At 30.1% G+C, this 72,089-nt stretch overlaps 1 protein-coding gene, 1 long non-coding RNA gene and 1 other non-coding gene across 11 annotated transcripts; 2 read left to right on the top strand and 1 right to left on the bottom strand.

Moving 5' to 3' along the window:
• Positions 1 to 8,794: 8,794 nt before the first annotated feature.
• On the top strand, positions 8,795 to 20,553 carry LOC111297275 (sister chromatid cohesion 1 protein 4-like). 9 transcript variants are annotated; one of them, XM_022891950.2, is made up of 16 exons: positions 8,795 to 9,021; positions 9,412 to 9,520; positions 10,895 to 11,156; positions 11,296 to 11,393; positions 11,489 to 11,535; positions 13,408 to 13,454; positions 13,621 to 13,705; positions 13,833 to 14,724; positions 14,807 to 15,178; positions 15,307 to 15,445; positions 16,055 to 16,191; positions 16,848 to 17,845; positions 18,326 to 18,359; positions 19,129 to 19,237; positions 19,392 to 19,521; positions 20,186 to 20,553. In XM_022891950.2, exons 1-16 carry the CDS (start codon positions 8,860 to 8,862, stop codon positions 20,282 to 20,284), a joined length of 3,720 nt encoding a protein of 1,239 aa, XP_022747685.2. In that variant the 5' UTR covers positions 8,795 to 8,859; the 3' UTR covers positions 20,285 to 20,553. The 9 variants fall into 9 exon arrangements, with proteins under 9 accessions (XP_022747685.2, XP_022747686.2, XP_022747687.2 ...); XM_022891951.2 differs by having other exon boundaries at positions 14,822 to 15,178; XM_022891952.2 differs by having other exon boundaries at positions 8,795 to 9,520.
• Positions 20,554 to 37,768: 17,215 nt separating this feature from the next.
• On the top strand, positions 37,769 to 37,875 carry LOC149515654 (small nucleolar RNA R71). Its single transcript, XR_016326363.1, has one exon. It is a non-coding gene; the product is annotated as a small nucleolar RNA R71 (small nucleolar RNA).
• A 15,688-nt stretch (positions 37,876 to 53,563) lies between these two features.
• LOC111296869 (uncharacterized) lies at positions 53,564 to 62,906 on the bottom strand. The gene is made up of 3 exons (XR_002691012.2): positions 62,614 to 62,906; positions 53,899 to 54,001; positions 53,564 to 53,799 (listed from the first exon to the last, which is right to left on the bottom strand). It is a non-coding gene; the product is annotated as an uncharacterized LOC111296869 (long non-coding RNA).
• Between the last annotated feature and the right edge of the window lie 9,183 nt (positions 62,907 to 72,089).

Below are 72,089 nucleotides of genomic sequence, written 5' to 3' on the forward strand. Positions count from 1 at the left end.
TAGAGATTTCTAAGGATTTTTATAGAAATCTAATCCAATAGATATGATAAGGGATTTAAGATGAAAAAAATGTTGGCATCTGATGGTGGTAGACAACAATTCAGTGCTAAAATTTGTATTTTAAGAAGAATTTTTAAAAAAATGAGAAAGGTTTTAAATAGAGAATAAGAAATAAAGAAATGAAAGGAAAACATTTTTAGTGTGAAATGCCACATTTCACTGGCATCTCAACAAATATAGGACAGAAGCCAAATAATTAGTGCATCATGCTATTTAATGCACATATAAGTCATTTTCATGAAAAAGTCCTTATATGAGTTAATTTTAAAATGTTTAGTATTAAATTTAACAAAATTAAAGGTTATGTCTTAAATTAAGAATTGACTTAAACATTAAATCATAAATTAAGCATTTAGCTTTATATTTATGCACATAATTTGAGGCCAAGAGTACATAAGTTTTAAACAACAAATAGAGAGAGCACATATTGCTAATAAATTTCTAGCATGCCAAAACATTTTATTATAAAATAAAATAATATAATTCATAGGCATAAAATATAATAATTACTTAACTGAGTATAAATATTATATAAAAATATTTTATGTCATTTAAAAATTACATAAAAAAATAAATAAATGCTGCATAAAATTTGGAACTAACAAAATAAACTGCATTAAAAAAAATGTCAAATGAGTCCAAACAAGTCAATTTCTTGATTTTGACACTATTACTAACTCGGTGCTATTTTGATCCATGATATTCATTGAGTTGACATTGTTCTAACTTGTTACTATTCATCTTTTTCCTCTATTAGGGTTGACCCAACGCGAATGGGTCAAATTTAACCTTGATTTAGGTATATTTCAGTTTTTAAGTGAATTTTAATGAATTCTTTTGTAATTTTGATAAAATTGAAGTTTCTAAAACTCAATAAGCCATTATTTTAGCAAACCTATGTGAAAAAACATGACAAAAACAATAAAAACTAAGCCAATTAACCAAAAACAAATTGGATTATATAACCCATATTCTACTTAATTCAAGATTTCTTCAACTTTGATGGTTTCTTTGATTTTTATACTATTGAATCCTTTAAACTTTAATTAACACATATATTTACAGAGACTATGCTTGAAATCGCATCAAAACAACATGAATTAAACTCAATAAAATCAAAACAATTTAGGTTACATGTCATGTTTTACCCTATTAAGGCTATTATCACAATTGGTTAATTAAGATTCAAATGTCATGTAATCAAATTCATGTTTAAACTTAAACACATGGGTAACAATATTAAGAACCAATTTGGATTAAAATACATAAAATATCAAGGTTTTAATGAAATTTTAAATTTAGTCAAATCTTGAACCAAAAACTTTAAACCTTGATTTCTCACTCTACAAAATGAGTTACTAGAAATCGTTGGTATGGTTTTAACCCTTGTTTCAAGAGGAACAAAAACCCTAAGTTAATTTTTAGAAAAGATAATTGAAAATTTGGATTTCAGTGACACAAAATTTTGCCCAAAAATAATGTTTTTTATTCAAAACAAATTTGAAAATAATATTTTGTCTCCTAATCTCAATAAAAGGGTTATGATACCTCATGTAAACATAATTTTTAAATTCCATGATTCATATATGAATATTAGAACACCAATTAATCAATCTGCATATCTGTTTGGGCAACCATAAGTAATAAGTGGAAGTAAAACCATTTTTAGAGAGACTAGGTTTTGCTTTTTGGTTTTTTCTTACTAGTGGCTTTCAATGAATAGATACCACTAATTAGAAGTGAAAAGAAGTCCTTAATCATACAATTTATTAAAACCCTAAAAGCTTCCCCATTAAAGGCTTACTTGGCTAAAGCCTTATACAACTAACTAACCCACTTAAATGTGCAAAACTTACATATAAGTGATACCTACTAAATTAATTGTACTCTTATGCATGTCTCATATTAAAACTAAACTCAACTGGTTTTATTAAATTTAAATATCCATTAATAATAACTCACTTATTAAAAAATTCTAACAAATATACCATATAAACCATTGTTAATAAAATCAATTAGGATTAGAAAATGAAGATGTTTGTAGATAAATCCTATATATAATGGTGCAAATCTACACATAAGGTTACCATGTGTCAGTCATATGGCTCCTTAGTTTTTATTTTTTTATTATGGGATCCATTTTTTTAATTTTTAAAGGTGTGAAGCTCACTTTTTAAAATTTTTTTAGTGTGGGACTCACAACTTGATTTTTTTCCTTTTTGGTTTTTTATTTTAAATTTTTTAACTTGTGGGGTCCACTTGTTTTTTATTTTTAAAATTTATTTTAAAGGTGTGGGGCTTACGTTCTTTTTTTTATTATTTTTTTAGTGTAAGACCCATAACTTGAATTTTTTTCTCAATTTTTATTGTGGTCTTTATTTTTTATTTTTTAATTCGTGGGGCTTACTTGCTTTTTATTTTTTAAAAAATTTTTAAAAGTGTGGGTTTCACATTCTTATTTTTGTTAAATTTTCTATAGGTATGGGACCCATATCTTGATTTTCATTTTTTTCCTTTTCATTTTTATTTTTCTCTTTTTATTATATTCAATAATTTAGAAAAAGTAAACTTTATTTTTTTAAGATTTTTTTGTGAAACTCACTTTTATCAATTTTTTCATTTCTATTTCTTTTTTTTTTTAATTTTTAAACAAAATTAAAATCTTCTTTCATTTTAATTTTATTTTGAAACTCACTTATTATTAATAATACACCACATTTTTTTTAACATTATTGATAAATAGGTTTTAGATTTAAATTTTTTTTGTAAAACCCACTTTATATCAATGATATACAACATGTTAAACTATTTGGTTTTTTTTTTATTTTTCATTTGATCTACTAACTTTTTTTAATATTTATTAAATGTTTTTTATATTTTGGCTTTTTTAATATAGGCCATTTGATATAATTATTAAAAATCTTTTTTTAATCTTTTTATTTTTTTAAATTTGATCATTTTTAAAGAAAATTATATTAGTAGATGTGTTGGCATCACATTAGAATTTGATTTATTTTCTAACTTTTTTTATTTTATTTTTTTAATTCATAAAATAAATTTTTCAATAAAAACTCATCATTATTGATATTGTGTGGGAACTCATCTTTTTTTCTTTATTTTTTGCTTTTCATCTTTTTCCTTTTTTTAGGGTTTTCTCTTCATTTTTTCAAAATTAGATTTTTTTATTAAAAGAAAACAACAAATGTGTATGTGCGGTGCCTAATTTCGTTTTTCTTTTTGCCTTTCATCTTTGTTTTTTTTTTTGTTTTTTATTTTTTTGATTAAAAACATTTCTTAGTAAAAGAAATTGGTAAACCAATTCTTAAGAAAAATATCAATATGGGTATATATGATAAAACACCCTTATTCGATAGATGTTGGTTTGTCTTGATTCAATAAACATATTTTTTTTAAAATTAAAATTGAATCAAGTTTTTTTTCTAAAAAATTCAAGTCAAATCGGATACGAATTTAAGGTGTTTCGTCCCGTCCGGACACATATAAATATATGTTTTATTATTTCATTTTATATTTATATTTATATTTGTCTATCAATAAAATTATTATTTAATGCCCTAATATAATGAATTTATGTGTCACCCCGTTTATATTCCTTTTCTTTACTTTTTTTGTCATTTTCTTTTAAATATCTTTTTTTTAAGTTAGATTAACTTTGTAAAAAAAAGTAATAGATGTAGAGATGAAAAAATGATTCATATCATATAGATTTTTATCCAGCCTAATTCAATATAGGCTGTTTTTTAAAATTTGGGGATTAGATCAATATATTCCTTTTTTTTCAAATTCAAGTTAGATTGAATGAAGATTTGATGTCTTCTGCCATGCTTTAAGTATACATATAAAATTGTATTTTTAGTTATTGATTTCAGTTTATAGTTATATATTAGTATATTAATAAAATTATTATTTAATATATTTGTTTAATACAAATACCATATTTATGCATAATTAAAATTTAATTCATTCGTACATCCAATCATCTTATAGATAAATCGTGTATATGTATAGATATGTGTAGTGTGTCATGTGCCATTTACACTATTTTTGTTTTTTTAGGCTAACACGTGTGATCTTGTTTAATTTTTTAAAAAAGTTTTCTTTTAGAAGTGGGATTTACCTTCAAATTTTTTTCTTGGGGGCCCACCATTTTTAAAAATTTTTTTGATTTAATTTTTTTATGTAATTTATTAGAATTCTTTTTTCAATGAAACCCACTTTTTTTCTAGATTTTTTTCTTTGGTATCACAAGTAATTTTTTATTTTCATTTTTTTTAAACATGTCATAAATATTTTTTATTTCCTTTTGGAACCAACTTGATATCAAAGTTTATAATTTTTCTTTTTTTTCAAGAAGATTTGATAAATTTTTTAATATTTTCATTATCTTTTTGATATCACAGGTATATTGCATGTTCTTTTTTTAGTTTTTAACTTTTTTCTTTTTTCTATTTTTTATATATTTAATAAATAAATTTTTAGATTTAATTTTTTATAATTGACCTAATGTAAGGGTATCAAATGCGAAATTATTTGATTGTTTTTCCTTTTTTGCTTGTAATCTTTTTCTATTTACTTTTTTTCTTTATTTATTTGATAAAAAAATTGAAATATTATTTCGCCTTACCTTGACTATATGTATTAAATTATATTTCATATTATTTAATTTAATTTTGTATTTATATATATTACATTAATAAAGTTATTATTTAATATGTTAATTTAAGAAAAATACCATATTTATACATAATTAAGATGCAATCCATCTATCCATTCATTATATAAATTTTATTTATTTTTGCTTTTGTTTGATCTTTATTCAAAGTCTCAACGTATAGCCTTTTGTTTATTTTTAGTTTCTTTTCCTTTTTTCAACTTTTAAAAATATTTTATTTAGATGAGTTTTGTGAAAATAATAATGTACGTGTCTACGTGGCACCCCAATTTACATTTTTTTCCTTTTCAATTTTTTTATTTTTAATTAGATAAATTTTAAACAAAAAAATATATGGATATGAATATTAAAACAATTCATATCCAATGGGTTCCCACTCAATTGAAATGTATACATTGTACTTCAATTAACTTTCTTTTCCTTTTTCTTCGTTTTATGTTTTTCATTTATTTTTATTTTTAGTTTTTTTTATTTTTTCTTATTTATTAAAATTCTTTTATAAAAAATCCAATAAAGGTATCCACATGGCATCCATTTGTCTTTTTTTTTTTCATTTTGTTATTAATTAGATAAGTTTTGCAACGAAAGGCACCAAATGACAGAGATGTCGAAACAATTTGTATTTGATTGGTTTTGATCCATCTCGATCCGATAATGGCTATTTTTTTTTAAATCAAGGTTGAGTTAAGATATATTGAATTTTCATAAAAGAAAATTATATTGGATTAGAAGCATACTTTGCGGTGTTTTGTTTCGACTAAATTTGAGGTATATATTAATAATTTATTTAATTTTATGCATATATATACTATATTAATAAAATTACTATTAACCTTAATTTAAGAAATTAATATTTTAAGCTCTATATAGTTGTCAATGTAGCACCATCTATAAGTTTTTTTAAAATTTTTTAGTTTTTTTTATCTTTTGGCCTTTAAAATTTTTTTAATTAGATTAGTTTTATAAGCAAATGAAACCAATTAAGTTATTTACATGTAATTTCAATTTTTAAAAATTTTTTTAATTAGATAAATTCTTCAAAAAATTGATAAATACAAATGATAAAATGAAAAATTTTGACCCACAATAATGTTGGAATACATTTCTAATATGGATAAAAGTCTTAAGTTATCTTTTTATAAAGAATTTAGATTTTATTTTGGATCTTGAGAAAACTATGATTTCACCCATTGAGTTAGGACAAAAATACTAAAAAATGAGTTAGAACAAAGATACTTAAAAGATTCTTTGTTTCTTTTGTTGCAACCCAAGTTATACTTACCTTATCAATAATGTGTTTTTATTCTTTTATCCAATTTATCATGTTGAAGTTACAAGCAAAGGAAGTTGACCGCCTATTGGAATTACAAGCAAAGAAAATTGAACTCTTAAAAAAAATTAATTTATGGTTTCATCCAAATATAATTTTTTTAGTAGTTTTAATCTTTTTTTTTTAATTTTTATAAAGGCTTATGCTTAAAAAGTTGAACTCTTAAAAACACATTGATTTATGATTTCATCCAATTATAATTTTTTTAGTAGTTTTTACCTTCTTTTTTTTATTTTTATCAAGGCTTATGCTTAAAAACTTTGTTATTATTCATTCATTTGTATAAATATTGAAGATTATTAATTAATATCTATTTAGAATATTTTAAAATTTGACTATAAGTCATAATACATTTGATTTTTCTTATTGCTTTATTATGAAATGATAAAAAATAATTGAATTGTGATATTAACATTGATAAAAAACCTTATGCCATGAGATTTTTTATTAAGTTTTTTTAAGTAATAACTTGAATTAACTTTAAAATGTCGAATTATTAATTTTATTATTAGATAAATATAATTAATATAGTAAAAATATTTTCTCGTAAATATAAAAAAAATGATCTCGTAATATAATGGGTTTTATTCTATTGCGCTAAATTGTTAGTGGTGAGAAAAAAATTGAGAAAAAAATCGAAAATCGATTCGAAATTGAATTATATATTTTTATTAGTATTAATTTATATGTATATTTTAAATTTTTATAAAATAAAAATAATTATTTTGTACCTAAATTTATTTCAATCTATTAAAAATTATGTTAAAATAATTTAAAATTTTAAAATTTTAAAATTTAAAATTCAATAAACTGGACTAAGTTGATAAAATTTGGATCGAATTGGATCAATTAAAAAAATTTTAATTTAGGTTTAGATTGAATTTAAAAAATTCATATTACTATATGTTAATTGAAATAATTGAACTGAAATTGAATCAAACGAAACCATTATCACCCTTATGAATTGTTATAACCCAAAAAAGAAATATAGCTAAATTAGGGTGTCTCTAAAAAGAAGGGGACTAAATGCATTACAAAATCTTCTTTATATACTTCATAAATTTTCTTACAAAAATACTCACATAATAAAACCTTTAATAAATGATAAAAATACCCTTAATATATTATACACCCCATCCCTTCTTCTTTTTCTTTCCTATTTTCTTCATTTTTCTTTCCCTTTCATCCATCTTTCTCATACATTAAATCCTAAATCTTTAAAACTAAAACAAAAATTTTGAAACTTTGTTAAATCCTATAAATCATGTAAGAATGGATTCAAAAATGAGAAACAACAATGGATGAGAAGAGCTGAATGAGATAATGGAAACTTACCCAATCGAGTTTGAATTTTTTATGTTTTTCGAAAATTCATTTTAGATACTACAATGTAAATCTTGAAAATCCATTTTCGAGAATTATATTGTATTCTTGAAAATAAATTTTTGAAAATACAATATAATTCTTAAAAATAAATTTTTGATAATTATATTGCATTCTCGAAAATAGGTTTTTGAGAATTATATTATATTTTTGAAAATGGATTTTCAAGAATGCATTATAATTTAATTAAATTGTTTCTATAGGATGTTCGAGCTTGGTTAGTGGATAAGATACACTAATTAAATACTAATTCATAAGATTAAAGACTATTTAAGTTTAAAGTAAAAAAAACTTAGAACTGAAATTTACATAATCATTGAAGTATATCCAATTATTGCACCTAAAGTTATATAGTTCCATAAAGTTTGGTAGTAAAAGATGAGTCCATATAAACTCAACAAAGCTGGGTTTCAAATTTCAGACTAATCCCTATGCTAAATAGCTCATGACATAATAACTTGGCATAATAAAGAACATTGACTTTGACAATGTTGTTAGTAAATTTGTAAATCCAGCAATAGGAATCTTTAATCTTTAAGCTACTAGACATTGTTTGTTTAATAACTTTTATAATATTTTTGTAATTCTAACAAACATATACTTGTCTTAGAGATAAGTTTTCAAGCATATATAGGTAAAAGGGTATTCTTGGTTTTCTAGAATCTCAAGACAAGAACACCATTTTACCATATATGCTTGATAACTATTATGTCTCTTCTATTTGCACATATGATCAATCAAAATCAAGGTTTTAAGCTTTAATCTTTTCAAAAATTTATTTCTAAGAAGATTTAATGCTTTTCTAAAAAATGTTAAATTTTTTCAGATATCTATTTTTAAGAAATTTGATTTCATCTAAATTCTACACAAACATTAACGTATATTCACATGCATTTTAATCACAATTCAATCAAAATCAATTAAAAACAAAATATGAATTTTATTTTTAATTACTAAAAATTAAAAAAAATATAAGTAATTTGGGGTTAATTTGTTTGATTAACATTTTTTTTTTGCATTGAAAAGTGAAAGAATATAAATAAAAAATAAAAAATGAGGAGTAAGAATGTATTTAATAAAAATAAAAAATTTGAATTTGAATTTGAAATATATTCAAAAGTGAGTGTAATATATAGGCTGTGAAAATTTCAAAATTTAATTTGACATTGTAAGGACAGGTTGACTGATTAGAACTAAATGCTGCTTAGCCAGCCAATCACGATGTGCTTTTAAAATTCAAGCAACCTATGAAAAAGCGCCACGTTTTGTACGCACATGGACTTGAGCAGCACAGAAATTGAAAATTTTCTTCCAAAAATCAAATCTCTGACCACTTCGCTTCTCTCTTACACACAAACATCTCTCACTGTCTCTCTTTCTTCGGTTTGTCTGTATGTCCGATCCAAGTCGCTTCTATAACTCGGTCTCCTTCGAATTCGCTTTCTTCCCAACTCAATTATTGAGGTGTAGTTTTACTCTGAACGCCGTTGTTTCCTCGAAGGCTAGGGTTTACTCCTCGAAGCGCGAGTTGGGAGTTATTTATCGGATACTTAAGGTTCGATATTTGAAGTTCTCCCAAGTGGCGATTTCTGTAAATTAAGCGGAAATGGAACCCTTTTTTGAGTTACGGAGTTTTGGGAGGGTTTCAAAGGTTGTCTGGTGGAAGGGGAGTAATTAGGGTTTCGTTGTTTCTATTGATTTGTAGGGATATTTTGAACTTAATTTGTTCATTTTCATAGGCGGAAGTGGAAAATTATGGGTTCTGTAGGGCAATTTGAAATCTAGGGTTTCTCTAATGAGCTCTGTGAAATTTATAGTTGGGGTTTCTTTTTGAAGTAGAAGCAGTATTTTTAAGCTTAAATCATAGGACTTTCTTGCATTTAGAAGTGAGGAAGTTGTATGAACAAATTGGGATTATATTGAGAGAGAAATGTTTTATTCACAGTTTATATTGGCAAAGAAGGGTCCATTGGGGACTATATGGATAGCAGCACATCTGGAGAGGAAGCTTCGAAAGAATCAGGTGGCCGATACCGACATTGGTGTCTCTGTTGGTTAGTACTTTTTTATTTTCATTTTACATGTTAATTTGAAATCCAAGAGTTCAAATTTCAAATCTAGCTATCTCTTTCTACTTGTGTTAATTTATTATTTGCCTCTTAATGGAGCAATATCTAAGTCTTCTTGGGGTTAGTTTAGTCTAGATGGTTTGGGTATACTATGTCATTATTTATTTAGGTATTCTTTGGTTGTTTGTTGTGCTACTCTTTTTTCTCCACAGGAAGCAAAAAGCAGAAAGTAGGTTTGGATTCAAAAGCAAACAATATTTTTTAATTATTAAAGCTTAAAACTGTAATCTTTTGGAGAGAAAAAAAGGATGATTTTTCTTTAATATCAGATAATATTTATTTCATAATTGGTATTGCGATTTAGTTATTGGTTCATTTTTAATCAATTATGATTTTATTTATTGCCATTTTACATTTTAACAACTTTGTAGACTCAGGAAGTAAATAGCAAGAAATAATTAGTAGAGCCTTATTTATTGTCCAATTGATACGCTCTTTTCTTTTCCATGATTTGTAATTTCAACCAACCATTGGAATTAGTGTTGGTCATATGCATACATAGTTTTAAATTTGTTGAGTATTTCTAACAGCTTGATGAAATCAGAATAGTTTCAACTGTTAAACATATATTAGTAAAAGTAGTGTTTTGGAGTTGAAAATCATAAATACCGTATTATCTTGAAATTCAGCATGCTTGATGGAGTGATCATACAATTGAATCCAGCAGTCAATCTGGTAAAACATGGAGACTAGAAAATTATGGGGTAATGTGCTCATCGGAATAGTTTGCTCCTGATGTGTGTGTCTGTTGTCTACTGGTTCTCAAAAAAGAAATTTCATTCCTAAGTTCCATTTAATATTTTTGATGAGATAATTTTAAAAGTTCATAACATCCTCTTTTTCATTCTAGTGATGCATGAACTAATCCTCTTCAAGTGCTTGTATGCTTTTTACTTGTCTTGCCCCTTTTGGGCATATTTGGAGGAGCTGACAATTCTGTTGGTTGCTTTGGAAACATATGGTCATGTAGGAGTAATTTCCCTGTGTAACCTACCATTGTGTTGGTAGCACATTCTTAAAATATGTGGTTTTGCTTGGTTACTCAGTGGAAGAATTTTCCTTTGAACTTGCTCAGCTCTATTGTTGGTTTTGTTGCTCATGGCAAATCTCTGCGCTAATAGAATTTGATAAAGCTATTCAATGATGGTAATGGGGTTGTTATATTTTCATGTTACACTATTAAATTTCTTTCCTTTTAATGGACAACCATGTTACCGAGGATAGGTTGCCAAGGCTTATCTAGCCTTTTTCCTTTTTTTCTATAATTTTAATTTTTTTTGTTTATATGGCTTTGAGCAGACTCTATTCTTTTTCCTGAAGTACCAATTGCACTACGATTATCCAGTCATCTTCTTCTTGGAGTGGTGAGGATATATTCTAGAAAGGTGAATTACCTTTTTGATGATTGCAGTGAAGCCTTGCTTAAGATAAAGCAGGCATTTCGCTCCACTGCAGTTGATTTACCACCAGAAGAATCGACTGCGCCCTACCATTCAATCACTTTGCCGGAGACTTTTGATCTTGATGACTTTGACCTGCCTGATAATGAGATTTTTCAGGGGTTCGTTCCTAATATTTACCATTTAGATTGCCTTTGTTGATGTGTGTGTTACTTTGGTAATATGAGATATACATCGGATCTTTTCATAAGGTATCTAGGAAAGAATTATATGATTATTAACATATGGTTTTCTTGGCAGTAACTTTGTTGATCATCACGTTAGCTCAAGAGAGCAGATTACACTTCAAGACACCATGGATGGCATGGTTTACTCGACATCACAATTTGGATTGGATGGTTAGTACATGCTTTTAACTGTGATGATACTAGATTTAGCTACATTTGGTCAGAAAAATATTAGTAAATCTAAAATTCTGTATTGTAAATTTCAGAGCGGTTTGGTGACGGTGACACTTCTCAGATTGGTCTGCTTGATGAGGTAATCTGTCAGTGTTGCTTCCCTGGCATTTGGTGATTAATTTCGCAAGTGGTCTGTAGTCAGCAGGAGGCATTCCGATCTAGGACCTGGAAAATTAAGAAAGGATGGTTATATAGCAAGCGAGAATATCTGATTTTATGGCTTAAGCGGATGAGGAAATATGATTAGTTTTCATGTTTGATTTAGGATGGAAGGACTTAAGCTCGAAGTCTGCCAAAAAAAAAAAAAAAAGAAGACCACATTGATTTGTGTGTTTGTTTGCGTCTGTGGGTGGTACCAGTGAGTAGTAGTTTAGATTTGGGGTTGAAATCTGATGTGGAATTGCTTAGGATTTGATTGATGATTTAGGAATAAGAAGATGAGTATCTAGGTTTTACAGCTATATGTCCTACACCTAGGGTTCAGGTTGTCTTAGACCATCCAAACAGAGGTGTAATAGCTCTTAAAATCGTCATAAACTCCTCTCCATTGAATAGAAGAAGTTATATCTGTATTTATGGAGTTGATGGAATCATCTTTGATGGAGATGAGATCCAAGAAAGGAAACTATCAGAAATTGATTTAGAACAACCCCTATATTATAATAACACCTAATTAGATAACATGATCCTAAAATTAAGACCTTCAGATCCTGAATCTACAGTTTCCTGTAAAGCTGGAAATTGTTAAGCATATCTGAAAACAATCTATCTGAAGGAAATAAAAGAAAAGACTTAATAATCAGTTATACCTTATCTGAATATTTTATTTTCTGTTTTCTTAAGATATATAATTTAGTTTTTCTTTATTTATAGTTGACTTTTCTTGAATTCCTTGTCATTTAAGCCACTTTTTCTTTAGGTGAGACTCATTTTTAGTTTTTGGGTTATGGCATGAGAAATAGTTGTGCCTTATTTCCCCATTAAAATAAATTATGTGCGTTTGAACATCATGGGGGGTCTTTCCTCTTCTTTCCATAGCCAAAGAAAAAGGAGGAAATGAAAGGAAGGGAAGCAGTTGGGTCTTTCTTTGTTTCGCTTGGAAATCTTTTCCAATGCAATTCTTTTAGAATTCTTTTTATTCTTCTATAGATCTGGTCATGTTGCAATCTCTATTGGAATGAAAGGATTATGATAAAATTACATAACATTAGCTACTACTTTTAGAGTTTTGGGACGGTAGGTTAGCTAATTTACTTATGCATTAGAAGGGAGACTTTGATGGTCTTAATATTGGAAGAAAGAATGGTCTGTGTGTTTAAAGATCCCCTGCTAAGACAGGAAGATTTTCTAACTCAACAAAAATGTTGATGTCACTCATACCTACTAAAAATTGGTGAAAAATGAGACTACCGAACTAGAAAAAAGACCAAGTAAGAATAAAATGAGTGGGTTTGTTGCAAAATAATTGTGACCATGGGTTAGTGGGTTAGTGAGGGACAACATTAATATAATGCTCTAGTAAAGGAGAGTGGTAAAATAACAAAATATTTTGTTTAAACTAACCAGTTTGGGAGAGTAAATGATGCAATGATGTCATCAGAGCGTAGCATAAATGCATATCCTTTCCCTAAGTACAAGTAGAACTGCTTATGGTCTTCTAGGACTGGTATGGGCATAAAATGGGTCAATTTACTGAAAATATTTCATAGGTGGTTCGAACATTATAAAACCTGATCACTTGGTTTCTGAAGTTGAAAAATACGCCAGCAGAACTTTTAAATTGCTGCATGGATGGTTTCATTCATGGCCCTTCAAAGTTGATATCTTTTTGGTTGTGGTATTAAACTTTTCTTCTTTATGAATTCACTGGCCTTTTTACCTTTCCTTAGTGCTCTGCCCGCTTATGCTAATCATCTACTGAAAATTCTTGTCCTGAATTAACCTTGAGCAGGAGCTAGTCCTAGATAGGGTTGGAGCGCCAGCAAATGGAGTTTTGGTGTAAGCATCATATATATACCCTATTCTTTCTTTAATTCATTTTGGATAGTGTGGCTGCTTGACTCCCACCACAAATTATTAAGACATCATTAATTTCACTGGTTAATTTATGCAACCATTTTGATAATTTTGAATTTTCTGGCTTATCTTGTTTCTGTCTTTTCAGGTATGATCTTCAAGGGTCAGATGTAATACAGAAACAAGATCCAAGTAATTCTGAAGATGTGCAAATGGATTGCAGTGGGGATCAGGTTTGTTTTTATTCAATGCAGCTGAAATATCAATTTCCTTTTAATTTAATTTTGTCTTTCTTGTAGAAACAATTCATTTTCTAGCTATTATTATCTGACTTGTTTAATATGTTTTGCTTGCTGTAAGGTTGAAGGTCTAGTTGCAAATTCTGAATTTGTTGAGTACGATCAGGATCCAGGTACTCCTGGATTAGTGGAAGTGTCTGGTGTTCATGAGGCACTGGCTGGTGTTGTTCATGTGGAACCAGAACATCACAGTCTTCTAGAATTGGCCAACTCTGATTGTGTAGAAAATGCTTCTAATAAATCGATTCTTCCCCATGAGGATAACAATCCTGTGGATCAGTCTTTGCAAAATGATTTAAGTGATGATGCTATAGTTAATGTGCCTCCTGAGAGTGGCTGTCATATTGGTGACATGGAGAAAGAACAAACTAAGCCACAAGTAAATTCTTTCTGTGATGCCATGTCTGTGGAATACACTTCTGCTGTTGGGACTATCAGAGCACCTGATGGTTTGGATAGGTTGGAAGATATGCATAATGGTAGTATGCACTCAATGGATAGAACTGATGGGGAATGTGCAGAATCTCCTAGCTGCTCCAATGTCACCTTTGATTTGGAGGACCCTGTTCGAAGAACATGCTCAAGTAGCAACTGTGTGCCGACATCACATGGCTATTTGGAGAATGATCAAGCATCACATAAATTGGAATTTGGCAATGATGCTGAAACCACTGATAATTTGGAGGAGTCATGCTCACCTGCCACAGCAATAGCGTCAAATCCTTCGTGTCCGTTGGAATCACCCAGTAGACCAACAGTTATTGATGGTGAAGCTCAAGCTTGTAAGGAACCAAATGATTCTGGAAATCTTAAAAAACCTGTTATTGACGAAGAGGTCTCATCTGTTCAAGTTCTTGGAAGTGACAATTTGGCTTCTGCAGAGCAAAACTCAGTGGATTTGTCCATAAGGAAGGAAGAAGTTCATGCTTCTGGGGCTTCCATTGAGGTGCAAGGTTTGTTTTACAAGTCTTGTGCATGTAGTCTTACATAGATTGGTGATTTTTTTATCATAATGACTTCATGTTAGATTATTAGCTTCCATCTTTGCAGGTGAAGCCTGTCAAATGCAGATGTCAGAACCTGCTTTATGTGATGATCAGTGGGAAAATTCAAATAATTGTAATATGTCTTACTTGCCTGCACCTGAAAAGTTACTCTCTGCACCAGAAGGACCTCTTGATAAACCAAGTGATTTGCTGGTTGAATCTACCCCAGACAAAGAGGTCCTAGCAGGGAATGATGAAATTGATGCTGGAACCAAACTCATTTCTGGAAAAAAGCGAAGTATAACTGAAAGTACACTGACCATAGAGAGTATAAATTCAGTTGAATCATTTGGAAGGCCTCGATACCGGGGAATTGCTGAATCAGTTCCTGATGATGATGACTTGTTGTCTTCTATTTTAGGTAAGAGCACTTTTAACTCTAAATGAACTACCATCTGCCTTCTATGAATTTACTAGAATAGCATGGATTGTAAGGCTGTTTTTCATAAGAATATTTTTATGAATGAATTTAATTTGTCATTGGTTCAGTTGGAAGATCTTCGGTTTTCAAAATGAAAACAACTCCTCCTCTTGAAGTAGCATCAATGAAACGTGCACGGTCTGCTCCAAGACCTAGTGCCACCAAGAGAAAAGTGCTTATGGATGATACTATGGTCTTACACGGAGAGTATGTTATTAATATGTTTTTATTGTTCCTTACTCTGTATCTCACTTGTTGATATTCTGATGATTGTTCTCCTCAAATGTTTTTTAATTTTGAAAATCTCCACCATTATTCTTCTTGTGCAGTCAATATAGCATGTTTTGTTTTATTGAGTTCACTACTTTCTTTGATTTTATAAATTAAAATTTCTGTCTATGAAATTCATGGACTTGGGAATTTCTGTCCTTTCATGTTTACTTTTGTAACCTTTTCATCATTTAACCTGCATTGAACTCCCATCCTTCTCTGAAGCACTTTTTTGTTTTCTTCTGTTTATAAGTTCTACATGGGTTACTTTTGCTGATGTTGTTAAACTCTTGATTACCTGGTGTTTTGTCTATAAAATAACACCCTATTTGTAGTATGGCATATGTGGTTTACGTTGCAATAATTAGCTAAACATATCATAGATTTGTATTTCTTTCCAGTCAGCTTGGAACATTATGAAATATTCTTGAATGGTATTTATTCTTATTAATGAATCTTAAAAGGGTTTTTTCTTTTTTAAATTATTCAATTTATACTTTTGGCTTTAGTAGTTAAGTGCTAATTAATTTGCCTTTTTTTATCAAGTACAATACGTCAGCAGTTGGTTAATACTGAAGACATACATCGTATACGCAAGAAAGCACCTTGCACTCGCCCTGAAATTTCATTGATTCGGAGACAATTCTTGGAAGATGAAATCTTTAGCGAACCTATATTTACTGGTGAGATCAAAGTGCTAAAAATTCACTTATCTGCATGCTTTTGTTGGGTCAAAGAAAAAAAAAAAGAAAATGATGGATTTCAACTTGTCAGTTAATTATAATGGGCCCAAAAATTCAATGTTACAGTTTGGGTGTTGTAAGATACAGAGTGGTGAAGGAGGGAGAGTTATGAATTGCTGTGTGTAAACTCACCCTATACGATACTCGCCCTAGAAGAGGAAAATTTATTGATACAACTGTAAACATAACTCTCCTGAAGGTCCTGGTCAAATTTGATTTGCTCTCATTGAAAAGAGTTTATACCTTCTTCTAGATGTTTGTTTAATCTAGGGCATCCTCAGGCCTAGTGAGAAAAAGATGTCCCTACTTCTACATGTGTTTTTCCTATTAGCTTGGACACTATTTCCTCGTTTCTGTCGACTTAACAAGAATTTTTTAGATGTTGAATTCAGTTTTGTGGTATTGATGTTGTTTGTATGAATGCATACTCAAGTTCTAAAATTGTATGGACCACAAAATTTATCAGCGATTTATCCTAATGGTTGTGCATCTTTGCCTTGATTTTATTGTTGCCTGAAGTAATTCTGCCTCTGCTAAGGAGGACTTTCTAACACATTATAATTTTACAAGTTGTTTAACTGTGCTGTACCTTTCAGGTATGTCAGGTGACCTGGCATGTTTGTGCAGTGAACCATATGATATAAGCGGTATCAGAATTTATGAAAGTGATGAAAGCCATTTCTCACCTGTCTCAGTTAAGGATTCAGGGTGTTCTGTGAGGCCTAATATTGCTGAAGAAGGTGGAATTGAAGGAAGCTCTGTACCTGTGGTTCATGGAAATGATTTACAAGCAGAATCTGCTGGCACATCTTTTCAGACTGATACTCAGCAGGGTGAATACAGTGATCTGAATGCTCAGCGTGTACCTCAACTTTTGCAACATGAACCTTTAGATGGGATCACGGAAATGGAAATTGACAAAGATAACGTTGAAGTTGCTAATGCAGCAAATCAATCTGTTCTGAACGAGTTTGGGGTATCAACCCCTACTAATTCCGTTACTGGAGATACTAGTAACATGACAGCTGGGGAGATAACCAACACCATAGATGGTTACATGTTAAACAATGCTACTTGCCATCCAAATAATCAAAAGATGAGTACTCAAACTTGGGAGGATGCTTTGGAATTGGATATGAGAAATGACAAGGGAAGTAATCCTTCTAAAGTTTTAGAACATGATGTTGACAGCATTATTGCAGCTGAAACTGAATCAAAAGCAACTGATAAGTTTTTCTTGGAAGAAAGTAAAGTCAGTGCATCAGTTGAAGTCAGTATGGCTGACTGCAGTGCTCCTAGTGAAAATGGAATTAATTCTCTTGCGACTATACAGACCGGTGAGTCTCTGAATGGTGCCCAAAATGCATATGAAACTGGATATGTTAAGGTTGGTATAGTAGATGAGGCTCAAGTTGACGGTGCACCCTTGGATCATCATGACAATGACCCAATCTGTAAGGATACTGAAGAATGTAAAATGTATTCTACATATCCAGAAAAAGTTGATGTGGCTTCATTAAATGATGGACAAACTCCAAACTTTAAGGAAGTTTATGCAGTCAATGAAGTGACCCCTCTTGTGGATAATCACGCGGTAAGTTATTTACTGCCTGTTACTCCTATTGATCTCAAAATTTTTAAGTGCTTCAAGTTTTTTATAAGTGTTGGCAATTTCTTTGCTTGTATGAATTCAAATTAATGTTTTAACGTTATGCAGAAAGTCAACAATGATTAAGATAGTGCATATACAAGCATCAATATTTGGTTTTCTGATTCTTTCCGCAGTGATTCATTGAAAATATTTCCATAAACCAAAAACTTATTTTCTAAAATATATTTTAATAACTGTTGAATATTTAACTTTGATTTATAGTGCTCCATACCATATAGCATGGTGGACATTTTAAGTTTTGATAACTATTCAATTCCTTCACTTCATATTCTTGTTCAGTTGATTGCTATTTTTAGATTAATTTATTATGTTTCTATGAAAGTTGTTTTGGCGATAGCCTTTCTTATCTTATTTAAGGCATTAAGAATCCCATAAATGACTATTTGGCTTTGTGGAGTGCAGGAATTTGAGGATGTTGCAGTTGCAAATGATACAGGTTTAATCTTATTCCCTTCTGTTTTACTTTTACTTTTGAGTGTTGATAGGTATTTCTTGAAATTATATTTATTTGAATTTTTTGAAGTTAATGACTTAAGAGTTTTTGATTGAATGAATGATACTTCAGGTGTAAAATTTTCGTCTTAGTTGTGAAAGTTTTAGGCAGGTTGGACCATAGTTAGAATTAGGAGTATAATCGAGCTGAACTGAGTTGATACATTATTAGGCTCGAGCTTGATTCGACTCAAGACTTGAAGCTTGACTTGAGCTTAATAAAGTTACATTTTTCATGCTCGAGCTTGGCTTGGTAGACTTAATTAGACTTAGTAAAATTGTAAATATTGATATTAAACATTATTTTTGTCATTTACTTATATATATACATTAAATATATTAAAGAAATAAAAAGCTCTAGTAGGCTTGCAAGCCTCTTGAGTTGTGTATTAAACTACTTGAATTTGCTCAACTCGTTACTTGAGTAGCTTAATCTCAGCTCGACAATGAAAGAGTGGATTTCGAGTTTTTGTGAGTGGAGCCCAAATAGTTCACGAGTAGCTTGACTCATTTTCACCCCTAATTAGGACCACGGAGAGCTATGGCCTTCCAAAATGTTTCCCCCAAAAAGGAAAAGGTTAATATTTTATTAAAAGTCTGTGTTTTATATTCCTTCTATTTATGCCTTACCTCCTTGCCTACTCACAACTTAATCAATCTTGACTCTGCCATTGGTTTGGTAGATATTTATTTTCTTTATTTTTTCCTTGCAGAATTTCTGAATGTAGATGATGATGAGCTAGGTGAGGATGATGATGGTGGCATGCCATGTGGTGATGAAAGTCATCTTCTTGAAAATAGTGGATGGTCTTCTCGTACCAGGTGTGTAAGCTCCTCTCCTTATAGTCGATTATTTTAGCTGTTGTTTACTTTTTCCCTTTAATTTCAACATTAATTTAGTATTACTTGTAAAAATAATTTCGTTTGGAATGATGCTAGTTCACATCTTGATATTTGCTCATACCCTCTCTTTCAGGGCTGTTGCCAAGTATCTCCAGAATTTATTTGATGATGAAGCTGTACATGGACATAAGGTACTATCTATGGACAGTCTTTTGGCTCGTAAAACATGTAAAGAAGCATCCAGGATGTTTTTTGAAACACTGGTATGTTTACTAAAACTTGTCTCACAACTTTTTTAAGTTCATAACGGTATCATCTACACATCAATGAAGAATGGAATATTTGCAACTAAGAATATTTCAGCACACAAAACCCTGCATGTAAATTTGTCAAAAACTTCATTTTATCTCTCTATTATTATATGGCAAGGCATTATTCGTTTAAAAAAAAAAAAAAAAAAAAAAAACGATGAGACATGGGCTTGAAAAGAAAAACTCCTATCATTGGAAGCCCTTATTCAAGTACAAAGTACTAATATACACAAAATTGTTCTCATACAAACACAAATGCTACTTCTGGTGCCTTTTTTAACGAATACAATTGAAAGATATTTTGACATTATTGTCAAACAGGATAATCAATATTATGGATTAAATAAAATTGAATCTTGAAAAAGAATTGCAAGTAGAAGAGGTGCTCCAATGCAAATGTCGATTTGGTATTTACACACAAATTAATAGATTTACTTTCTTTAGATTGATACTCTTTATCTTACCATCCCTTATAGGTTAGGATAGTTCACTTGAGATGGAAATTGTGGTTATATATCTAAGGTGAAGCAAAAATGTTTCCTTATCTGGTCAAGTAATTTTAATGCTGCTCTGGTGGGGGAAAAACATAAACTCATCCTTTTTTTCTGGGCTGCAGGTTCTTAAAACAAGAGATTACATCCATGTAGAACAGGGGAAACCCTTTGACAACATTTGTATAAAGCCTCGAGCAAAGCTCATGAAGTCAGGTTTCTGATCCCATTTATAGGAAAAAGCAGATACTGTGAAAAGTTCCTTGTTGTAGTTCTAGTTCTGATGCTCAGCCCGCATCGGTAATTGTTTTGTTTCAAAATGTTTTTTTTTTTTTAATTTTGAAAATTAGTTATTGGTTTGATAGCTTAACAGTGGGGAGGGATGGTACGTCATGATGGTCATTGAGACGACTTTAGCTGGACAATAATTTTGTGTATATATGTGTAAAATATCTGAATTTGCAAATGAAGATTGCTAATTTATTTGTTTTGACTGCTATTTGGCTATTACCTGAGATTCATTTGCGGTGTTTCTGAATCTGAATCATGAACTCACGTTTTGGGGTTGAGCTGATCAATTTTTTGGTTTTGGGCAAGCAATTGATGGCAAACTGTTCTCCCAAGCATCAAATAAGTTAAAGAATTCTATCTAGAGGTCACCTGTTTGGTGTTTGTCAGGAAAACGCTTCGGATTTGAGCATTGACTAAAACATTTTGTTTTATGCGTGAGTTATAGATTACTTATGTTTGATAGTTCTTTGTAAAAGCAATCGATCCTTTTGTTAGTATCAGACCTCATCCTCTTGGCTCTATCGGAGCACATTGAAACCCATGGCCTCCATATCTTTACTAAGCATTTTTTTCTTTTCAGCAACATACTTTATTTTATGCACAGAATTATCGATTACTTTTAAACCATATTAAACAATAAGATTCAACATAGGTGCACAAGAAGCAATAAGAAAAAATTTACTTAGGAACTACAAAGCATCTTGTTGTATAATAAGTCACTTAGGCAATGCATTATACACAATAAGAGTGAAAATCTTGTTCTCAATGCTCCAATCCTTTAATAAACCATAAAATTATCACAAAAATCAATTAGAGGTTTCAAAGAAAATTTATATGTTTGATATTTAACTTCTTATCCTTTTTGTGTCAATTAAACTATTAATGGTAAAATCTTGAAATTAATAGAAAAAGAAAGAGAGCGGTCAAAGACAAAGGCTGAGAGTGGTCTTAGCTTTTGTGTTTTGAAACTTAATTCAGAGATCGGTAGTGGATGATATAAAGAGAATATGAGAAAAGTAGAGAAAAGCTAGACGGTGAAATGGTACTAAAATGGTCCTATTTATACTTGTATGGAAAGGGGATACGAGTAGTCTTAGGACTAGGATGACTTGACAGATTGAGTTGACTTGGATATTGACCGTTCATTTTAGGGATGACAAGTAAGTATTCAAAGAGGTCCATTTGTGTAGAGTGGTGATGTAGCCGGGTTGATGTGACCTCGTGAAATCAAGTCAATCGACATGTCAACTCGGCCTAAAAGTTAGAAATGCCTCTGGCTATATGCTAATAGCAACTAATGGAAAAGAAAAAGACTATTTTGCCCTTAGACCTAAAAATGCTCTAACATTCTGTCTTCCCACCGAGTAATCTAAGCATCAAATTGACGAGCATTCATTATGTCAATCTGATATGTGATTGGTGATACTGATCTTAAACTCTTGAGTGTGGACTTCAAAAGCTTTATTTAGTTAGTCTAACTTGAAGTCATCGAGGTGGATGACCAAGATTGTCGATGTGAACAAGGGCAGCAGGCTTGCAAGCTACTACTGACATGTTTACACATTTAACATCACACCTAGTTATAATTTGTTGGCCCGTTATTATACTGATCGATGTGGGCCTTATGCTTTTTTATTGTTTTTGAATTTCTTGTGTTAGTACATGGCTAATCTCACATGTTGCAGGTGTTTGGCTAATGTAAATGGTTTTTACTAGAATGACCTATGTGCCTTTTTTGCTTTTAATAAGGAGAGAGAAAATTAGGCAGTAAAATTAAATAAACTTGAGAATGTGAAAGGTTATCCTTAATAACCATTTTAGCTACTGGCACAATTTGGAGTATTTATATGATATTTGTGTTTAGTATATAAAAGGTCTACTGGGCCTCTATTTCCAACATTATAGCCTTATAGCTCTCGAGCTGACTTGATTTAACCGACCTTCACTACCTCTAACCTTCTTTCAATCAATCTTCTATTTTTTTAACTTTTCGATACGTCTCTTATCCTTTTTTCTTATGTCTTTTGGTTTTGGTATTTCTGGGAATTTTAAGGTAGAAGTAAGAGGAGGTCAGCTCGACTATCAAGATTTCTCTTCAGATGATGAAATCCCTTCTATTATTGCAAGAAAAGATTATAGCCGAGCTACTTTATGGTTAAATCCAATGTCTGTTAAGGGCCAAAAACAAATTGAAGACAATACTAGTACAAGAGAAGAATGGATTTATCATGGGATGGATGAGCTTCTTGCTACATTAGATTTCGAGATCTAGAATCCTCCAGCCTCGATGTCAGAAATCAGTTTGGCTTCTCCAATTGAGCTATCCTCTTCTTCTTCAAACTTTCCTCATTCTCAATCTAATCTTTTTTCCTTTTCTTTTGACCTCCCTCATTCTTGTCCTCACTTTTCTTACCTTTTTACTTTTTCTTGACAATCCTTTAGGCTGAAGTTAAAGTCTGAGTCTGAAGGGTGTTTTAGTTCTTCTTCACTTTTTTATTCCTCTGACATAGTGAAAGTCCCAACTCTTGTTTGGGCATAAGGTTTTACTTGTTCTTCAGAAGCTAAGTCATTTGATGATGAAACTTTTAAAAGTGAACAAACTTTAGGCAAGGAGCAGGTAAAATGGTTTGACCAAGTCAAAGAGGGTAAGGGTAAAGGAAAGGAAATGGTCTCCCAAGGCAATGATGTAGAAAACCTCACCCCATTCTACACCCCTATAGCTTAGGTATAACCCCGAAAGACATGATGCGGAGCTTAAAGGGCAGGGCCGACCCTGAGGACTACCCTAACATGTGCTTGATGCATCATTCCAATACTTTGAAGGTTAAATTTAACTTTCCATAGAAAGGGTATAGTATAATAGCATCGGCCACTAACGATCGAGTCATTACTCATTTAGACGAGGATAAGATTTGGGTCTATTAGGAATCTATAGTGGTTGGTTTGAGGTTTCTTTTACATTTTTTTTATTGTAGATCTTTTTTTTCCTTATGATTTAGCAATCACTTAATTTGTTCGAAATTCCTTTTAATACATAGTAGATTTTATTATTCTTTGTAGAAAACTGAGCTTAGTTCCTACTGTCCCTCTATTTTGAGAATTTTTTGTAATTAAGAAACATCCACATGATAAGAGTTGGTTCTATGTGATAGCTTGGCCAGTTAAGAAAATTTTTACGGATTGCCTAAACTCAATAAAAGGTTGGAAGTTGCTTTCCTCTATATACAAAAGGAGAATAAATAGGTATGTGATGTAAATAATGGGCTTAGGATTTTTTAAGAGATCCAAGCCAACCCTTTCACTATAAGAGAGCTTGAAACTCAAGACAGAATAATGGACTTCCTCAAGAAGGGAGAGCTAGTTGTTTATGTTTACGAGTTGACCTCCTCTAATGTTGTCAATAAGGTTAAGTATTGGGGTAGGTGTGAGGTAACTTCATACGATATTTATTTTGTTAAATTATTTTACCAACACTTAGCTCGTTTTTCTTTTGTAGACGTGTCAGCTTAGGGTGGATCTTTTGACTAGACTCATTTAGTTCATCCCCCCAAGGTTAAGGGCTAGAGTGAGGATTCCATCGGGCTTGATGCTCCTTTAAGGGGCATCAGAATAATTGATCCACCTCCTCCTTAGTCTTTCTCTACCTCTATAGTTTTGTAGAAGAGGCAAAAGAGCACAGCACAAAGGCCTTAGAAGAAGCAGGGAATTGAGGCTTTTCCTTCAAGGTTGAGCACCAAACAATAGCCTAACTCAGAGCGAGTGGCAATAAACATGGAGTTTGACTCCATAGAGAATGCATTCAAGGACTTTAAGGTGGTTAGGAAGATCACATGGGTAACCTTCTCCAAGAATGGTTAATACATCTTTAAGCTCAGTTTATTGTTGTTTTATGATTTGTTTTATTTCTAAGTTTAAGCTCAATTTTTTTTACTTTTATAGTCTTTGAATAGCTCTCAACCTTTATCTCTCAGATTGAGGGGTAGGGTCTAGTGAGTGCTTATTAGGCTTTTGTGCATTACCACAAGATCGAGAAAGACTTCAAGGCCTATGCTTGGGGCTTCAACGCGCCACAAAGGCAAATAAAAAACTCAAGGCCCATTACGCTGAGATGAAAAAGTCTAACAAAAAGTTCAACAAGAAGTTCGAGGACATGATTATCAGAGTTGAGGACATGTCTATCTAAAAAGTCATACCTTACTACAACAAGCTGACCTCAAGCTTAATGAAGCTTTGGTTGAGGTAGAGAGGTTGAAGTTCGAGCTTAAAGCTAATAAGAAGGCCAAGCAACAAATAGTTGAACATTTCCTAGCATCTGACAAGTTCTATGATATGCAAACGGAGTTTACTCAGGATTAAGTCTTTGGTTCTTTCAGTTTAGTGTTGGAAAAAGTGAAGTTCCTCAATGTTATAGGCTCAATCTACAAGTATGTCCACTTTCATATACTCGATAATTGAGGTGATACTCCTTGGCTCAATACCCAATGAGATCAACTGCTTAATAGTTCCTTTTATTGGTACCAGTTCATTCCAAAAACCAATCAACATGGTAGTGTGTGGTTTTCAACATCTCTTCTTTTATGCCCATTCTCAACATTATGGCATGGTATAAAATGTCTGTCAAGCTACCACTATCAAATAATATCCTCCTCACAACATGATTATGCACAAAAGCAGTGATCACAATGGCATCATCACATAAGAATTAGATTCTTTCCATGTCTTTTAGGGTGAAGGAGATTGGCTTGTCTTTCTGACTTTTCTCTTTTGTGGCTGAGGACCTAATTGCCATTACCATTCCCTACTCAAACTTTCTTTTGGTCAAGGTAGAGCTCCCCCTGGTTATCACATTGATAATACTCACAACGGGCCTATTATGTATAGCTCATCCTTTCTTTTCCTACTCGTTTCATGGGTCTTTGCCATATATGTTTCCTTTTTTTCTATCTCTTTGATTCCTTCTTATCTTATCTCTTTAATTCCCCCTTCTAAAATTTACTCTACCATGATCTTATCTTATTCGATCAACAAACTTGCCCAACCGACCTTTTTTAATTAGATTTTATATTTCATTCTTCAAGTCAATATAATCTTCAGTATTCTGATCGATGTCTTTATGGAAAGCACAACTTTTGTAGGATCTTTCTTTATGTTGTACCTTAGTTGCTTCGGCCATCTAAGCTTAAGGTCTCTGTCAATATATATTCAAATTTTCTCTTAAGAGGTATTCAATGCAGTGTAGTTTTTTTTGTTAACTTGGGCTCTTGGACTTGGTGCACCCCAATCTTCTCTCTAGGGGAATTGTAGCTTTACTTTCTTTTTCTTAGGTTAAGAAAGAGGGATGAGCCTTTCTCACCTTGGCCACTATGTAGGGAAGATGAGCCTTTCTTACATTGGTATTTTTCATTGTAGCTTAATATTGATGTATTTCTCTGTAATGAGTAGCATGTCAGCCAATGTTTTTGGTAGCTTTATGGAAATGGTAAGTTTAAAGTAGTACTTTTTATCATTGAGTCGACTGGACAAAGCAGCAACAATAGTTGCTTGTTCTAGGCCCTTAAATTGGAGAGCTTTCAATTTAAAATGCATGATGTAGTCTTTCAAAGACTCATTTCTGCATTAGTAGATTGACATCAAATTGAGCGTAGTGTTTTTTGTTCCTTGGTTGTTCATAAATCGAGACACAAAGGAATGATTGAGTTGTTTGAACATAGTTATGAACTTCGATTTCAAACTGCCATATCAGGACTAAGTTGGCTCTTTGAGTGTAGTGGCTAATCATTTGCATATTAAAGCTTCATCGACCCCCTATATCATTATGTTAGTCCGATAAAGCTCTAAGTGATCAAAAAGGTCAATAGTATCATTGTATATCTCTAAGCTCGACGTCTTGAACCCTTCTGGAGGTATGGTCCAATCTATTACTTCGGTGAAGGGCAAGGTCTCTAAGAATTTCAACTTGTGCTTAAATGTGGTAGCTTTTCCTTTCAACTCTTTCTCCATGGCTTGTATCCAAGTTTCCAAGTCTCTACTTAGTTGAGGCTTAGGTACGATCTATTTGGACTTTTAGTTGGTGGTTTGTATTGAGGTGTGGGAGTGGAATGGTGTGCTCTTTTTCTCTTGAAGTTGAAGAAGCTTTAATGTTGTTGTAGCTCGGTAACTTTTCTTGGTGTGGATTTCTTGAGGTGAACAGATTAGGTACTTTGAAAGTTGGTGGTGGAGTGAAGTTTGGATCATTTCTTTAAGGGACTACAGTTGTTGAATTAAGGCTAATAAATTGCTCCATTGTGTGTTTTGCTAGTGTAGGTTGGTATATGGGTTGGTTGGTTTGGGTTTCTATCCCAACTGTAGTAGCTAGTTTTCTTTCCTTGGGAACTCTTTTTCTTGATGGCATGGCATTTTAGCTCAGCCAGAAAAGGACCTTTACTTGACACGTTAAATGTTTGTGTTAAGCTAAACTACTAGGGGTAAAACCTTGAAATCAATAAGAAAGGGAAAGAGAGTGGTTAAAGACTAAAGTAGAAGTTGTCTCAGTGTTTGTGCTCTGATGCTTAAGTTAACGTCAGAGATTAACAATAGAGGATAGGAAGAAAAATATGACAAAAGTACAAAAAAGCTTGATGATGAAATGGTACCTAGAGGGTCTTATTTATACTTGTAAAAAGAGAGGATACATGCAACATAGGCTACTCGAAGTCAGCCTTAGAGTCAGGATGAGCTGGCAGATTGAGCTAACCTAGATGTTGATCATCCACTTTGGGGATGACAAGTAAGCATTCAAAAGGGTCTATCAGGCAGAATGGTGATGTGGTCGGGATGATGTGGCTTTGTAGAATTGGTTAGCCCAACACATTAGTAAGGTTCAGAGGTTAAAAATACCCTTTGAGATCTGCTAATAGCAACAAATAGGTAAAAAGATTGTCTTACCCTTTGGACTTAAAAATGCCCCTAACAAATCCTTATCTGCATAATGATCAGAAAAGGCAAGTTGTCATCATTTATGCATTATGACCACAAATCAATAGTCAAAAGAATCCTACTCGAATCATCCTCCAAATCACTTATAACATTTTCTTTTATTTTTTGTGTAATTTTCATAATTTCAGATTTGATAGTATCTGTAAGTATTTAAATAAGAAAATAAATATCGAGTCCATTTAAAATTGAAACCAAGTGCAAAAATAGCTTGAAGGACTAATTCAATAAAAACTTGTTGATTCTCTTGATCAAAAGCATGTTTTACATTAGAAGAACCTAATATGATCTTTATTTAGGAATATTTGGTTTGAGGTAGCTTCCTCTTAACTCTTTTTAGTTTATCAACAAGCTCTTGCATAATATTTTGCCCTTTACTCAAGGAAACAATAGAGGCACAACTTCTTTCATTGGAATCTTTATTGATATAAATTTTACAATTCATTGAGTTCATGTTTTTCACACAAAACTTAAAAATAAAAAATAAAAAGGGAGTTTACTAATGAGAGACAACTGTCACAAAATGTTATAATGCAGATACCAGGAGAACAAGTTTATAAAAGTTTGATACCTATATTTATCTATATATGTAAAATTGTATAAATTTTTTCTTATTTCATTAACAAGAGAATTGTACATTATATAAAACAAAGTGTCTAATTATAAAAAAAAATCTACCTAAGCAAAGAAATATAATATCCCTTGTCTTTTTTTTTGTCCATATTTCCTTTTTGGAATTCCTAAAATTATGTCATCTCTTTTTTAACATCTAAAACTTTTACTTTTTATATTTTAAAATTATTTTTATAGTTTTTTTTTTTTACTTTTTGACATGAAAAATCATGAAACTTTAATTTTATAAAAAATATAAAATATGATATTAAATACATTAAGTCAAAATTTTTTCTTAAATTTCGTGAAAGTTAATAACACAAACAATTTGGGATAGATGGGGTAAGAGATACAATCAAATTAGAATTAAATCAGATTAGATCAGATAAAAAAATAATAATTCCCTAATTTTTGGCTATTTAGAATAGGAAATCATTGTATAATTTTAGAAATCTTAACATTCCCCCTCAAGCTAGTGAGTGAATATATTCCTTTCCTAGCTTGTTTGTGATCTTCTAAAATTTTGAAATAGATAACACTTTAGTTAGAACATCTACTAGTTGATTTCTTGATGGAACGTAAGGAATTATGACGAATCCACTATCTAGCTTTTCTTTGATGAAGTGTTTATCAACCTAAATATGTTTGGTATGATCATGTTGAACTGGGTTATGAGCTATGCTAATAGCTGACTTGTTGTCATAGTACAATTTCATCAGTCCATCTAGTTCTACTCTTTGGTCTTTTAAAAGATCCTAAGCAATAGAAGCTAGCAAATTCCATGTGCTATGGCTTGAAATTCTGTTACAGTACTTGATCTTGCCATAAAACTTTGTTTCTTGCTATTCTAGGTAACTAGATTTTCAACTATAAAAGTATAATAGTTGGATGTAGATCTCCTATATGTTAGAGAACTTGTAAAATTTGCATCAATGTCTGCCTCTACTTGCAACTTACTTTGTTTTAAAAAAAAAATTCCCTTTTAATGTGTACCCTTCAAATATTTGTAAAATTCTGTGAACCACTTGTAGATGTTCCTCTCTAGGGTCATGTATATATTGACTAACTACACTCACGGCATAAGCTATTTCAGGTTAAGAATGTGAAAGATTAATCTCCAAACCAACTTTATCAACTGCTCCCTTTTTGTATTTTTGCCTTAGCTATGATTTAGGTCAATAAGAATACTCAAAGCTTGACTTCGTAGAGTGCTTATTTCTTCAACCAAGTCTAATACATATTTTTGTTGGGACAAGAATATCCCTTGTTTGGAGAATGCCACTTTACTCCCAAGAAAGTAATTTAGTTTGGCCAACTCTTTAATTTCAAACTCTCGGGCTATTTGAGCTTTCAATCTCTTCTTTTCCTTTCTTCATTCCCTATAACAATGATGTCATCAACATACACTAATAGCACAATAATTTTTTCTTTTTGCAAGTGTTTGATAAATAAAAGTATGATCACTTTAACTTTGTTTACAATCAAATCGCATTATTACTCTCATAAGCCTTCCAAACCACACATTTGGTGATTGTTTTAACTTATACAAGGCGTTTTCTAACTTACATATTTTGTTAGGACCAAATTCTTCATCAAATCCTATTAGGGGTATTATGTACACTTCTTCTTCTAAATCTCCATAGACGAACGTATTTTTTACATTTAATTGTTGGAATTCCTATTCAAATTGAACAACCAAAGATAAAAGAATTCTTATTGTATTTGTCTTTGCTACTACAATCTTTTGGTTGCTACCTCATAGGTCTATGTATAGCCTTTCACTACTAACCTTGTTTTATACCTCTCAATAGTTACATTTACTTTAAACTTCACAATATAGACCCACTTACAACCCACTGCTCTCTTGTTTTTGGGATGTGTGATAATATACCCCATGTCTTATTCTTTTCCAAGGCTTTTATTTCTTCTCTTATTATACATGTCCATTTTCTATATCTTTAAGCTTCTTGTATTATTTTTGAAATTTCAAATAAGTTCAAGATAGAAAGAAAGCTTTGTGCTATGTGAAAAGATGGTGCGAGGAAATAAAGTTGGATATAAAGTGTTAGGTGCACTTTTGAATCCTTGTTCTCAAGGTTATATGAAGGTTAAGGTCATTTTTTAGTATAGGTTGACTATTAAATGAAATAGAATCATTAGCTTTAAAAACAAAAATATTTCTTTCATCACCCTAAACAAGCTAATATTATCGCTAATAGTATGTAAATGTAACTTGTTGTTTAAAAAACTATTCAAAGTTCCTAGAGCTCCTTGTAAAGATTATTGAAAAACTCATTGTCAAAGTTGATTAATTACTCTTTGTTGTCAAAATGAATGGTGTTGTTTTTGTAATTTTCTAAATGTTCCAAAATCTTATAAGTTGAATTAATCAAATTCAAATTTTCTAGTGCTATCTCAGAGTATCCATTCACTCAAAATTTTATGTTTTCATTTTCACTTTTTGTAAGCGAGCTCGTTGAAACTTGTTAGGGTTGTACTTTCATTGAATATTGTTTTTGTTGCTTCATAGGAGCTTTTGGTAGTTGGTTTTTCATTTCTACACTAGGTTCAATGCTTGGCAAATTTAAAGTTTTACTGGACTAGTCTAAATTTCAATGATTTCAGTAGCTGGTATAGATTCAACATTTGGATTATCATTTGTAACTGGCTTAGTTTCATAAGAGGCATGTGAGGAACATGAAAGGGCAACACTTTTAAAGAAAAGATATAGAACTTATTTCAAGAAAAGATGAAGAACCTAAGCACAAATCTTCCTTGGATAACATTTCCCCCTGAAGATGAGTGAGAAAAGGCTTGTAGAATGGTTCACCTTCTTGGAATGTAACATTTGATTAGGGTAACTCCTACAAGCACACAAGCTGTACAAATAATAATAGTGATCGAAAGATCAAGATGTTGATTCCACAAGGATTCGCTAAAAAAATTCTTAAACTAAGTACCTTTTATCTCCACACCCTAATAAAGTTGGTTCAATCAAGGAATAAACATGAAAACTAATTGCTACGAAAAAAAATAGCATAACGCATCAATATGTAAAATAAATAAAATAAGAAATTGTGTAAAAATAAAAACAATAGGTGAAATAGATGCTATGAACTAAACACAAATTTAGATATAATTCTTACCTAAGCATTAAAAGTAGTAAGCAAAAATTGAAAAAAAAATAGTAACTAAAGTAATGTAATCGAATTAACTAACAAAAACTAACTCTAACTAACTATTCAACTTCCATATAAAAGAAATACATAAATAAAAAATAAAAAACTAAACCGAACAAAATGTAAATGGTAAAGTATAGTAGCCTAATCTAAGTGAAAACATATTTGAAGTGAGAATTAAAGAAGAAAAAACACAAAATTCAAATACCATGCCAAAATCGAAAATAGCATGCAAAAGTATGAAAAACATACTTTGAGCAAGGAAAATTAAATCTAAATTGCATCAAGTTGAATGAAATAAAGTTTGAAATTACAAAAATAGTTAATGATATAAGTAGAAAAAGGTTTGAAATGTAAGCAATGAAAGACAATTACAAAATCTAAACTAAAACATTAAAAGCAAAAGTATAGGAAAATCTAGAAACACTATAATTAAGCTAGAAATCTGAATTCAAAACATATAAAATTGGATGAACATGAATTGAAAATAAAAAAGAAGTTAAGAGAACTAAAAAAGAGCATGAATTAAAGAAAAAAAATTGAGTAGAAATTGCAAGAAATAGCTAGAACAACTTAAAACAGAAATTGAATTGTAATAGGATTTTGTTGAGTCAAGAGAAGAAAAAAATTAGATCTAAAAATTTTTAGAGAGAATGAACTGGACCTGAGCTAATGTTACATTCATCAACAAGTTTATCACAAATCAACAAAGAAATCATTGTACACAAGAAAAAATTCAGCTTATTGAACAAGAAAATTAAACAATATACAAATTTGGAAAAATAAGCCATGTTCAAAGAAATCTATCCAAACAGTAGGTAAAATCATGAAAATAAATGGAATCAATTGGAAACTAACAAGAAAACATGTAAATCTAAGAGAGTGAAGTGTAAGAAATGCAAACAAGATGCCTAGATGGAGGGTAGATCCCTTGCAATGCTCTCACTTATGCAAAGCTCTTCTTTGTCATTTGGTTTAGCCGTGACTTCAAAGTTTGATCTAGAACTATGTAGATTGAATTTTAGAAGCTAATTGTTTCCAAAATTATAGATCTATGGCTTAGGAATCTAGGAAAAAAAAACTTGGCTCAAATCAAGCTTGAATTCATCAAATTTTGATCCAAACACTATGAAGAGATCAAAACTGCAAATTGAAAAACATATTTGATGAACTTGTGAGATCAATGAAAACAAAAGATGAAAATGTGAGAATTTGGAAATTTCATTATGAAAATTTGTAGGTACATTGAAAATTAGTGCAAGAAAGTTAAATTTGCAAAGAAAATCAATAAAAAAAAGTGTCAAACAAGGCTATTTGCATAGCAAGAAAATGTAAATATAGATAAAATAAATGCAAAAACTTAAAGAAAAAAAATGTAAAAATCTAGCCTAAAGTCTCTAAATGACTGGCCCCTTGCCTCTATTTATAGGCAAATGAGAGATGCCTCAAGTTTTAAACTATCTTGCTAAAATATATAGCTAAAATATATAAGCATGGATAGCCTTCTAGATCCTTCTTCCTCCTTCCCTCCATAGCTTTTGCATGCTTATTTAGCTCCTTAAATTCTCTTCACTTTTAGGATCTCTTCTCATGATCTATGGCACCCTAATAACTTAAGATTATGACCAATGGGAGAACTTTAATCTATTTATAGGCAAATGGGAGATGCTTCAAGTTTCAAATTATCTTGCTAAAATATATAAGCATGAATAGCCTTTTAGATCTTTTTTCCTCCCTCTTTCCATAGCTTTTGCATGCTTATTTGGCTCCTTAAATTCTTTTCACTTTTAGGATCTCTTCTCATGATCCATGGCACCCCAAGAACTCAAGATTATGACCAATGGGAGACCTTTAATCAGCCAACTCAACAGCTCATAATGGCCTTATTTGAATTGCCAAAATTGTGGTGCTAAAATGCATGTAGGCATGAACCTTGTACACATATGACACTTGCATTTTCTTTCTTCTCTTTTGGTGCCAAAATTTATAAGTTTATACTCTCATTTTTTTGTCACATTTCAAGCCATCAAATGAACAAATTTGACATTATAATGCTTGAAAAAATTCTGAAATTTATCAACTAAAGATTAACTTCCAACTCCAAAATGCACCCACTACCTTTCAAGTATGTATAAAGATACTAAAATGGTACTAATGCATAGTAGAGCTAATGAAGATAATTTCAAAGTAAAATTATTAGAATTAGGACTTAAAATAAGATTCCAAGAAGTTTATTTGAACTTAAGATGTAGTAGAAGAAAAGGGTAAGAAGAATGCCCTTAAAAGGTAATGTAGCATAATTACACTAGTTGTGGCCTTTGCTAGGCTTTTACCATCGTTAATCCTTCGAATTGTGTCCAAATAGTCCAAAATTCCTTCTTATTCATATTTTTACCTACACATCAAATAATTATGAATTTAGGAGTATTTTTGCGAAAAATCTCAATGAACAAGTCAAAATACAAAAAAAGTTGCACTAAAAATGAGTAAGAAAAGACTAACATTTTAATGCCATCAAACCCCCAAACTTAAGCTTTTGTTTGTCCTCTACCAAAACAAGATGGTGCAAGAATCATCATACACTTTCAATGTTTCATTCAAATGAATGCCTTATGGATTGATTAATGAATATCACTAAAATAAAATCATGAACATATGCTAATATACAAGAATCAACCTAGGCTAAGATCATTCCTAACTATTGTTTCACAAGCAACCAATACCTCTCACACATCCTTGCATGAAGTCTAGTAATGTTACACACAAAATGAAGATTCAAGGATAAAGATCAATAAAGCATGCTTAAATTCTATATGTTTGTTCATCACTTCTCTCTCCACTAATGTAGATAAACACATAACCAAAGATCGTTTAGGACTGTCATAAGCTTGTAATGTTTGGTTAGGGTCAAGGTATGATGAAAGATAATTTAGGCTTGAGTACACTAACAATGCATTACTTTGTCTAAGATCATTATTGTTGAGCTCTCAAGATAAATAAAGATAAAGCTGATCAAAATAATCACCCCTAAATTTTGTTTTTACCCACTTTGTCTTTATTTTCTTCCTTTAAGGTTTATTCACCACTTGATTGTTTTTTTTTTCATTTTCTTTTAGTTTTCTCTTTTTTGTTTTCTTTTGCAAGCTAGCTTGACTTATTCTTATTCTTTTTTTGGTTTTTCCTATTATTTTTGCAAGCTTTATCCTTCTTCTATAATAATCTATAGCTTAAAATGACGTATGAATATCCCAATACGATACACATAGGGTAAAGGACCAAAAAGATAAAAAATATAAAAACAAAGGCTTGGGCTTGTAATGTGGTTTCAAAGCAAAGAAAAGACATCACAAGGCTTAAATAAGGTGATTATGCAAGTATTATATCAAGGTTGGCTTGAAAGAGCTTAATCGATTTAAAGATGGTTTATATCATTTTCCTAATCATGTGTCCTCTAATATTTCACCTCGAGAGGTGATTAAAACAAATTGTAAAATATGAAACACAACTTCAAAAACCAATGCAAAAAAATCTCATACTAACAGAATCAATCACTAGATAAAAAATACAATTCAGTGATATCAAAGCATTAACTTAAACATGACAATTCATATTCAAGAAATCACTAAACCTAAGCATCATATGATATTTCACACAATATTCAATCTTTTCTTAAAATTATATTTATTCTCAATATTTACCTATCATTGGCATCATGAAGAACGAATAAAAAAAATATAATAATGATTCAAACTACAACAAGTCAAGCTCAATTCAAGGTAAAATTTAAGAAAAATTTGAAAAATTTTGCAAAAATTTGAGCTATTTTCTCATACCCCCAAACTTAAATAACACATTGTCTTTAATGTGTATGCATAAAGAAATAAAAGCACATGAAAAAGAAACACAAAATCTCCCTTATTAATCATGAAGGCATGTTGACTGAATCTTCCATGAATGCTCGGCTGAACTAGTGCTTTTAGCTTTAAGCTTTTATTCATCATACAAAAACAAAGAAAATAGCTACACCAAGAAACTACATCAATAAGTACAAAGAAAAGCATAACCAAATGAGCTAAAAACAAATGAACAAGGAACAACTAAACAATATAACCAAATGAATGAATGAAAACATCAACAAAAGCAACATCTATATACAAACATGAACAACAACCAATAATATAGAAAGTAAAACTTGGATTGCCTTTCAAGAAGTGCTTTATTTAAAGTCAAAATCTAGACTATGTAAATAAGCTCACAACTATATATTCATAGTGATCACTTCAAACATAATTTTCAAATCCAACCATTTAAGGACCTCTTTCTTAACTATCTCATCCAAAGTAAGGTTTAATGGTCGATCATATGGGCAAGTAGGAGTAATAGTGAAACTTTTAACAAAACCTTTAACCTTACACCTAAAAGGACTAAGGTAAGTGGGTTTCGATTTTAATGTCCAATCAATCAACATCTTATCAATTTTAATTATATCTTATCTTTCTTACATCATATTCGCTCCTTCCCCTTCAAAAGACTATTATAAGTATGGTCAAATTGAAATGTCTTAAAGACTAGTGAATCTACCAACAAAGATATCCAATCAATAACAACTAACCCATCACCCCCTATCATAGAAGGACTATGATCAGTATGATTAAATTGAAATGCCTAGAAGACCGATGAATCTAGAACTAAAGGTCTAAACACTCTAAAACGAGTGTCAGAATCAACTAAAGGCTTGGCATTGGGGGGTGGTGCAAATTGACAAGTAAAGACCATCAATATCTATAATCATCATTACTCGAATCCATATCATCTACCTCACAAACTATAGGGGATTCCTCAAAAAGCAAGATAGGATGCTCTAGGTGAAAAATATCATCAACAATCTATTAATTATATCTATCTCGAGCACTTACCAGAATCATCAAGGTATCTCAAAGCCTTGAAAACACTAAATTGAACCTTTTGATCCTGAATTTGTATGATCAATTTCCTCTTCTATAGATCAATCAGAGCATTACCAGTGGCTAAAAAGGTATCCCTAGAATAATTGAGATATCACGATCCACCTCCATATCTAGAAACATAAAATCAATAGGCAAAATGAATTTATATACCTTCACTAAAACATCATCCATAATCCTTTGAGGATATTTTAGTGGCCTGTTGGCCAATTGTAGAGTAACTAAGGTCAGCTTAGCCTTTTTTATGCTAATTTTTGAAAAATGGACTAAACATCAAGTTATTACTACCACACCTAGGTCACATAAAACTATATCGAAAGACATACTACCTATAATACATGAAATGGTAAAACTACTAGGATATTTCAACTTTTCGAATAGTCCTCTCTAAATCAAAGATGATGTGTACTCTCTGGTAAGTGCCAATGTCTTTAACCCTTTAGTCTCCTTTTTCGAATGATAATATCCTTCATGATTTTTGCATAGGTAGGTATCTGTTTTAATGCATTGCAAGAAGGATGCTAATGTGTAATTTATTAAACATCTATAGGAATTTGGAGAATTGCTTATTCTCTTTCTACTTCTCAAACCTTTAAGGGAAAAAAATTTAAGGCCTAGGTGGCTCAACTCAAGAAGGAGTAGGCTTAGTTGAACTAGGTATTGAACTATGTCATCTGAGGTAACTTGTTAGGAACTGCACTCTTATCCGCTTTTTTTCTCTTATCCCCCTTCTGCATTATATCTTCTTTAAGATCATCATCATTAGACTTCTTAACTATTGTATCCTAGGAATCTATCTAGACTGAGCCATTAGTTATTTGCCTTTCAATCCTAAGTGTAATTGCTTTGTACTGCTCTTTCTCCTCTCTCCTAGGGTTGACCTCAATGTTAATAAGTAAGGTACCCTAAGGTCAGGTACTTAAAAGGGTAGCTAATTGATCTATTTGGGTATTTAGATTCTTAAAAGACACAATTTGGTTTTGAAACATGGTATTTTAAGTTTGCATAAAAGAGGTTTGAGCCATAACAAGAGAACCAAAGGGATCTTTAACTAAGGTTTTCTTTTTAAAAGGTGGCATAGATGGATATAAAGGTGTGTACTGTTGTAGGTGTTGCTACTGCTATTATGGAATATGCTATTGAAATCCTTAAGGGTTTTTCGATTTGGTGTATTGGGGTTGCTGTGGTGCTTGAATAGATTAAACTGAGATAGGATTACTATTTTACTGCTAACAAGTTCAGACAGGGTTATTTCTCCAACCTGGGCTATATGTAAAAGTATATGGGTTATTTGGTTGCCTAGGATTCTATCCTAAATAATGAATAGTTTTTAATGGTGACTAGGACATAACAGCCATGGGTGACCTACCCCGCATACCTTACACAAAGCTATGAAACTATGGGTGACCCTAAAATGACCAAGACTTGACTTAAAGGATGTAACCTTAAGATTCAAAGATTCTAAAGATTTAGCTAGAGACTACCCTAGCACTTAAAGCTATAAACTCATTAAGTTCATATAGCACTGAAGCTTTCCTAGGCTACTTTCTATTTTTTTACCATTGACAGTTATTGGTAGCCATATCATCTATCAAACTGTAAGCACTATCAAAGGTTTTACTTATCAAGAATGGTCTTATTGTTCAATATCAACCAATTGTAAAAGATTTGAATCTTCAACCTTTTTGATAGTCCATGGTGTGGACACTGCCTCAGGAGCTCCTTGTATCTTTCCCATGCCTCATATAAGATCTTTGAGCCATGCTAGGAAAAGGTTGTAATCTCATTCCTAAGCTTCGTCATCTTGGTCGAAGGAAAGAATTTAGCCATGAACTTTTACACTAAATCATCCCAAGTGATAATGAAATTTGGTGGTATTGAGGCTAACTAACTTTGGCTCTATCTTTAAAGGAAAATGGAAACAATCTAAGCCTAATGGTGTCCTCAATGATACCATTATGTTTAAATGTGTCACAAATCTCTAAAAAATCTCAAAGATGAGCATTCGGGTCCTTACTCAAATGACCATTAAATTGCACTGATTGTTGTATCATCTAGATGATTATAGCTTTAATCTCGAAGTTATTAGATTGTTTGGCTGGCCTTCTAATGCTAGGTTAAAATCTATTAAGATCAAGCATAGCGTAATCCCTAAATGCTCTAGTGTTTGCTTGACCATGGTGATGGTAAAATCAATTTGTCTCTCCCTTTCCTAATGCTAGGTTAAAATCCTTTAAGATTAGGCACAACATAATACCTAAGTACTTTAGTGTTTGCTCAACCATGGTGATGGTAAGATCAGTTTGTCTTTCTTTTCTAAGTCTCCTAAAAATAGTCTCAAGCTCGATATCTAAAAAGATCAACTCACTCTCCCAATTGAGTGCATACATGGGCCATAAGAACATTAGATTGAAGAAACAATTCTAAAAAGGAAAATCTAAGTATATACAACTAGTGAAAGTGGACAACAAAGGAAGGTGAGCTATGTACATGCAAAACCAAAACAATCATTAAATTGGCCTAGTGCATGTACCCTAAAGGTGAACCATTTTATAGAAGAGTATGATGAAAGACAATATTAGCATAAGAGTATTAACTCCTAATCCTCATCAATGATGCTAAAAACTTAATTGACAAAAATCCTGCAAACACACAGGCTATACAAGTAATAATAATGACTAAAAAGTCAAGATGTCAATCCCATGAGAATTAGGTAAAGAAATTCCTAAACTAAGCACCTTTTATCGCTATACCCTTCTAAAGTTAGTTCAATCAAAAAGTAAACATAAAAATTAACTACTACAAAAATAAAATTGAATAATGCATCAATATGTAAAACAAGTAAAATGAGAAATTGTGCAAAAATAAAACCAATAGGTAAAATGGATGCTATGAACTAAACATGAATTGAGATATAATTCTAACCTAAGCATTAAAAAAAACAAGAAAAAATTAAAGCAAAAATAGTAACTAAAGCAATTTAATCGAATTAACTAACTCTAACTAACTACTCAACTTCCATCTAAGAGAAATACCAAAAAAAAAAATGAAACTAAATCGAACAAAATGTAAATGGTAAAATACAGTAGCCTAATCTAAGTGAAAGCATATTTGAAGTGAGAATTAATGAAGCAAAAACATAAAATTCAAATACCATGCAAAAACCAAAAATAGTGTGCAAAGTATGAAAAACCAAAAATTAAGCAAGGAAAATTAAATCAAATTGCATCAAGTTGAGTGAAATAAAGTTTGAAAAAAAAATGATCAAAGTAGAAACAGGTTTGAAATGGAAGCAATAAAGACAATTACAAAATCTAAGTTAAAACATTAAAACTGAAAATATAGCAAAATCTAAAAACACTATAATCAAGAAAGAAATCTAAATTCAAATCATATAAAATTGGATGAACATGAATTAAAAATTAAAAAAAATTAAGAGAACTACAAAAGAGCATGAAATAAAGAACAAAAACTGAATAGAAATTGCAAGAAATAACCAAAACAACTCAAAATAGAAACTAAATTGCAATAGGATTTTTTTAAGTCATGAGAAGAAAAAATTAGATACGGAAATTTTTAGAGAGAATGAATTAGAATTGAGCTAAAGTAACATTCATTAACAAGTTTATCACAAAATTTAGCAAAGAACATAAGAGAAAATTTAGGTCATTGAACTAGAAATTTAAATAATACACAGAGCATGTTCAAAGAAATCTATCCAAACAATAGGTAAAATCATGAAAATAAATGCAATTAATTGAGAAATAACAAGTAAACATGTAAATCTAAGAGTGTGACATAAGAAATGCAAACAAAATACCTAGATGGAGAGTAGATCCCTTTCAATGTTCTCACTCATGCAAAACTTTTCTTTGTCATCCGGATTTAGTTATGACAACAAAGTTTGATTTGGAATTGTGTAGATTGAATTTGAAGCTAGTGTTTTATAGAATTATAGATCTATAATTTAGAAATCTAGGAAAAATAACTTGGCTCAAATAGATGGAATTCATCAAGTTTCGATCAAAACACTATGAAGAGGTTAGAACTGCAAATTGAAAAACAGATTTAATGAACTTGTGAGATTAATGGAAATTGAAGATGAAAATGTGAGAATTAGGAAATTTCATTAAAAGAATATAAAATTATATTGAAAATTACTACAATAGGGTTAAATTTGCAAAGAAAATCAATGAAAGAAAGTGCCAAAAAAGGCTATTTGGATAACAAAAAAATGTAAATGCATAGAAAGTAAAAGCATAAACTTAAATAGAAAAATCTAAAAATCTAGCCTAAAGTCTCTAAATGGCCAACCCCTCCCCTCTATTTATAGGCAAATGGGAGGTGCGTTAATATCCAAAATATCTTGCAAAAATATCTAAACATAGATTGTCTTCTAGATCCTTCTTCCTCCTTTCTTTTATAGCTTTTACATGCTTGTTTGGCTCCTTAAACTCTCCTTACTTTCAAGGCCTCTTTGGATGATCCATGGCACTGTAAGAAGTCAAGTTTATGATCAACGCTAGACCTTTAATCAACCAATTCAGAAGCTCCTAATGGCCTTCTTTGAATTGCCAAAAATGTGGTGCTAAAATGCATGTAGGCATGAACCTTGTACACACACGACACTTACATTTTCTTCGTTCTCTTTTAGTGCTAAATGCACAAGTTTATACTCTCATTTTTCTGCCACAATTCAAGCCATCAAATGAAAAAATTTGACAATATAATTTTTGGAAAAATTCTGGAAATTTATCAACTAAAAATTAACTTCCAACTCCATAATGCACCTATTACCTTTTAAGCATGTATAAAGATACTAGAAAGATATTAATGCATAATTGAGCTAATGAATACAATTTCAAATTAAAATTATGAGAATTGAGACTTAAAATAAGGTTCCATGAAGTTCATTTGAGCTTAACAAGTCATAGAAGAAAACGGTAAGAAGAACTCCCTTAAAAGGTAATGTTGGACAATTAAACTAGTTATGGCCTTTGTTAGGCTTTTACCGCCATAAATCCTTCAAATTGTCTCCAAATAGTCCAAAATTCCTCTTTACTCATAGTTTCACCTACATAGGGACAATGATGCATTTAGTAGTATTTTTACCAAGAATCTCAAGATACAAGCCAAAATACAAGATAAATTGCACTAAAAAGGAGTAAAAAAAGACTAACATTTTAGAGAAATCAACATCCATGGAGATGAAATTTGAACGAATAGAAGAGTCATAGCTTTGATAACCTTTTCATGCTAGGAAGTGGCCAATGAAGCTACATTTCTTGGCACTAAGATCTAACTTTGATTGTTGGTTCTATGAATGTGTAAGTAAGTTATGGAATCTAAAGCTTTAGGGGAAAGATTTCAAAAGGAGATAAAATTGAAAAAGTGCTTAGATATGGTGGAAAAAGGCTTTTATTGACCAAAACATTGGAAGCAAATCAGTTTATAAGATAAGTAGTTGCGAAGACTACTTTATCCCAAAAAAATTGGAACATATGACTAAAAAGAGGCATAAGTTACTTTTAAAATATGGTGGTTTTTTCACTTAGCAACCCCATTTTGTTGGTATGTCTTAATATAAGATGACTCATGAATGAGACTTTTTTTTTTGAAATATAAGGGAAGAGATTGATTAAAATATTCTCAACCATTATCTAATCAAGTTCTTTTGATTTATTCCTTAAATTGTGTGGAAATCTTTTTTTTTTCCTAAAACTGAGGAAAGATGATATTGAGTTCTAATTTTTCCTTTTATAGGAAACAACCAAGTTGTGGGAGTGTAATCATTAATAAAAGAGACAAACTACAGTGCCCCTTTTAACATTAGGAATTTTTTAAAGTCCTCAATTATCAAAATAAATTAGAAGAAAATTTTTATTGCTTGTTATTGGTTCCGGTGGAAAAAAAGCATGATGATGTTTTCAAACATCACAATGAAAATTAGTGACATAAATATTTTCAAATAAGGAAGGAAACATGGACATTAATAAAGAAAAAGGAAGTTGTCTGAGGCAAAGATGATATGCCAAGACTTGAGTTTTATTGAAAGAAGCCAAAAAGGAAGAAAGTAGTTGGTAGGAGGTTGGTTGGTACTCCTTTATTCCATAACCTTGCAAGTCTACAAGGTAGTATAGCCTATCAAATTCTCTAGCAAATCCAATTATCTTCCCCAACACTAGAGCCTGAAAGACACAGCGAGAGGCAAAAATGGTTATTTTACCAAAAAGTTCTTTGGTAATTTTATGAAGGAAATGAGATTGGTAGATAATTTTAGAATATGTTTTAAGGGAAATTGAAAGTGTTAAGTGAAGACTTCTCTAGTTGGCAATAACAATAGGAGACCAATCTGCTACTCTAATTTCTTAATTTCCAAGAGTGGATTAATAGGATTCAAAATTAATAAGATTATACTTCATGTGATTGGTTGCACTAGAATCAATAACCCATGAACTCAAATGTGCAATACTGAAAGCTTTAGAACTTTCAGTCAAGAGACACATATAGACTTTGGTGAAAGAATAAGAACTTGAAGATTTTTCAAGTGATTCCAGATGGTGCCTCAACTTTTTCATCTTCTTCCTATTAGATTCTTTAAACCCTTCTTTATTTTGAGAGTTGTTTCCAAATTTGCCTTTTTCTTGTTAGTGAGGTTGGCTTGGCCTTGTGGATGACCCTTAAAATCCCCAATTCTAGCGAAAAATTGTTCCTTGCCGTGTAGTTTGAAATTTGTTATAGCGTGAACACCATATACCCTATTTGTTGGACTATTTGTTAAAATCAAACTGAGTTTTGTTACCTAGTTTAGTTCTTAAAGGGAATTATGCATTAACATATAGAGTTAACGTAACGAAATTTTTAAAAAAGATTTTAATTTCCTAAAGCTAAGATTAATCAGCAAGATTATACAAACATACAACATCATAAGCATGCATGATTTCGATTTAAGTGGTTACCTTAGATTACAAAATTCCTTTGGTTGAATTTAGTGACCTTTCAAATAGTTTCCTAAGCCAATAAGCTGTTTAAGTGTTCAGTTTTTAATGGTGATCCACATGAACTCTTGTGAAAGAAACTTCTCTAAGGTTTGGTAGAACTTAGAGTTACACTCTAGCTTTTAAGTGTTTTCAAGATCTATTGTATTCTTTCAAGTTTTGCTTAGACTCTCTTAGCTTATTTTTACCTTGAGTGAAACATGCTTATTCCTAGAATAGTAGTACAAGAGAGAAATGGCTTGATGTTCCTTTTATAGGGGAAGTATTCGGCCACATTAGGTTTAGTATATGGGATGTATATTTTCATAATTAACCATATGCCATCCGAATGTACCAAACAAGGAAAAACTTTTTCTCTTGTTTTATTTTCTCTATTTTTTGGTCATACCAAAATCAAATTAAGTCTAACTTAATTTCTCTAAATTTTAACCTTTCATAATTCTCCTATTGTGTATGACCTAATAAGTTCTTTCGCATGTTGGCAATAAACATAATTATTGTAAGCCTTAGTATTCGGCTATAGATGAAACAAACATTTTTTCTTCATCTCTAATTCTCCAATTAGCCAATCTTATATTTACAGATCATGATCAATGCTAGCTTCATTGTCATAACCCTCAATTACTAAAGAAAAGTCAATATGGCTTGACAACCTATCCGTGAATGATCTTAGTGTATAATTAGTATCATTTCATCACATAGATCTCAGTTTGAACATTGAATATAGTTTAGTGTCTACTCAATCTTGTTTAACCATGTTAAGTCTTGTCCTTGACATTAACTCACAACTAAGCTTTAGAACAATTCTAAACTCTTATTTCACTTTGGCTAAAGATTTTTTAAGTTAATTTAATCAAGACTAGTTGAGATACTCTTTTGATCACATAAAGTGATGAATCTTATCTTAATTATTTCATGCATCTTCATATGCCTCATTTTATACTCAACAATACTCGATTGGATCATTCTTGGTTAGAACCATAAGCAAAGTTAAAGTAAAATATTCATCATCTAAGATCATAAGTAATCTTAAGTCAAAGGAACACTTAGCCATCACATGAGAATATAACTATAGGCACTATGTGAACTACCATATAGCATTCTTAATGAACTTGTTCTTGTAACAAGCACTTATATGTTAGCTCAAGTTTATCCAAAACTTCAACCTATGAGATTAGTTGCTTGTTTTATAAGCAAAAGTATAACCATGTGCTAGCCTCAATAGCTTTTGTCAATGCCTTTTTATTGATAAAGCATTGACTAGAATATACTTTTGGAACATATAACTTTTATGTAATGATGATCTTATAATTACAATCTCATTGTAATTCTCTTATAAAGCTTTATTTATATTAATAGAACTTTATCATATAAGCATCAACATTAAAAATATATATGTAAACAAGCTCAATGATAAATAAATAACACTTTGATAAGATATCAAATATCAAAGTACTACAACTATGACAATGTCTTGGTCAAAATATGATTTAGCTTGAAGGGCAAATACCAACAATCTTCCACTTGCACTAAAGTCAATTGTATCATATTTGACTACATGCGTATCATGTTTTGCTAGGACATAGCTTTAGTAAAAAGATCAATAATGTTATCTTCAGTGGGTACTCATTCAATTTTAACATCATCTCTAGAAACAAAATCTCTAATGAGATGATATCGCCTCAATACATGTTTGGATCTTTAATGAGACCTTGATTCCTTGGCTTGAGTGATATCTCTATTGTTGTCACAATAGACTATTATTGGATCAATAATCCTAGGAACAACACTTAGTTCAGTTACAAACTTTTTAATCTAAATGGTATCTTTTGTAGCCTCTAATGCATATATCTGAGTCTGCAATTGTACTCGGTCTGAAACTTTTCTAACTCACTACTCCACCATTTAGAGTGAAAATATAGTCACTTTGAGACTTGCTATCATCATTATTGGATTGAAAGCTTACATTACAATAACCTTCAACTGGGAGTTCGACTCTACTATAGACAAAAAACACATCCTTAGTTATTCTTAAGTACATAAGGATTCTTTTCATGATTTTTCCAATGACATTCACCTGGATTTGCTTGATATCTACTTTTTATGCTTAAAGGATATAAGATATTAGGCTTTGTGTATAGCATTGCATACATAATGGATCCAAAAACCAAAGCATATAAAACCTTAGTCATGGTATCTCTCAATTTATGTTTTAGGACACATGTCCTTGAAAAGATTTATACCATGCGACATTGGTAAGAATCTCTTTTTAGATTTTTTCCTACTAAACCCTTTTAGCACTTTGTCTATATATCCAGATTGTGAAAGATCAAGTAACCTCTTTGATTTATCTTTATAGATCATTATGCTGAGCACATATCCTACTTCTCCTAAATCTTTCACGGAGAACTTCTTTAATAACCAAATCTTGGTAGATTGTAACATGGGTATCCCATTTCTTATAAGCAATATGTCATCTACATATAACACTATGAAAATGATTGCACTCCCACTTATCTTTTCATATACACAAGGTTCATCCATTTTTTTTTATGAATCTGAATTCTATAATTGCTTCATCAAAACGTATATTCTAACTTTTTGATGCTTGCTTATGTCCATAAATAAACCATTGAAGCTTACACACCATGTTGACATTTTCCTTGAATTCAAAACCTTTAGGCTATGGCATACACACATCCTCTTGTAAATTCTCATTAACAAATACTATTTTGGCATCTATTTGTCATATCTCATAGTCATGGTATGTGACAATAACAAGCAAAATCCTAATGGATTTTAACATGGCTATCAGTGAAAAAGTTTCAACAATCAACTCCTTGCTTTTTATTATAACCTTTTGCAACTAGCCTAGCTTTGTACATTTGTACATTGCCATCCGTATTTGTTTTCTTCTTGAAAACCCACTTGCACCCTATGAGTTTTATCCATTCAAGTGGTTCCACCAAAGTCCATACGTGATTTACATACATGGATTCCATTTCGAATTTCGTAGTCTCATGCCATTTCTCAAAATCAATGTCCAACATTGCTTCTTGATAGGTAGTAAGATCATCATCTATGATCAACTCATCTTTGACCACAAGAAATTCATATATTTGATTGTTGCTTTTTATATAATCTTCAAGTGCACAGATCGCATCAAGTAATAAAGTGAGTAAGTAGAGTATCGTTCCACGAAGATTATGTATGGGGTGCAAAACCAAGTACTAAAGGAGATTATTTTTAACTTTATATTTATATAGATTGAAAGGTCGATTGCTTAAAAGCAAAAGTGAAAGTACTGGAAATTTTAAATGTATCAGCCAAAAGCTAAGTTAACCAACAATCACTCGATAGCATTAAAAGGCAGGCCAGTTATATAAAAGAAACAAACCAAATAGAAAGCTTGAATGCTGGCCGAATGTAAAAGAGAGTATAAAATTATGATTTGAATGCATGTATATAAAATAATATTGTGCTAGAAAAATGAGAAAAAAGATATTTAAATGAAAATAAACTTGTATTAAGCAAGAGCTTTGGAAAATCAATCTATGGTTAGCCTATCACCTCAACCGAAGGTAAAAGAAATTACAAAAGATTTAGACTAGTTTACCACCCTAACCAATTTACAAAGAAAACTAGAAAAAAAAAAGAGAAGAGTGGGATGTGGGATGTGAGATGATTTGACTTATAAGAGAATCTTCCTAGTTATAGGGTTAGGATTAGCTAGGATGAAGATTGGGATTACAAGTTTACTTTTATCCAAAATTTAAATGATAAAACTTTATCTTGATCTTACAAAAGTATGGCGAAACAAGAAGTCTTCAATATTGAATGCATTGGCCAAATGGTGGTTCCTTGGTGTACATGTGGCATGTTATCTTATCATCTTGCAATCTTGATGGGAGTTTCGGCTATACTTGAATTCTAAAAGTAATCTTCTTGAAGGGGTTGCATTAAGTTCAAACTCTTTTAAGATAAATCCTTATTAAATAAAAACTCTAACTTTATCTCTTGTAAAAGTATTTATCTTGCATTTAAACTCTTTTAAAATAATCGAGTCCTTTATTAATTAGATCTCTTCTTGACCAAATAGATGTAAGAGTCCTTGTTGCATCATAACTCAATCATCATCATTCTTTAAGGTGTTTTTTTTGGAGTAAAACTCTTTTAAGATAAACAAAAAGTCCTTATGTAGCTGCAACTCTTTTTTGGCACAATTCATTATGATCTTTCTTGGCTAAGTGGTTTTGACTATAAACTCCAATGCATGATCGAATATTGTATGGTTTATGTTCTTGGTTGAATGTTGCACCATTTCGCATGAATTGCATGAAATTCATGTCTCATGTGCATTATACTTAAAGATCAAGAAAAAAAATATTAAAGGCAGCGTATTCAATCAAATTTTAAAATTTTTGAACTAAAAATGACTTGTAAAACATTATATATTTTAGTGCTATCATGCCCCCACACTTAACTTTTTGCTTGTCCTCGAGTATAACTCCCAAATTAACAATACTAAAAATTAATATATATGCACACAAAGTCAAAGTCTCACAAATCATCAATCATGTACTATAACATAATATAAGGATAGTTATAAATATAATTAACAAGAAAGTCATTCAAAAGTAAGCTTTCAATATCATACAACCTTTATGATTATGAAATCAATCCATCTCTAATCCATACATAAAATCTAAGTAAAAAGAATGCAACATATATTATCACATATCAAGTCAAAGATAGAATATACTTCATATGTTTACTTTCCTCTTCTTTCTCTACTAATGTTTAACTTACAAACTTGATTCAAGATTAATAAGTCTTTTAAGCTTGTAATGTAAAGCTTAAGTCAAGGTAGGAAAAAGGAAAATTTTGGTGCATAACCCTTTTTGCTTACTTCCTTGATTTCTTGGACACATGATTGAGAATTTTAGAACTTTTGTAACTTTTCAAGGCTTTAAGACATCTTTATTTTGATTTTTTTTTTCATTTAGCCATTTTGGCTTTTTACTTTTGCTTTTACTATGCTTTTCTTTTTCTTTTTGAATTTCTTGCACCTCCCTTCTTCCCAAATGTGAAATGTCCTCATTATTTTTGCAAATATTTGCATAAGCAATATGGTTTAGGTAACAATAATAAAAGGAGATAAATCAAAGAAAAGGCTTGGACTTATTAATGTGGCAAAATAATAATAAAGAAAAGGGAAATAGTTAAAGGCTTAAAATAAAGGTACTAGGGATGCTTTTATTAAAGGTGGATTGAAAAGGCTCGAACTGTTCAAAAAATACCTAAAACATCTCTTGAATCAAATGCAGTCTAGGATTTCTCTTTGAGAGTTGAATAGGTAAATTCCAAAGTTATACTTTTTTCTTGAATTTTTATTCAACTTAATATCCATATAACTTTTCACTTAAATCAATGTATATCAAAGATCAAGATCAAAATGCACAAACATCACAATCAAAATCCACCAAAAAACATACTAAAGAAATCATTCCATACTTCACTACATTCATACTTTTTTTCATATCATACTTAAGTCAATATTGATTAACTTATGAAAAATCAACTAACTTAGCATCATAAAGACTATAGCATGCTAAATCAGTTTGAAAACAAAGCAAATAGGATTAATCTTTGAAAATTTTTGAAAACACAGATTTGCACAAAAGAGTTTTCCTTTCCCCCCACATTTAATTTGCACAATCTTTTAAACAGAACATTAAAGAACTACGGAGAAAGAAATGATTCCCTATTTTTGCTTTCCTTTAAGGCTAAAACTTTTATTCTCCATTAGGTATCTCTTTGCATCTCTTCATCACTAAGAAAACAACTAAAAAACACACAAAAGGATAAAAGCATATCTATCATAAACAAAATAAAAACAAATAACAAAGGAAATGTAAAACTAACAAATAAATGTCGAACTTGGGTTGCCTCTCAAGCAACTCTAGTTTTGGTCAAACTTGACCTACCTCTTCCCAAAAAGGGTTACGTCATTACTTCATACTTGACACTAACATCCATCAATTTAATGGTCTTTCTAGTTGCCACATTATCAACATTAGGCTCTAAAAAGCAGTGGTGCTTAATTGTTGTGGCTAAACTTTCCATCTCTATCAATGTTTTTAGTAGGCTAGATTATGGTAAGAGGGCATTGGCTTTAATACCAATGAAAAAGATATAACCATGGAAACAATAACATTAGTCACTAAGTCTAAAGCTTCTTCCATGGTTGGTATAATCAAAGCAAGTGTAATGGATAATATGTCCTCTTTCTTTTCATAATACTTAATGAAGGGTGTTTCTAAATATTCAAGCACTTTTTTAACTGAACAACCCTCAACAATAGACTTTTCCACCTTATTCATTTCCAAATCATGATCTTTATAGGGTTAAAAAATTAGCAAATGTGGATTGTAAGGCTCAAGCTCAACTTCAATGGAACTAATGCTAGATTCTTCAAGAATGCCCGACCCTAGAGCCAATTCTACTTCCATTGCCTTAAAATGATCTTTCATTTTCACCACCTCTTTGTCTTCCATCCTAACAAGTGTTGGCATCACAATAGGCACCTACTCTTCATCGTCATCTTGCTCTTCCTTAGGATTTTTTTCTTGAAGGTCTTTCTCAATCTCATACCCTTTCTCTATATTTCAAAGTTATCTTTCTCCTCAACACATTCCTCTAGTACTTTCACAAAACTGGGTAGGTTCACTACCATGGGCTTATCCATTAGATCTTCATCATTATCATCGACTAAACCACTCTTTCTTTCTTTTGATCATCCTTTAATATCACTCCACTTTTTGCAACTAACTTGGATTTACATATTTGTTAAGGCTTTTCAAAGTGGTAATTTGGGTTTTGAGGTGGTTGGCTTGATTTCGGATGAATTCTACAAAAGTTTCATCAACAAAAAGGTTTCATTTTTTAAGGAAAAAATGGTGAGTTATATGAAGAAAAGTGTTGTGGTGAAGGGTTTATAAGGTAGGTTAAGTGTATATAGATGAGGGCTCTTGACTGCTCCCTATGTATAACTAGAATAATCCCTCCATCTTAAGTGTAGGTAAAAGTTAGATTGTTGGACATATTAACAACTATCACTATAGTATTTCCCTCATAACCATGTCAATTATAAAATGTGCTTTGAACTGACTGAACCACACTTTCTTTCAAAAGTATCTACCTTTTCAGCTAAATAAGCTAATTGTGAGGCTGTGGCAGTAAGAGGGTTTCCATCATAACTTTCATTAATGTTCCATGGTCTAAGATTTTAGAATGGCAGTTAAACGTCAAAATACTCAAAGATGGATTGTCATAGACCTAAAGGTTCGAGCCATAACACAATTGAAATTAGACAAAAAGGAAGAAAAAGAGAGGTACACATTAGATCAGAAAAATAAAATTCTTAATTATAAAGTTGAAAGAAATGTTAATGATATTAGTCTTCTTGCACTAATATAATCTTCGACAATGGTGTCAAAAACTTGATCATTGCTTGTTATATAGCTTGTACGTGTACAGATCAATTAAGTAATAAAGTGAGTAAATAGAGTATCATTTCCACAAGAATGGTGTATGGGGTGCAAAACCAAGTACCAAAAGAGATTCTTTTTACCTCTATATTTAGATAGATTGAAAGGTTGATTGGTTGAAAACAAAAGTGAAAGCAATGGAAATTATAAACGTATAGGTCGAAAGCCAAGTTAACTAACTATCACTTAGCAGCTTTGAAGGCAGGTATATTATACAAAATAAACAAAATAAAATAAAAAGTTTGAATCTTGGCCGAATGTAAAAAAGAGTATAAAATCACAATTTGAATGCATGTAAAGAAAAAATGTTGTGTGAGAAAAATAGAGAATGAGAGATTTAAATGAAAATAAACTTGTATTAAAAAAGAGCTTTAAAAAATAAGTATATGGTTAATCTATTATCCTAATTAAAAGTAAAAAAAATTACAAAAAATTTAGGCTAGTATGTCTCCCTAGCCAATTTACAAAGAAAACTAAAAGAAAAATTGAAAGAAAAGAGAAAGAAAAAAAAAAAAAAAGAGTGGGATGTGGGATGATTTGAATTACAAGAGAAATAGAACTTTGTTGGACATGGTTTGATCTATGATGAGCAATTCAAATATTCCTATATCTTTTTGGAGCTATACACTTGAAACAACCATTATCTTCTAAACTCACAAATAAGCTTTAAAATAATTCTAAACTCTTATTTCATTTTGGCAAAAGATTTATCAAGTTAATTCAATCAAAACTAGTTAAGATACTCTTTTAATCACACAAGGTGATGAATCCCATCTTGATTATTTTATGCATTTTTATATGCCTCATGTTATACCCAATAATACTCGACTGGAGCATTCTTAGTTAAAACCATAAGTCAAAGTTTAACATTTATCATATGAGATTACAAGTACTCTCAAGTCAAAGGATCACTTATACAACCATCATATGATAATGTAGCTATAGACACTATGTGAATTACTATATAACATCTCATATCAGGTCATGTTCAGTAAATTTGTTCTTGTAACAAACACCTATATGTTAGCTTAAATTTATCCAAAACTTTAACCTATGAGATCAGTTGCTTGCTTTATAAGTAAGAGCATAACCATGTGTTATTGTCAACAGCTTTTGTCAATGTTCTCTTATTGATAAAGTATCGACTAAGAACTACTTTTGAAACATATAGCTTTAATGCAATGATGATCTCACAATTACAATCTCATTGTAATACCCTTACAAAACTTTATTTATATTTCGAGAATTTTATCATATAAGCATCAACATTAAAAATATATGTAACCAAGCTCAATGATAAATAAATAAAACCTTTATAAGATATCAAATATCAAGGTACTACAAATATGACAATGTCTTAGCCAAAATATGATTCAACTTGAAGGGAAAATGCCAATAGTTCCTTTATTCCTTCCATCTCCAATCATTCTAGACACTATAGCAATGCTTCAGTTGTATAAGGTTCTAACATAACTCCTTGTCATCTTTCCTCTACTCAAACAATAGAAAAACTTTCATAGAAAGGTAAAGTATTGGGTGTTTGCCAAAAATTTGTACTCTAACTTGATCATACTTAGCATTCAATCCTGCTAGAAATTCGAACACTCTATCATGCTCCTAAACTCTTAGAAAATCTGAATATCATAGCTATTTTTCATTTTCAAGTCATAGTAATGATTGATTTCCAACCATAAACCTGAATATCATAGCTATTTTTCATTTTCAAGTCATAGTAGTATGTGATGGACATGTTTTCTTGCTTAGTGGACATAACCTACATCTTTAACTCATAAACAAGTGCAATTTCTTTTTTGGAAAGGTCTATTAGAGTGTTTCCCATACGTGTCTTGTAGTAGAGAGAAACATCACATTCCGACTAATCTCTTATTTCATTGAGTTCCACAACCACGGCATAATCATAGAATCTTCTGCATTCCTTGTCTTGGAACCTGGGTTTTCAAAGCTTGGGCTATCATTGGTCCCTTGAGAAAGGTTCTAACAATTTGACTCCATTGTAGATAATTTATTTCATCAAGACGATAGAATGGGCTCATACATGGAGTTCATTATTTGAACCAGTCAAGTGATGGTCATTCATATTGGACAATGAAACAATGTTGCTATGTTTACCTATAGCCACAAATGGCATATAGGCAAGGAGGTTGTTGACATCTTTAGGTCAACTATTTGGCAGAGGAATAGATTGCAATGAAGGCAAGAAAAAGAAGGAAGAAAGGTATAGGACGATTAAGGACAAAATAAAACAGTAGAAAAACTAGAGGAAAGTTTTTGATACCATGCAAAATTCTGCGTAAACCTTTTCTTACTTGGTTAACAAGAAAATTATACGTTATATAGAAATGAGTGTCTGTTCTAAATATGGATAGAGTTATAATTAAAAAAATATATATATCTAAATAAGAAAATATAATAAGAGATAATCAAATCAAAATCAGATTACGTCAAAAATAATAAATAATTCCTTGATTTCTAGCTATTTAAAATAGGAAATCTAGGCATACTTTCAGGAATCTTAATATAATATAAAGCTAGGAAAATTAGTAAAAAATTAATAAAGATAAATAAAAAAGGAAAATAGAAAATAGAAAAAAGTGAATAAAAAAATAGATCTGAAAAACAGAAAATTCCTGAAGTTTCCGTATGAAATTATGCTGTGAAGATTCGAAGACTTGATAACAGGCAGTCATTTGCACGTCTCACAGCGAAGAGATGGGTTCTGTTTCTCTTACTTCTAAAGCTTACAAGAGAAATATGTTCCGATTCACAAACGAATTCACCCACCGATTTTTACTTACAGGGAGCAAAGTTTGTTCCCAGGCAATATCTAGGAAATTATCGATGGAAAATATTTGTATTGTTTGCACGAACTAAATCTCAACTCTGAACAGAATATCATTCCAGCGTTGAAGCAATACGTTCATGAACTTGGATCATCATTGGATTCAAAGACTATTGTTTGACATGTTACCATGTTTACATAGTAAAGGCACATTTAATTTATGCAACCACTTTGTTCCAATTAGAAGTCATGACTAAAGGCCACCAGATTAATACAACACGGCAGCTATTCTCCTGTAGCTTCAATTCACAGCTTTTCACCACTATGCACCATCGGCAAGGGTCCTCTTTGTCGTACTGATGTACAGTAAGTACTACACCAAAGAAATAGCACACCAAATTACATTTATTACCATATTTTAAGATAATGGTATATTATTGAATAAAATAACGCTTTTAATAACATATTTTACCATTATTTCCTCTTATAAAAGCATCTCCATGTTTGTTTTTCAGCTGCCCATTCTGTTCGCTCCATTGCAATGTTCATATACCCATCCAGACATGCTCGGATACCTGAATCAACAAAGAAGCAGATGGTTATAACTAGTAAATAATTTGAGTAATGCATCTCTGCCATCTCGTATGTGATGGAGTAGTCACTGACTAGGGTTCAATCTCTGGCAACCTCAAATACCGAAGATAAAGAAGTAATGAATCATTTAGCTACCACTTCTTTTTCTAAATGCGTATTTAAGTCACTGAACCTTTTTTCTTTTATTTTTTTGTGGTGAAATCAAGCCAATAAACTTCTATTTTGATTCAAAAAACTGATTGGACAATATGGAATATTCTTTATTCAATAAAGATTCAACTGCTTGAAATTTTAGTTGAAACAAGTATTTGATGTCTTTGCCATCACCTATGTGTTTTGTTGGAGTATTGGTACTGACTAGGGTTTAATCTCTCACAACCTCAAAGATAAAGAAGTAATGAATCATTTAGCTACCACTTATTTTTCTGAATGCGTATTTAAGTCGCTGAACCTTTCTATATTTCTTTAGAGGAAATCAAGCCAATAAACTTCAATTTTGATTCAAAAAAATGAATGGTCATTATGAAATATTCTTTATTGAATAAAGATTCAGCTGCTTGAAATTTTAGTTGAAACAAATATTTGATGTCATGTGCATTACATGCAAACACTAATTTTTCAATAATAATCATATATTAAACATAACGTGTCATTAGTTTTTACCTATTGTAAAATAATAATTATACATTGAACATAAAACGACATCATATAGAGTTGCCAAAACTAACTCAAACTCAAAAATCCTGCCCGACCCGTCCAAACCTGATTTGTCCAAATAATGTCAACAATTTGAACTTGACCAATTTGAACCCAAATGACTCAACCCTAAGGACTGACTCAAAACAAGAACTTAAATTAAGCATAATATATTTTAAAATATTAATTTAATTAAAATAAAAAATATAACACAAATTAGCAATGTACTAGTATTTAATAACTTTAAAGTTTAAGTTATCATTTAAAATTCTTTATATATATTTATAAACCTTTGGTGATTTTCTTTCTTAATTATGAGTAAGAATTTATGAGTAAAAAATATTAAAAAATAATTTTTCTATTATTATAATTAAATTCAACTTATACAATTATACGCCATAAAGAAAATTTTATTCTTTTTTTTTTTATAAAAATTATATATCATAAATAAAAAATTTTATTTTATCAAAAATCAAATTGAAGGCATGCTACAAGTTGATAAAAATGCAATTATGAATGATTTAATTACAAGTCATTAAATCTGACTTTAGCTAAACAATTCATTCAAGATCTAATTTGGTTTGAATTTAAAAGTCAATAACTTGAGCCTAAAAATGATCCAAATCTAAATAACCCTAAAAATGACCCAAATCTGAATAACCCAAGTGTCAAACCCGAATGACCTGAACCTGAAATGACATGATTCCAAAATGACCCGAACCTGAAAATGACCTAACTTCCATTTCATCCGAAATGACCTGACCCTAGTGACATGATCTAAATTCAACCCTACCCACACATTTGCCGCCTTTTCTATTGTACAAATAATTGAACTAATAATGTGTATTTTAATAGAAATTGGAATTAACATGTAGAATTTATCCCATATGCAAAACATACCATATATCAAATATGTAGTTTATTACTTTTAAAGGTAATGTGGAAAAACTAAGAAATAAATCAGTGTGAAAACTAAATGTATATTGAAAAACTGCTTATTTAAAATTATACAAGAATCTTAGGTTTATATACAACTAACTACAGGTTAAACTAGGAAACTAAATCTTCCTAAAAAACTAATCCTGTAATTGAGGGATTGTTTATCCTAATTTTAGGAATACAAATACTTAATTTTAGAGATACAAATATAAATATACAAATTACAAGATTACAACCAGTTGTAAATAAGTGTTTTCCCATACTCTCCGTCAAGCTGGTGAATAAGTGTTTTTCATTCTCAGCTTGAAAATAATTTCTTGAAATGTTGCACTGTTGAGATTTTTAGTCAACACATCTGTAAGTTGACCCTTGGTTGATACGTAAGGTGTACAAATCAACCCACTGTCTAGTTTCTCCTTTATGAAATATCGGTCTATTTCAATATGTTTTGTTCTATCATGTTGCACAGGATTGTGTACAATGCTTATTGTAAACTTGTTATCACAGTAGAGTCTTATTGGTCTATCCCACTTGATCTTCAAGTCTTCTAGGATAATCTTTAACCATAGTAGTTCACAAATTCCTTAAGCTATTGCTCTGAACTCTGCTTCAGCACTTGATCTTACCACCACATTCTATTTTTTACTCCTCCAAGTCACAAGATTACTACCTAAGAAAGTACAGTAGCCTGAAGTGAATTTTCTATCAGTTACTGAACCAGCATAATGCATATGCTTTTAGAGCTAACCCCGAATTTTTTTTGAATAAGATACCTCTCCCAGGATTGACCTTCAAATAGTGCAATATACGGTAGATAGCCTGTAGGTACACTTCTTTAGCACTATGTATAAATTGACTTACCACACTCATAGCATACGTTATATCAGGTCTAGTAGATGAGAAATAAATGAGTCTTTCAACTAATCTTTGGTACATCTCTCTGTTTATAACAGTTTCTTCATTAGCTTCTCCAATTTTATGATTAAGATCTATAGAGGTATTTACAGGTTTATATGCAAGCTTCCCAGTTTTTTTCAGAAGATCCATCACATATTTCTGTTGTGAGATGAAAATATCATGTCGTGAGTGAGCTACTTCAATTCTTAGGAAGTACTTTAATCTCCCTAGCTCTTTTATCTCAAATTCTCTAGCCAAACACTGTTTTAAAGATTCTCTCTTTTTCATCATCTCTAGTTACAATTATATCATCAACATACACTAATAGAACTATGACTCTCCCTGAATCAGAGTACTTGATAAATAATGTGTGATCCCCTTGACTCTGTTTATATTCCATTGCTAGTGTCACTTTGGCAAATCTCTTGAACCAAGCTCTAGGAGACTGTTTAAGGTCGTATAAAGCTTTTTTCAGCTTGTATACTTTGTTTGCTTTTAGATGACCTCCAAATCCTGGTGGAACCTTCATATATATTTCTTCTTCCAAATCACCATGTAAAAAAGTAATTTTTACATCAAATTGTTAAAGCTGTCAATTGTAATTTGCAGCCAATGATAACAAAATCCTAACTGTATTCATATTGACAACTAAAGCAAAGGTTTCCTGGTAATCCACTCCATAGGTTTAAGTGTAGCCCTTAACCACTAACCTGGCTTTATACCTTTCAACAGTACCATCTGTCTTGTATTTTACAGTGAAAACTCATTTACACCTCACTAGATTTTTTCTTTTAGGCAACTCTACCAGTTCTTATGTCTGATTTTTCTTTAAGGCCTCCATTTTTATTTTCATGGCTTGCCTCCATTTCTCACTGAATAACGCCTCGGATAATTTAGTTGGAACAAAAATAGTATTTAAACTCACAAGAAAATTTTTGTAAGATGGTGAAAATTTTTCAAATGACACAAAATTAAAAATTGGGTATAGTGGATGCTTGGTACATTCTCTGATTCCTTTCCTAATGACAATAAGCAAATCATAATCGCTAGTTATAGTTTTAAGAGATTCATGCTCATTTTGAGAAACAAAGTCAAAAACTATAGTTACCTCATTTCCAGAGTTAGGATCAGGTTCTTAGACTAGCACTGGTTCAAGATCTGAAACTTTTCTTTTTGAATACACCTGTAATTCCTTCATAGAATAAAAAATAATATTATCCTTGTCACATTTTTAGTATTTGAAATGGGTTCAGACTCAAATTCAATGTTTGACTTGAGCTCAGCAGAAACAATTTTGACCTAAAAGAATTAATAGGTGTAAATGTTAAAGACAGGGACAAATCAAGCAAAAAGAAGTCTTTATCCTTATCTTCCATGAATAAAGTCTCTCCTTGAAGATAAGGTTGAGTAAAAAATAATTTATTTTTTTTTAAAGTGACATCTGTATGCACATAAAATTTTTTAGTATGAGGATGATAGAACTTATATCCTTTTTTAGTTGAAGAATACCTCACAAAAATACACTTAATCGCTCTTAAATCCAACTTTCCCTTATTATGACTGTGACATGAACAAATGATGTACAACCAAATATCCTAGGTGTGAAATTGTTTGTGGTATTGAGATTGGGATAAAATTGTGAGAGTAATTTCATAAGAGTTTTAAATCCCAAAACTCTTGAAGGTAACCTATTTATAATGTGTGTGGCAATGAAAGCAGCTACCTCTCAATAAGATTTAGGTACATTTGCTTAAAAAAGAAAAGCTCGAGTTGTGACTAGTAAATGACTATTTTTTCTCTCTGTCACTCCATTTTGCTATGGAGTATTAACACAAGATGACTCATGGATAATCTCCTCTTTTTAAAAATAAGTGGATAGACTCTGATTGAAGTAATCTCTTGCATTATCATACCTAAATCTCTTGATTCTCACTCTAAATTGATTTTGGATCATGTTTTGAAAGCTTAAAAATATATTATTCACATCTGATTTGAATTTAAGTAAAAAAATTTAAAAGATCCTGATACAATCATCTATGAATAAAGCAAACCATCTCGCAGTAGAAATATTAAAAATTGTAAAAGGACCCCAAATGTCACTATGAATCAAGCAAAAAAGAGTAGAACTTCTTTTGTTACTGATTGAAAAAAACACGCTATGCTTTGCAAGTTCGTAAATATTACAATGAAAATTTTTGACATTTAATCCTTTAAACAAAGAAAGAAACATGTTTCTCAAAGTTCCAAACGAATGATGTCCAAGAAGAAAATGATAAAACTAGATTTTGTCTTTACTGAAAGATTTTTTAGAAAGAAATGACAAATATAAACTATTCTTGATATTACTTGTGTTATTTGATATCTCAAGATAGTATAGTTTATCCTTCTCTTTAGCAAGTCCAATCATCTTCTCCGAACTCTAGTCCTAAAATTCACAATAAAAGGGATAAAAAATTACTTTACAATTCATATCTCTTATAAGTTTTGTATAAATATCAGATTAATAAACAATCCAGGAACATGAAGAATATTTTTTAGAACAAACGAGGGATTAACTTGAATATCTCCTAATCATGTCACTGTAGTAAGTGAACCATCTGCAACAACAATTTTTTTATTACTAGGATACAGGCTATATGTACTAAACTTTTGTAAGGAATGTCTCATATGATCTGTGACTCCTAAGTCAATGAACTAAGAACTCGTAATAGGCTTACCCGAGAGATTTAATCCATGAGAACCGAAAGCTTTACCTGAACTAGAAACATTTCCCAAAGAACATACTACAGTAAGCTTTTCAAGGATTTTCAGTAAGTTTTTTAGTTTTTCAATCTCTTCCCTGTCGAACTCTCCTTGTTTTTGAGACATCTGTAGTACTCCAGTGATTTTTTCAGTTGACATTTCCTCAAATTGAGTGGTAGTGATATCTTTCTTTGAAAGGGTTCGATAATGAAGGCCTAAAATAGAAGTCAGCAATGAAGGCTGAAAATTTTGCTTCCCAAGAAGAGCCTAAAGCTCCGATACCATGTGAAAAAACTAACAAAATAAATCAGTGTGAAAACTGAATGTATATTGAAAAACTGCTTATTTAGAATTATATAAGAATCTTAGGTTTATATACAACTAACTAAGAGTTCAACTAAGAAATTAAATCTTCCTAAAAAACTAATCCTATAATTGAGAAATTGTCTATCCTAATTTTAGAGATACAAATACTTAATTCTAGAGATACAAATACAAATATACAGATTACAATATTACAACCAGTTGTAAATAAGTGTTTTCTCACAAGTAATGTAAAATTAAGATTCTAAAGATAAAGCAATTCAATATAAAATTTATTTTTGATTTATCAAATAAATCCATTTAATAAAAGTTTTTTGATGAAATTGGAATTCTTATTTATAAATTGACTAAAAAAAAGTATAAAATGGTAATGTAGAAATATAATGAACATAAATGTCCATTTTTCAATCAAAAGTTTTACAATATCCTCACTTTTATATGTGTGTGTGTGTGTGTATAAAATATAGATTAAAATGTTAGTGGCAAAAAATAACACCAAAATGTTTGAGTTGGAAAAATTTATGATCAAAACATCATCCTTAACACAAAATCCCACTACTGACAAAAAGGTTCTTAATCCTTGCAACAATCCAATCAATCTCATTATGAGTAGTGCCATTGATAAAACTCTATTCCACATTCATTCATCTAAAAGACCAAAATCTTATATCTAATAATCCGTCTCATTTTCTCAATTGCTCATGGTATTGATAAAATAGTTGGAAGAAATAACATGTAACAATTAGAAATTTTGATTCAAGAAGAATTAAAAGAGATATGGAGGTTATCATGGAGTTTTATGTCAACACAATGGGGTGGAAAGAGGAGAAGACCAAGGATAGTGGTGATGAAGAAGATTATGAATTCATAATAGTGGGTTTGTTGTAGTAAAGAGAGATGTAAATTAGGGGCTAAAAATGATTGTTAAATTTGGATTTTGTAGGTTTGTTTTTATAGTTGCAGAAGGGGTGGAGGCTAATACATATAAGGTGAGAATTAGGCGCTTTAAGCTCAAGTTGTAGTGATAGTTACAATGGTGAAGATAGGTTTTACAAAGGAGCTTGCCATTGGATGGTCATGTGAACATTATGAGCAAGAAAATGAAAATTAGAGGAAAAAAAAAAAGAGAAAAAAATCATTTTCCATGACACCATTCTTAAGTTTAAATTTGCCTATCACTAATTTTAATAACCATTTGGCTCACCAAAAGGTTGGATTTCTTAAATTGCACATATTTTGCTAATTTTATATGATGATTGAACAGATGAAGATTATTTACTAGCTTGATTGCACCAAATAAAAGTTGGTTGACTTTAATGCAATTTGAAAAATATCAATGGCTAAACCATGCATTATTCTTCAATAACTTTCTCATAATATTTCTTTAAAAAATTGTCATTATTTAATGAGTTCAAGGAATACATTCCTTTCGTACTTTTGTTTTAAGGATGGAGGAGGTTTTTGAAGGCTTTATCAGTGTTTGTTGCTTGGCTTAGAGTTTAAACAAAAAACCAAACCTTATAAACTAATTTGGCTTGGTTTAAAAATCAAACCAAATCAGTAATTTTCAACATTGTCGTAAACGAACCAAAGCAAATCTTAATAGTAATAATAACATATTACTGTTATATAACATATTTTGATTTCAACATAAACACACACATACACGTTCTAGCGGTAAGGACTTGAGACTTTGGAGGTCTCAAGTTTCAGCCCTTGATGGAGGAGTTGGGATTATTACATGGGAGAGGCCCTACCTCCCAGCATAGCCCAAGATCATACATATCAAAAGCTTAAATCTATACTTTAGTAATATGCTTCTTTCTTTCTTTTATTTTAGGGAACCGTGAGGGATTTGTTTACTTTAGGATGTTCATTTTTTGGTTCAAACCAAAAAATTAAAAACAAATCAGTTCATTTGTTCAGTTTGAAGAGTGAATTTCTGGTTTTGTTTGGTTTCCAAGCCATACTGAGTTGGTAATTTGGTTGCTGTCAGCTTTTCAATATTTTTGAAACTAAACCAAACTGAAATCAAAATTTAATAAAAAAAATATTATTACTTTATAATAATTATATTAAAATAAATATTTCAGCAAGCATGCATATACTTCCAATAATAGTTTTGGTTTATGCTTTTTTTGCATCAATTTAATAGTTGCATCTTTTATTTGACTATCAGAACCTTTAAATTACATTGAATGTAGAAACTTTAGGAAAATATTTAAGGATTGTTAAAAGCAGAAATTATGCTCAAATTGAAGGAAACATCAAACCAAAAATTTTCCAAATATAGTTTGATTTCTATAGAAATTTGATTTGGTTCAATCTTTCGCTGTCTATGTATAGTTTGGTTATTGAGATTGACAGATGAACTTGTGGAAATTTGGATTCTTACTGTTGCTGCCAATGCCATAGACCATAAAAAATTTGTAGCATATCTACTTGTTGCAGGAAAAAAATACAGATGAAGCAATGTAGAAGCAACATTTTCTTTTAGCACAAATGAAAAGATCATCACCTATGACTATGTCCAGACCTAGCAATTTAAAAGACGATATGCTTACACAATAAGAAAACAATAAAAGAAAGGGTGACACCTGATAAAATTTTAGCAAAAATCGTGTAAGAATATGACACAAGCCAAAAAATGAATTTTTGTTTTCTGTGTGGATGCGGATTATCAGAACTAATTTTTGTGTAAAACGTGATATGAATACACAGATCACCAGGTCTTGCTATGGCTATGGCAGCAATGATTTACAAAATATTCAAAACCAATGAATTTTGGGGCATATATACCTACTGAAAGATATAGCAGTACAAGAAGCATCCCATTGTTCCATTTGTTCTCTCAAACTTAGTCCAGCCACATCAAAACAACAAACAAGATAACCAGGCCTAGGTGTTCAGCTCATATGTTTTACAATTTTGTTTTTAGCATAGTTCTGGCAGTCAACTGCATAAAATGAAAGTAATAAGAGCAAAACAGACTGACCTCTATAGTCGACTCTGGAATTGAGCTTCACAACAACGGGTCGACGCCTAATGGATTTGAGAAAATCAGCCGGCGCTTTTATAGCCTTCTACGCTCCCTCGCTACTCATTCTTCGTACCAAGGAGAGACCTAGGTCAGGTGTTAGGAACAACTGCTTAACGGACTTGGGAACACAGAAAACGGGATGGAAAGGCGCTTCGGCTTTTCCTCTCCGCTAAAAACTTATTGCTCTTAGGGCAAATAATTTGGGCTTTCATCAAAAAAATTTTATTTTCTAAAGCCTCTTGTAACCCGTTTTGTTTTACTGAAGAAATTATTTTAAAAAATAATTTATATTTTTATATTTTATTTGATAAAAAAATTGACTAATTTATGAAAACTTACTCTATGGTCAAACAGAAAATAAAATAAAAAATTTTAAAATGGTAAGATATTTGTGCGAAGCCGTTTGACTTGGTGGTAAAAGAGATGTTAAGAGAACATAGAGGTTTTAATTTTAAACTAAGGCCTTCTGTTCCTTCCTTCATGGATTCTACCCATTCTGCGAAAAAAAAAATGGTAGGATATTTTTTGATCAAAACCCTAGCCGCCCAATGCAGTTTGTTGTTCAAATTCAAACAACAAAAACTACTCAAAAGGCAGTTTTCAATATATTGGGGTTAGGCCACTCATTAGGGGGCGAATCCAATGCCTCGCGGAGTCTTATAATAAAATCAGTAAATAATAATAATCATTAAATTTATACAATTAAATATCAATTATTAATTAAATTTTAAAATAGAGAATAGTAAAACCTGCTTATTAATAATGAGATTGTAAAATAAAATTTATAAAATCTTATATATAATTTAAATAATTTTCACTTAATGTTCGTTTTTTATTTTTTTTCACTTAATTACATGTTTATAAAATCGGGCCTTTTCAAACATGAACCAATCGATCCCCTAAGGGAGGGGATCGATCCCCTGAAGGTCAGAAACTTCTAACGACTATTTTTTTGCTGAAATTTCTACAGGTTTGAAGTATTAAATGCATTCCAACGGGTTTCAACTTCTTCATAACTATAAATCAAGCATTCCACCACAGACCAAGAGCAACATGAGCTAAAGAAACTTATTGCTATTCACCTACCAATCTACTCAAGCATTCAAAGCTGTAAAAAGAGAAAAAATGTAGAATTCATATCAGTTTTTCTCTACTTTCTTATCTATACCTCTGTGTACTTCAACTTAGCAAACACCTAACCTTTGTAAGGTTCTTAAAGTTTGCCAAACACTTCTAAATTTTTGTATTGTGAGTGTGTAACCTTAAAGGGGAGGATAACCCTTAAGAATGTATGTTGTTGAGTTTGTAAACCTTTGTGAAAGTTTTGTTGTAATCCTCATCTAATAGTGGATTGAACTCCTTAGCAAGAGAGGTTAAGGGAGATGACGTATGTGCCTAAGAAATGATCGAACCTCTATAAATCTTGGTGTTAAATTCTCTAATCCTATCTCTTGTTTATATTCATCTATTGTGCTTATCTGTTTTGATAATTTGTGATTATTGAATATTATCTTTGAAAATTTTATTAAAACTAATTCACCCTCTTCTTGGTTTATTCCAAGTCTTTGTGCTAACAAAGAACAACTATAAAAAAAATATTATTGTAATGTATATAATTAAGTCAGTAACGTAAATTTTTAATTAATTATTATTTTTGTCAATCTATAAGAAAAACAAGTAATAAATAATAAAAAATTTATTAACTTAAATAAGTGAGATGAATAATAAAATTTCTCTCATATTTTAAAAATATCATTATTCCATTTTTAATCTTAAAAATTTATTAATCTAAATATTTATCTAGTAATTTTATTTTCTATTGTGTGGTAAAAATATTTGTGTTGTAAAAAATGTCACATCTTGATTGAAGGGCATTTCAGATATGTTGATTTTTTTTTATAAAAAAACAAAATATTTTACAATCAAAGTATCTATGAAAAAATATACAAATAAAATGGTACAATTTTAAAATTTTATGATTTATGTTAATAAATTTCTAAGACTAGAAAGAAAAATCATACAAATAAAATTCTAAAATATATAATACAAATAACCAAAAAAATAATTTTAAGATTACCAAAAAAATAAAATAATTGATATTTTAAAACTAAAAAATAAAAAATTATAAAGATGAATACTAAAATTTGTATTAATTATTGTTGCAATATTATTATTTATTAATAATGAAGAAATAACAAAATATTATTTATTAAAATAATATATGACATAACTATAGTTGAATTTTTATTTTAATATTATTGTTTGTAAGAGTTGATGAAAGCAAGTATAAAATACATAATTTGTAATATTTTGTATTTATTAGATAAATAAAATTATTTTTATATTTATTAGTTGACTTGTTAACTTATTTTATCCCTTTTTTATTTTTTAAATTTTTATAATATTTTTAATTTCTTATGTCATATCATGATATCTTTGACCATAAAATAAGGTCGATAAATTATGATTTTATTATAGACAAACCCCCGTTACCCCTTTTTCTTATAGTTCATATTATTTGTAGATATCCAAAGAAACCCATTTGAGTAGAGTTGCTATTTGACTTTGGGTTGCAATTGTTTTTGTGCTTGAATTCCCCTTTTGTGCTTACGTGGCCTAATTTTTACTCCTATCCCTATTTGATTTTATTTTCATTATTTTTTTTAATTTTTTTAATTATTTTTGAATTTAAAGATAAAACATGAAAAAAGAAAAATATAAAAAATAGAAACTTGATTTTTCTTGTATTTATCTTTTCATTTTTCATATACCTTCATCTTTTATTTATTATTTAATCTTTCGATTTTTTTTGGTATTATCTTTTATTTTATGTTGAAACAAAGAAAATTAAAAAAAATAATAACGGAATGAAAAGGGTAGTGTAAATTCAAAAATTAAAAATAAAATAAACAGGATGAATAATCCAAAGTCGATTGGTGATAAAGCTTGCTACTCTTTTTTTAGATAAAATTTGAGGAATTAAGATCAATTTTCAAGGATAATTTCGAGAGCATAATACTTTTGCTCGTGGAGTTCTATCCTAACTGTGATTGATTGATCCCTGTAAATACCAAGCAATCATCACAATTGACACAACAACAATGACAGAAGATATAGTAATTTAGAGAAAAGTAATAAACACAGTAAGTGTTTTAATTTTGGGTTGTTTTATTTTGGGGAGATTTGATTTTAGATTTGAATTAATCTAGTGTGATTTTGGAAAAACAAGTGTGATTGAAGGATTCACGAGGGTTAAAGAGTTGTTCGAAATGGTCATTTTTTATTTTTTAAAAAATTTTTCTGGTTTGAATGAATTTTTTGATGAACCTTTTTTGTGGGATTTGAATTTTCAGGCATAACTTCCGATGAGATTTAAATTTTTTGATAGCTATTTGGTTTTTCCAGTGACGAGACATCGGAAACTGGATTTTCTTCATATTTTTGGCACCTTGTTCTTCGATTATAGAAAAAAGGCTGAGGAAAAATTAAAAAAAGGGGAAAAGGCAAAGCTTGGCTTTTATATGCTATCTAAATAGCGTCCTTCGAAAGCTAAGAAAATTGGAAGACCCGCGTGGGACGCACTTCAGCTTCTCTGGGACTCGACTTAATTGTCGGTTCCTTTTTTTCATTTTATTTATTCATTTATCTTTATTTTTATTTTATTATTTAGTTGTATTCTATTTTATTTTATTTGTAGATTTGGATTGTATTTTAGAATAAAATTTAGATTATTTAATAAAATTCATAGGTTAATTAAAAACAAATAATAGATAATTGTTAAGATTTAGTGATTAAAAATGTGTAATTTTCTTCATAAATTTTTTAAATAAATAAAAAATATTCCAATGATAAATTTTAAGAAATTAAGAATAATTGATTTTTTTTTTTTAAATTTTCAAGTGACGAGTTTTCTTTCAAATTCTTTATAACAGTGAAAATTTTAGTTGAAAATTTTAAGAAAAATAATTTTTATTTATTTTTGAATGAAAGAATAATAAATATAAAAATAAAATATAATTTTTGAAATTAAATGATAATTATTCCAATGATAAAATTTTAAAAGACAAAGACCGGTTGATTTCTTTAAAAATTTTAGATGAAATTTTTTTTTTTAAATTCTCAAAATTGGTGGAAGGTTTGGTTAAAATTTTCAATAAAAATAATTGTCACTTATTTTCAAATGATGAATAATTAGAAAATCATGTAATAAAAAACGTTAAATTATTACAAATAAATGGAAATTATATAATAATAAAATTCTGAGTAAATTTCACGATTAGTCATCAAGCATTTTTCCACCTAAATCATTAAACTTCAATTTGTCCCATTTAAATTATTAAAGTTTGTTAAATATTTCAAATTGAATCATATAATAAAATTCATCCAAATAATTAAGAGAAAAATGATGTGGATGCCACGTAAGTAGCCACATCAGAAGCCAAGTAAGACATCATATCCATAACATTTCTTAATATTAACAAAATTTTTTCGTTATCTTTATTAATTCACTTCTTAGATAATTACTAGCCGTAGCTTTTCTCTAGTAATTTGTATAGTTTTAGGTTTCTTTAAATTGTTGCTGCAGGCGTCATGGTGAGAGCCCTTCTTTTTTTTATTATTATTATTAAATTTTGGTTGTTCCGATAGGCTTTCATGTTTTGTCGGAATTATTTTATGAGGCTTCCAAGTACAGTGAATCAACAAATTCTCAATTGCTTAAATGAAAATTTTATGGTAAAAAAACTTATTTATGAATCTGTCTGTCTCTTTCTCTACTTTTCCCCTTTTTCTTTTTTAAAAATTTTCATTTTTAAGAGAGATCGAGAAATAAAAAATTTGCTACATATCTTGTTTGGATTGTTAGTAATTTTGGTGTTAGAAAATGTGAGACTTTTAAACAATCTCTGCCAGATAATGTAAGAAAATTCAGATAAGTTTGTTAAAATCATTACAAGAGGTTTTGAAGTACAAGGAATCATCATATTCTCCATTGCTTAAACTAAATTCTAAACAATCTCTACCTGCCTCTCCCTATTAGACTTATCAATTGTTTTCTAGTTAAACTAATTTCTGAAACCATCAATAGATGCAATTAAAATCGCTCTTGATATCTCCCATGTTGATCCTCATTTCATGGTAAAGTTTTTTAAATTCTCATTCATTTATTTCACTTTTTTTCTATTTTATTATTTTGATGGTGAAACTAAATTATTTCACATTTTGTTGTTTATTGCGGCTTTTTTTTTTTTTTTTTTTATGACAATGTTTGGAATATTGCCGCAGGAAAGGATTTAGGCCTCCAGACTTGTTTGGTAGTTTTTTATTCGAAATTAGTACAAATAAAAATGTTATGATTGAATGAAAATTTATATGAAATTTAAAAGAAAAAAATAATTAATATAAATAATTTTGAGTTTGATGGTAGGCAAGTCTGTTAAGACAAAAGAAACGGATTATCAAAAAATTCTGTGAACAATTTAGCACAGGTAATACCAGAATAGGTGAAAAGATAGAGAATGGCTAGGGTTTGAGAGCGAAAAGGGACGGGGAATGAGAGAGGGAAAACATAGAAAATACTATGTGAATGTTGATTTGGTAGCTTACACGGCATGAAATCAGTTAAGTGACCAGATTTCATACGTTTAACAAAGTTTAATGACTTGAATGGGATAAATTGAAGTTTAATGAGCTATTTGGGAAAGTGATCATGAAATTTACTCGTGAAATTTTAATAATTAAGAATGATTGAGTATTTTTCTTTAGAAATTTATAAATGAGAAGTTTTTTTTTAAATATTTTCAGAATGGTAAAATTTTAAATAAAATTTCAATAACAATAATTGACTTTTGTTTTCAAAGAACAATAAACAAATTTTACAAATTTTGAAAATGAACAAAAATCATCAAATGATGAAATACTAGAAAATCAAGAATGGTTGATTGTCTGAGAAATTTCTCGGTGAAAAGCTGTTATTCTAAATTTTTTAAAATTGTGAAAAATTTAGATAAAAACTTCAATATCAATGATTGATATTTATTCTCAAGAGAATAAAAATAGAAATGCTAGCTAGAGTTAAATCTTCTTCATAACATACTTAAAAAATCTTATGTGCCTTTCTAAGTGAACAAATGGGTTCTTTAAATACTCTTGAGGTGATGAAAATTTTTAAAAATCTCACAGAATGGTAGGGAAGACCTAAAATTCTTTCCAAAATGTAAATAGTTAAATTAAACAAAATTATAAATAGAAAAACCATTTAACCAATACCTTTAGGATGATTTAAAATGAATTGATATCATTTCTTTGACGAACAATGTAAGAATGTTATAACCTTCCCCACGTGTAATTGAGCTCTTAGATCTAGTTCTGACTAGTAAATCAAAATCTATTCCTTTTAGGGATTTTTAATCAAGTTTAGATTTCTTTAAAACGGATAGATTCACTTAAGTGATTAATTACATTTAATTAAAAAAAATTAGTGGTGACTCTAAATTTATGTCTAATGATCAAGTTTTCGAACTTGAACATTATAATACTATTCAATATGTATTTCAATAAAGAATAGATATGGAGATCATAAATAGTCAAACTACTTTGTTTAACGTGTTGAATTACTTTTAATATTTTTTTTATATGTCAGGTTTGACTTTAAAATTAATTGTTATTTTTTATTTTTTTAACTATATTTGCATAAAGAAAAGTTCCATTGATGAAGTTGAGTTTTGTGAATGTTTTTTGAGTGAGATTATTAAATATATTTGAATATTCATATAAAGTTTGTTACAATTTTGTAAAAGATTATTTTTTATTTATCATTAAAATGAATAATTTTATTTATTATACTTGATATATTTTAATATATTTAAAAATCAAATATTATCATACAGAATACTTTCTTTGGTTGCAAAACTAAAAGGGATCAATCCCCTTTGACTTTGGAGTCAAATTGATGATTGTTTATATAAAAGGATCAATCACCTCTTTAAAGGAAAAACAATCGATTTGAGGATCAATCATTTTGAACAAAGAATCATCACTTTCATTAAAGTGCCAAAAGCATTTATCCCTAACCAAAAGAACATTATGTGTGAAAAAAGACCGATCCCCTTCTTCAAAGGGTTATTCTTTTGCACATGGAAATACTTTTGCAGCAAAAAAAGTTTTATCGATGATAATTAGGGTTTACCGACAACAATATTTTCCATCAGTAAAACATTTACCAATGAAATAATTTTGAATTAGTTAAATTCAATAATTGCAAAAAATATATAGTGATGGAATTTAATAGATTAGCAACATAATATTGTGTTAGTAATAACTTTTTTGATGAAAATTTATGTGATAAAAGTTTTACTGAAGGAAATTTTTAGTGAATTAATTAAATTTAGTAAATATAAAAATACTTTAAGCCACAAAATTTTATAAATTGTTTCATTTTCAACAAAATTTTTTATTTCCAATGGAATATGATTTTATTGTTTTCAAACTTTACAATGAAAAACTATCTTTTTCAACAAAAATTTTTTTTCGCTTAAAACCTAATTTTTTGTAATGTGTGTTTTAATGGTTTAGAAAGCATTTGGAAATAATCTTATATTGCATAAACTAATAAGTCGGTACCCATAACCATACTAGGTGACTAAGAAATTAACACAATATTAGAGTGATTAGTTCAGGGAAGAGAATCACCATGAACCCTAAACCCCAAAACAAAATTTATAATATCTTGCTTGACTCACCACATGCTTGTATTTCTAAAAGAACATTGTTGCCATACAATCTAGTTTCAGAGATTTGCTTGGATGGCTTCGGAAAAGGGCTTCTTTTTCTTCAATCTCTGTAAATTTGCAATCTAGAAAATTCTCATATCAGGAGAAATTAGTTCGAGAGCCAAAATGATTGAAGAGCATCTCCATAGCAAGTGGTTGCGTGGAAGAAAAGATAATTTGGCAATAATCCACTATCACCTCTTCTACTCTTGCCTATTATGAACGCCATTCTCCACTACCATCTTTAACATTAGAATAGAATTAATTCGCTTACGTGTAGAAGCTGTTGCATGAAAATAACCGACGTTTAACACTAGCTCTATCAAAGATATTTGTAGCACCATTAAGAGGTGGTATCCACTAGGTAAGACCAGCAATTTTTTCTTTTATTCCCATGCTTCCACCTCTTACATACTAAAAAAAATATTTTTACTTTCAAGCTTCTAAAACCTACGGGAGTGCTTTATATGTTATGTGTTTTTACAATATTCTTGAATAGTTTAGAGAAACAAATTGCACCAAATTCTTTTATTATGTAAGTTTAACAATTTATTATTTTAATTTATTATTACAATTCAAGAGCATATAATCAATTACTAATTATTAGTATTTATCCTATTTTATTATTTATTTATTTATTTACTAATAATGGTTTAGACGTTAAGAAGACTTAGAAAGACATGTAAGATAGAAGTTCAAACCCCACCAACACCATCCTCTATCCTCTATCTTATGGATAAAAATATTTTCTTTATTTGTTCAAGAAAAAAAAAACTATTATTGGTTTATATCTATATATTATGATTTTTGTAATATGATAGGTTATTGTGTTATCAACATATGCTAGAAATTTTGTCTGTGCTTTGTTATTAAATATGTTTTAATTTTTTAAAAAATAATTATATGTTTTTTACATATTATAGTTGATATAATTAATTAAATCTCTCAAGATTTATTTTAATAAAATGAAATGTAAGGTAAAAGATGGAATACTAAAACATTTTTTAGTGATAAATATATATGTATCTATCAATGAGTGAATTTCGAATCTCCATCTTTCAAACATTGCACTAAAAGAAAAAGTTCAACATGGATATAATTTTTGTGCATCATATCATTTCTTATACAATAAGTATAATTAAATATTTCTAATGCATTATTTAATTCTATTTTTAATTGAATTAAGTATATTATTTTTATACTTTCATTTTTCTTGAATTATAAAATAAGAGCATAAATAAAATATATAATTTATTGAAATATCATATAAGCACAAAAATTAAAATCAATTTTAACATTTAAATTATAATTAATTGATATAATTATATATTTATTATCATAAAATTAATAGTTTATTAATATTTATTGCATTTGATTAAATGCATATTTGTATTAATGTTTTATTTTAGTTTTTATTTAATAAAAAATTTATCTCATTATTGTTAGTGTGAATTTTTGTTTATTTTTAATACATATGTGATCATATATTATTTTATTACTTTTGTGATTTTTGTTTGGAAATTTTATATTTTTTCTTGTTTTTTAATTTTATATTTTTTTTATAAAAAGAAAACGTTCTTTGATATATTGTTATAGATATTTTAAGTTTAAGCTTTGACTATATTTATGAATTATAATAAAAAAGTCAAAAAGATATATCAT

Source organism: Durio zibethinus, chromosome 12 (assembly GCF_047325235.1).
Source record: "Durio zibethinus cultivar Kanyao isolate XHJ-2024 chromosome 12, ASM4732523v1, whole genome shotgun sequence".
Lineage (NCBI taxonomy): Eukaryota > Viridiplantae > Streptophyta > Magnoliopsida > Malvales > Malvaceae > Durio > Durio zibethinus.

Bases quoted from the DNA above. Each gene is read 5' to 3' on its own strand.
- LOC111297275 (XM_022891950.2), top strand. From the start codon at position 8,860: ATGTCCGATCCAAGTCGCTTCTATAACTCGGTCTCCTTCGAATTCGCT. The intron at 11,536-13,407 runs GTAATCTGTCAG...AACCTTGAGCAG, and splicing joins AGATTGGTCTGCTTGATGAG to GAGCTAGTCCTAGATAGGGT. The intron at 13,455-13,620 runs GTAAGCATCATA...CTGTCTTTTCAG, and splicing joins CCAGCAAATGGAGTTTTGGT to GTATGATCTTCAAGGGTCAG.